Genomic DNA, 72,089 nt, shown 5'->3' on the forward strand with positions numbered 1-72,089 from the left:
CAGCACAAACATGTCTGTGCTCAGAATCAACCACAAATCTCTTAACAGTACAATGATCACGTTTAAGTTTTTGGGAAATATCTAATGTTTTCATCTCTTGACCAAGGCATTACACTATTTGATCCTTTCCAGCAGCAGAAAGATCCTTTTTATTTCCTAAATTCCTTGAAACCTGTGCCCTGCTTAATAATGTGGAACATCATTCTTAAGTAGTTTTCTTTTAATTGAGCTCACCTGGTAAACTAATTATCACAGGCATTTGAGATTGATTTCAGTGATCCAAAGAGCCCTGATACACAACACCATCTATGAGTTTATTTGAAAAACAAAAAATAACATCTTTATGACACTTAAATCCAATTTGCATAATAATTTGGAACACAGTGTAATATGCGCCGTAGTAGTAAGGCGCATGTCGTGTCCCTCCCTTTGACGTGGGCTCCGGCGCTAAGCTCACGTATTTCCCATTTTGAACAGCTGACCTGTGTCTCTAACAGCTGCGAGTGGAATCACGATCCACCCGCGGCTGTTAACTCGTGTTTACTGGAAGCGTGCCGGAAATGCCATCCATCGGTGACCCCTGTCATGTGATTGCGGGTCACCGATGGGTTGGCATGACAACCAGAGGTCTCCAACAGACCTCTATGTTTGTCATAGCTGGATTGCTATGAGCGCTCATAGCAAGTGAGCATTTCTGCTACACACAGGCGATCTGATCATCGCCTGCAAAAGTAAAAAAAAAAAAAATTATTAAAAAAATTAAAGTTCAAATCACCCCCTATTTTCCCCATTACAAATAAAATAAAAAAAAATCAGACATACACATATTTAGTATCGCCGCGTTCAGAATCACCTGATCTATGAAGCTACAGAAAGAAATAATCTGATCTGAAAACGGCGTAGCAATAAAAAGTCAAAATCCTAGAATTACTTTTTTGGTCGCCTCGACATTGTGTTAAAAAGTAATAACAGGTGATCAAAAGATCATATCTGCACCAAAATGGTATCATTAAAAACATCAACTCGGCAGGCAAAAAATAAGCCTCCACCCAACCCGAGATCACGAAAAATGGAGACGCTACTGGTCTCGGAAAATGGTGCAATTGTTTCTAACAAGCTTTGGATTTTTTTCCACCACATAAATAAAAAAGAACCTAGACATGTTTGGTGTCTATGAACTCATGATGACCTGGAGAATCATAATGGCAGGTCAGATTTAGCATTCAGTGAAGAAAGTAAAAAAGGCAAGCAAAAAGCAAGTGTGGGATTGCACTTTTTTGCAATTTCACCGCACTTGGAATTTTTTTCCCGTTTTCTAGTTCACGATATGGTAGAACCAATGGTGTCATTCAAAAGCACAAATTGTCCTGCAAAAAACAAGCCCTCACATGGCCATATGAAGAAAAAGGTCGCACTCGACAGGATGAAATATAGCTCCTTTATTGACACGTAGTTACATATCAGGTCAGAGTAGAGTGGCAAGAGTGTTCACAAGCTGACAACGGCCGTTTCGCGCTGTTCTAGCGCTTCCCGCGAAACGGCCGTTGTCAGCTTGTGAACACTCTTGCCACTCTACTCTGACCTGACATGTAACTACGTGTCAATAGAGGAGCTATATTTCATCCTGTCTAGTGCGACCTTTTTCTTCATATGGATTCAATTCTTTGATCACTGCGAGGTCAAGCACCCAGGAGCATTGGATGGCAGCTTGCTGCAAGACGCATACCATCAGCTGATATATGGTAATAGCGGTGCCGTCCGCAATTTCTATTTTCTTACTCACACGGCCATATTGACAGAAAAATAACAAATTTATGGCTCTGGGAAGAAGGGGAGCGAAAAACAAAAACGCAAAAATGAAAAAGGGCTCCGGCATGAATGGGTTAAAAATATAAAAATATATAAACGTTTACATCACCCCCCATTTGCCTCATTCAAAATAAAACAAAAAAGTTGCCCGAATATAAAAAAAATAGTCAGCTCTGTCAACGGCGTAATGAGAAAAAAATCAAAATGTCCGAATTACAGTTTTTTGTCGCCGCCAAATTTCAATGAAATGCAATAACGGGCGATCATATCTGCACCAAAACGGTGGGCTGGTCGCCGGTGCACGGCGTTTGATGTGGGACCCCCGTTTGTGCGCTGGTCATGTGACATCAGTGGAGCAAAGTCATTGACGTTGGTTGAGACCAACTTCAGCCCTGTCATGTGACCACTGCCTAGTGTACACATGTCACGTGAGCGTCCTAAGGCCGCCTCTCCTACACGTGACTGATCACGTGCTCGTGACATCATCAAAGGTCCTGTACGCACTGCGTCCTCCCTCGTAGGCCGGCAGCATGTCGGCTGTGCAGGACGCCGTGGATCAGGTGGTGTTACCGGGTGATGTGCTCCTTCTCCCGGTGCAGGCTGCAGACGCCCCTCTCTCCCTCTCAGATGCCGCCTCCGGTACTAAGCGCATGCGCGTGGTGTGTGGCCCGGGGCTGATGCGCCACGGAGAGGACCTGCAAGTGACCAAGTGTGGGCTCCTCCGCCACCGGGAGCCGGCAGTGTACTGGGTGGAGTCGCATCAGAAGAGGGTAATGTGTGGGATTCGGTTACTGCTCATAGGGCACAAAAGTCGCACAGCTGCCATTCGTGTAATGTCGCGTGGTCAGACCTTGCCGAGCAGTTAAGGGACAGTATAGGGGGATGGGCTCTTGACTAGTGGGGTCCCAACATAAGGTGCATGTCCCCCCGGAGGTCTATGTGAGGGCTCGTCCCCGCGTGGCTGCGCTGCCAGAAAGTCTTAAGGGGTTTTATTGGTTACATGTGTGAGGAAGTCCTGAGTCGCCATAGTGCTTATAGGGCAACACATCAGCATGATTGGCGGGGGTCCCGCGTGCGTGGGCGGCTCCGTGACGGGGGTCCCGCGTGCGTGAGCGGCTCCGTGACGGGGGGTCCCGCGTGCGTGAGCGGTTCCGTGACGGGGGTCCCGCGTGCGTGAGCGGCTCCGTGACGGGGGTCCCGCGTGCGTGGGCGGCTCCGTGACGGGGGTCCCGCGTGCGTGGGCGGCTCCGTGACGGGGGTCCCGCGTGCGTGGGCGGCTCCGTGACGGGGGTCCCGCGTGCGTGAGCCCAATGGTCATTTATTACTGAGAATAACGGTTCCATGCCCCTACGAGTATTGGGTTTACTACCCCCCCATTACTGAATTCAGGGGGTCGCTATGGTGCACAATGGCTTTGGGGTCCTGTCCCAAACAAAAGCCCCTTCTCCCTTGTTTCTTTGCAGCAGTTTCCGCTATGTGCGGAATATGTGAAGGGCTGGCTCATGTCTCTAAGCTATGCCAGCCTCCTTTGTTATGGCTGATTGCTAGACAGATAGGGGGTCTCTGACCATGATCCCCTTAGCCAACTCTTAACCTTTTAGGTGCCATACAATTTCACAGAGCCATTAGACATGTTTATTGTATGATGGGATTATTAGCCTACATGGCCGTGTGAGGCTCTTGTCCTCCCGCTGTATCCAAAGTGCAGGGACATATTGGATGGTGTATATACACACGTGTGTTCCATAGATCTGCGGATAGCACGAGGGAGCAGCTTCGGCGCGTCGTCCTAGTGACGGATGGGCGTCTCGGAGCCCCATCGGTGCCATGCCTGGTGTCTTTCCTCAGAATTGAGGGCGCTCTCTGTTTCTTACAGTATGTTCCAGTGAAAGGGGACCATGTTATTGGAATTGTCACCATGAAGTCTGGCGATATTTTCAGGCTGGATGTTGCCGGCAGTGATCAAGCTTCATTATCGTTTTTGGCATTTGAAGGTGCAACCAAAAAGAACAGACCGAATGTGAAGGTGAGAACGTGAAGAATGAATGTTAGGCCGGGGTCACACTAACCGACTCAAAATACGGTCAGTATTTTACATGCGCAATACGGATGAATGGCCCCTAAATAGTGATCCGTATGTCATCCGTAATCAAGGTGTGGTCGCGTATTTTGCGCACGTAAGCATCCGTATGTAATCCGTATGGTGATATTTTCTCGCAGGCTTGCAAAATGGACTTATAATGGAGCCCTATGACAGGTTTTATAACACAAATGAAAGAATAGATATAGACACATAGAATACATATATATACACACGTCATTGAGACACATATATATTTACAATTCATACGGTTCTTCATAGCAGAATAGCCGCTAATTCAATTGCCGGCTTTTGTCAAATCATTCCCCAACCCGACATGAAATGACACATGGTTTACATACAGTAAACCATTTCATTTCATGTTTTTTTTTGTATGTCTTTCATTAGTAATTAGATGAGGGTTGGTGTGTAAAATTTGGGAGGTGTAGGTGTTAATTTAAGGGGTTAATTCGTTGTAAAAATATGCGTGGGCTCCCACATTGACAAATTACTGCGGAAGCCCACACTTTTTTTTTTTTTTTTTACAACGAATTAACCCCTTAAATTAACACCTACACCTCCCAAATTTTACACATCAACCCTCATCTAATTACTAATGAAAGACATACGAAACATGAAATGAAATGGTTTACTGAATGTAAACCATGTGTCATTTCATGTCGGCTTGGGGAATGATTTGATAGAAGCCGGCAATTTAATTAGCGGCTATTCTGCTATGAAGAACTCTGTGAAATATAAATAAATATGTATGTGTGTGTATATATATATATATATATATATATATATATATATATATTGTGTATTCTATGTGTATATATCCTTTCGTTTCTTTATTAAAACTGTCAGTGTGATTTTATTTTTAGCGCACCCATAGACTTGCATTGGCGTACTACGGGCGTAGTACGCTGACAATCGTAGCATGCTGCGATTGGCACGGAGCGTAGAATACAGACGAGAAATATACGGCTGTTGGGAGCAAACCCATAGAGAATAATTTGTCTGTGTGTAATGCATGCTTTTAACGCCTCTCACTAGTCTGTATTCCTCAACAGTGTGAGCCCGGCCTTAGAATATAGTCTGCTCTTGGGCCCCCCCCCCATGGTGTCTCTACGTACATCCCTGACTGACGGGTCTCCATGGGTATATAGGATCGCTCACAGCTTTAACTAAACACTTCTCTAAGGCCGGGTTCAGACAGCCCACCATTGGTCCTTGTGGAAAATCAGCCATGTGCACTGGAGCTCTGGCTATTAAGGGTGTGTGTGCTGCGGTCTGTCTGAACAAGTCCTAAGTAGTGATCGGCGAACACCTATTGTTCAGGCACAGACACCCAACACGGACTTCACCAGGACGTCCATGTTACTGTTTGGGTTCTTCTGCCTGAGTATCGGCTGTTTGTCGCGCTGTCATGTGCATAGCAGCATGGCAAACACCGCTTCTGATTGGCGGGGAAATCATCTTTGGTTATCAAAAATACAGGGGTTACTACGTGTTTTTTTTAAGTATTTATTTACAGCGCAGGATGAATACTCCCATCCACCACTCCTGCTCTCACTGTTATTAGCAGCAGCAGTTGTCTCATCAGCCAACACCAGTGACCAGAGGTAAAGTTTATACCTCCGATCACAGCTGCGTGTTCATGCTATCTTTTGACAGCATGGGAACTGCGGTTCTCTGTCTGGCGGTAATAATTTTACCGTTGATCAGAAGCGATGTTTGCTGCGCTGTCGTGCACATGGTAGCGCATCAAACAGTGGATGTCCGGGGTCTGTGTTCAGGTCTGGGTACTGTTTCGATATCTGAATGCTAACTTTTTGTAACTGTTCAGCCAGACCCGAACATTCAGGTGTCTGCCCGTCTCTAGTCCTAAGAGTATGTTCACGCTTTTTTTTTTTTTTTTTTTTTTTTTTTTTGTTTAATTGGACTCTACGGGTCTAAAAATCCACACTTACAGACTGCCTCAGAAAACACACAATTTGTTGGCAGGCAGGGTGGATAAAAATCAATGTTTTTTTTTTTAAAAAAAAAATCGGATTTTTTTTATTTAAATCGGATTTTTTTGATTTAAATCGGATTTTTTTCAATAAACTGCTTTTTGAGGAAAATATTTTACCATCCAAAGGTTCTTCCATCATGAGATAAAGCTGAGTTGTTTAACTCAGTAGAATAAAGGCTGTATATGTGTAACATTCACAATGCCAAGCTCTTCCAGAGGTTTCTGTAGGATTAGTGGGCAGTTTCTCTCCTATATTATCACAGACGCTCGCTTTACTTACGCAGTTCTCAAAACTGAATTTGACTCCGCAGAGGTCCCAGCCTCTTCTTCACGGCAAAAATGTTACAACATAAACAGAGTTGAGAAAAAGACCTTAATCCTATTGTTCTACAAACCTATGAATACAGAATCAACCCCTTCAGTGCCAAGTCCAAGAAGTTAGACAATATGTTTCTGATTGTTTGGAGTGGAATAGATCTGCACAACACAAGAAGAATGTGAATCTAAAGGTACTGTCACACTTAGCGATGTACCAGCGATCCCGACCAGCGATATGACGCGGTCAGGATCGCTGGTGCATCGCTAAGTGGTCGCTAGTGAGCTGCCACACAGGCAGATCTCACCAGCGACATCGCTGGGGACGAGGATCGCTACTTACCTGTCACACCAGGCGATCCTGCGTCCTCCCGCCCGGCTCCATGCGTCGCTCGTCCTCACAGCAGGAAGCGCCGCAGGAAGCTGACGACTAGAAACAGTCCTGAACGTTCTCGCGCGATCAGCGATAACCAGCGGGGGAGCCGGTCGTAGGTAAGTATCACACACAGAGATATCGCTAGCAATATCGCTATAACGTCACTAGTTATAGCGATATTGCTAGCGATATCTTAGTGTGACATGCCCTTAAGTGTGAGGAGGAGGAAGGGCAAGCAGACAAGAAAATGAAAGTGAAACTTTGAGCACAATACTGCAGCATAGCCACAGACAGACAAGTCTGGATCTGTTTGTGTGTACGATCTGAGGTTTATTACATTCTTTCCTTATAATGGCAGCAGGCCGTAAAAGAGACCCAGTTTGGGAATATTTTAATGAAGCTCCTTCGCCTATCGGTAAGGCAGGCATGTGTGCAAAATGCAAACGATGCAACAAAGAGATGCAAGGGCCTGGTGGCGCGAATGAGGCAACATCATGAGAAGTGCGGTGATGAAGATGACCAAAGAAACTTCTGAACAGGCAGGATCTTCAGGTTGGTAAACATTTTTATTGAATCCTATTTCTAAAGACTGAACGGTCATGTGTGAGAAAAATTATATTTCTTATTATTACTGCATGTTACTGTCATTTGGTACAGTTATGAAGAAAAACAAATATTCCTTTTGGGGCAGGGGCAGTGATGTGTTGTGTACAATAAGCAGAAATTGTATAAACAATAAAATAACAGCATTGACTTTTTTTGTTTAGGGGAATTCATGGATTCTGGAAACTATCCACCTCCAAGATCACCATCATCCTGTTCTACAGTTTCAGAGTTATCCATCCAGGATAGTGCTTCATTAGCAGCAGCAGCAGCATCATCATCAGACACCCACAGCCACATATCACCATCACCCAAAAGGAAGAAAAAACCTTTACCTCCTGGAACCACCATAGATAGGTTTGTGATAAGAACTAGCAGATTAGAAAAAGAGTTGATTGATGAAAAAATTGCCCAGTTTATTTATGCAACGAACTCTTCTTTCCGTCTGACTGAGAACCCACATTTCATTAATATGGTTCAGTCACTGAGACCAGGATACAGTCCACCCAGCAGAGCTGATGTTGCAGGGAAACTGCTGGATCAAGTGTATGACAGAGAAATGGAGCAGTGTGCAACAGCTCTGGAGGGTAAAATTGTTAACCTAAGTATTGATGGGTGGAGTAATGTCCACAATGATCCTATTGTATGTGCTTGTATAACAACAGAAGAAGGTAAAGTCTTCCTTGCACAAACAACTGATACGTCAGGAAATGCACACACAGCAGAATACTTACAAGAAGTGGCAGTAAAAGCTATAACGACATGTGAACAAAAATTCAAATGTCTAGTATGCAGTTTGGTCACTGACAATGCTGCAAACGTATCCAAGATGAGAAGAGATTTAGAAGAGCAGGGAGGGAATACAAAGCTGCTAATAACATATGGTTGCAGTGCTCATTTGCTGCACCTCTTAGCCAAAGACTTAAGTGTTCCAGAAATAAAGGCTAATGTTGTTGAAATTGCTAAATACTTCCGTAATAATCATTTTGCTGCAGCAGCTCTGAAAAGGATGGGTGGAACCAAGCTAACGCTCCCACAAGATGTTAGATGGAACTCTATGGTGGACTGTTTTGAGCAGTATATCAAAAACTGGCCTATTCTGATGACACTTTGTGAAGAAAATCGAGATAAAATAGATGGCACTGTCATGGCCAAAATCCTCAACATTGGGCTTAAGAGAAATGTTGAACATATGCTGAGTTTCCTGAAACCCATCTCTCAAGCTTTAAACAAAATACAGAAAAATAGCTGTTTTATTGCGGATGTTGTTGAAATTTGGAAGGAACTGAGTGAACACTTAAAAACAGAACTACACATGGACAGAATTAAATTACAAGCAGTAAACAAACGAATTGGACAAGCACTGACTCCAGCTCATTTTTTGGCAAATATTGTCAATATCCAATATCAGGGTCAAAACCTAAGTGCTGAGGAAGAGGAGTTAGCTATGACATGGGTATCCAGCAATCATCCATCTTTAATGCCAACTATAATAAACTTCAGAGCTAAGGGGGAACCATTCAAGAAATATATGTTTGCTGAAGATATTTTAAGGAAGGTCACACCAGTAAACTGGTGGAAGTCACTTAAGCGCTTGGATTTAGAGACTGTTCAAGTAATGATTTCACTTTTAACAGCAGTAGCTTCTTCTGCAGGCGTTGAAAGAATATTCTCTTCCTTTGGACTCATTCATTCTAAATTGAGAAATCGGTTGGGACCCAATAAAGCAGGAAAGCTTGTTTTTCTTTTCCAGATTATGAATAGGAACAAAGAAGAAGATGATGATGAAGATGACGACAAGTGAGCTACAGAGGACAGCAGGGACAGTAGTATTTAAGTTTTTCATGTGTCGGCTGGGCTGACAGTCTAAGTTTCTTAAAATATATATATATATTTTGTTTAGCCAAATTAGTTAACAAACATGGATGTTTGTTTAAGCAAATAACTTATGCTGTAATGTTGTTATTGTTTCAGTTGAATAAATCTATTTAAATTGTTATTAAGGTCAGGATTATTTTTCTCCTTCCTAAGCACAACAGAACAGTGGTGTCCAAATATGAATGATTAACCCATTAAACTGGGGAGAAAAAAGTAATATAAAAAGTGATTCTAAAAATCTTCATCTACTTGCATGTTAAAGTAGCAAGAACTAGTTTAGGTAGAAACTTTGATTTAAATCACTGATTTAAATCAAGCCTTACTGACTAGTGATTTAAATCGTGATTTAAATCGTGATTTAAATCGTGATTTAAATCAGTTAGATTTAAATCAAATCCACCCTGTTGGCAGGATTTTTCTTTTGTTGTTAAATATGCAAGGAGGTGTAAGGCTATGTGCCCACGTTGCGTGTTAAAATGCACACCAAAAACCGGACTCCTTCCCAGAAATCGCGTGTTTTTTTCCGCGCGATTTCCCTGCGATTTCCCCGCGATTTTCGTGTGCGATATTCAAGCACTTTCCAAGCGATCTGGAGCATCGCTTGGAAAGTGATTGACAGGTTGGTCACACTCGTCAAACATAGTGTTTGGCAAGTGTGACCAGCTTTTTATTATTGAGGCCGCCTATGCGGCATCAATAGTAAAAGAAAGAATGTTAAAATGCTAAAAAAAAATCGGTGTATATTTACCTTCCGGCGTCCCGCGCTGCATTCCCGGGCCACAGCGTTCCCAGTAATGCCTTGTGAGACCTGTGATGACGTAGCTATAGCGATCTCGCGAGACCATGTCATCAGTGGACCGTGTCGCAAGGCATTACTGGGAACACTTTTTTATTTTTTATTCTTTTTTTTACAGGGGTATGGTACCCAGGGCCTGGAGGACAGTCTCCTCTCCTCCACACCGTGGGTACCAACCGCACATGAGACGCTTAACTTCGTGCATGGTGGGCATAGCCACATACGGGAAGTAAGCGATTCTCATGCATTCCTATGGGTGCGGAATCGCGGCAATTCTTTGCGATTCCGCACAAAAGAATGAGCATGCTGCGATTTTTTTCCGCGATGCGATTCCGCCGCGGAAAAAAGCGCATCATTAGCACAGCATGGGGGGCTTTCTGTGCACGATTTTTAAACGTTTTCGCGCCGAAAATCGCGGCAAAAACGCTTAAAAATCGCTATGTGGGCACACAGCCTAATACTTTTAGCATGTTTCTGTTGAGAGAAAAAAAATGCATTAAAGGGAATCTGTCACCCTTTGTTCGAATATGAGCTGCTGGCACCGCCATCAGGGGCTTATCTACAGCAAAAGTTCACATACCCCATTTCTTAATACCGTGTATTGCCCCCACTAACATCAATGACAGCTTGAAGTCTTTTGTGGTAGTTGTGAATGAAGTTTTTTATTTTCTCAGATGGTAAAGCTGCCCCCTCTTGGCAAAAAGGTCTCCAGTTCCTGTAAATTTCTAGGCTGTCTAGCATGAACTGCGTGCTTGAGATCTCCCCAGTGTGGTTCAATGATATTGAGGTCAAGAGACTGAGATGACCACTCCAGAACCTTCACTTTGTTCTGTAGCCAATGACAGGTCGACTTGGCCTTTTGTTTTGGATCGTTGTCATGTTGGAACGTCCAAGTACATCCCATGTGCAGCTTCCGGGCTGATGATTGCAAATTTGCATCCAGTATTTGCTGAATACGATAACGTGCTGCATTCATCTTTCCTTCAGCTTTGACCAAGTTTCCTGTGCCTTTGCACACACATCCCCAAAACATCAGCGAAGCACCTTCATGCTTTTCAGTAGGATTGGGGTTCCTTTCATCATAGACCTTGTCGACCTCTCTCCAAATGTAATGTTTATGGTTGTGGCCAAAAAGTTTACTTTTGGTCTCACTCCAAATGACCTTGTTCCAGAAGCTTTGGGGCTTGTCTCTGTGCTGTTTTGTGTATTGTAGGCGAGATGCTTTGTGGCATTTGCTCAGTAATGGCAACTCGACCATGCAGCCCATTTTACTTCAAGTGCCTCCTTATTGTGCATCTTGAAAAAAACACACCACTAGTTTTTAGAGTGTCCAGTATTTCAGCTGATGTTATTTGTGGGTTTTTCTTTGCATCCTGAACAATTTTCCAGAAGTTGTGGATACAATTTTTGTTGGGCTACCTGACCGTGGTTTTGTTTTTACAGAGCCCCTGATTTTCCATTTGTTTATCACAGTTTGAATGCAGCGTCCTGGCATTATCAGTTCCTTGGCTATCTTCTTGTATCCCTTTCCTGTTTTATACAGTTGAACTACCTTTTCCTGTAGATATGTTGACAATTCTTTTGCTTTCTCCATGACTCACAATCCAGAAATGTCAGTGGCTGGATGAAAGATGCATGAGTCTGTCTGGATCCCAGAAACTCACTCAGCTTTTATGCGCGCACACACTCTGATTACAAGCACACAGGTCACAGGTGAGGATGTTACATTTAGTAGCCATTCAAACCCACTTGTGTCAACCTCTGTGCATGTTATCATGCCAAAATCACCAGGGTATGTAAACTTTTGATCAGGGTCATTTGGATGTTTTGGATTGTCATTATGAAAGAGAAAACACAGTAGTTTGACAATAAATGGCTTCACTCAACAACTAACCATGAGTGGAGAAAAAGGTTTGGTGTCATTCATATTCTCTGAAAAAGGCCAAGAAAGCAAAAATTCTGCTGGGGCATGTACGTTGTTTAACCCCTTTCTGACATCAGACGTACTATCCCGTCCATGGGACCCTATGCCCATGGACGGGATAGTACGTCTACCGCGTTCAGCGGCGCCCACGTGGTGAGCGCCGCTGATCGCGGCCGGGTGTCAGCTGATTATCACAGCTGACACCCGGCACAATGTGTCAGGGGCGGTCACGGACCGTCCCGACACGTTAACCCCTTGCACACCGCGATCAAACACGATCGCAGTGTACCGGGGGTTAAAGGGAAGCATCGGCAGGGAGGGGGCTCCCTCCGTGCTTCCCTGAGCCCCCCACGGCAGCGCAATGTGCAGCGCTGCTGCGGGGGGCTCCTTTCCTGCAGGCCCCTGAATCCAAGATGGCGACAGGGGCCTTCGGGGGCCTGCAGGAAGCTGGCTTCCTCAGTGCCTGCAAAGCGCAGGCAAGAGGAAGTCTTCAATGCCTGTGACAGATTGCTGATCTGTCACAGTGATCTGTGATGTGACAGATCAGCGATCTGTCACAGGACAGTGATGTCCCACCTGGGACTATTTAATAAAGTTAAAAAAAAATAAAAAAAAGTGTTAAAATAATTTAAAAAAAAAAAAATCGCCAAATAAATTAGAAAAAAAAAAAAATATTCCCCCAAATAAATCCATTTTTTGGAAATAAAAAAAAAAACAATAAAAGTACACATATTAGGTATCGCCGCGTCCGTAACGACCCGCCCTATAAAACTGTCCCATTAGTAAACCCCTTTAGTGAACCCCTTAAAAAATAAAAATAAAAAACGAAGCAAAAAATAATGATTTATTATCATACCGCCAAACAAAAAGTGTAATAACGCGCGATCAAAAAGACGCATATAAATATCCATGGTACCGCTGAAAACGTCATCTTGTCCCGCAAAAAACGAGCCACCATACAGCATCATCAGTGAAAAAATAAAGTTATAGCTTGCAGAATAAAGCGATGCAAAAATAATTATTTTTTATATAAAATAGTTTTCATTGCATAAAACCGACAAAACATAAAAAAACGACCTAAATGAGGTATCGCTGTAACCGTACTGACCCGAAGAATAAAACTGCTTTATCAATTTTACCGCACGCGGAACGGTGTAAACGCACTCCCCCAAAAGAAATTAATGAAACGCTGGTTTTTGTTCATTCTGCGTCCCAAAAATCGGAATAAAAAATGTCACGTGCCCGAAAATGGTACCAATAAAAACATCAACTCATCCCGCAAAAAATAAGACCTCACATGACTCGGTGGGTCAAAATACAGAAAAATTATAGCTCTCAATATGTGGTGATGCAAAAACTATTTTTACAATAAAAAGCGTCTTTTAGCGTGTGACAGCTGCCAAACATAAAAACCGCCATAAATAGTAAATCAAACCTCCCGTTATCACCCCCTTAGTTAGGGAAAAATAATAAAATAAAAAAAAATGTATTTATTTCCATTTTTCCATTAGGGTTAGGGCTGAGATTAGGGTTAGGGGTGTGTTGGGGTTCGGGTTGGAGTTAGAATTGGGGGTTTCCACTGTTTGGGCACATCAGGGGCTCTCTAAATGCAACATTGCGTCTGATCTCAATTCCAGCCAATTCTGAGTTGAAAAAGTCAAATGGTGCTCCTTCCCTTCCAAGCTTTGCCATGCACCCAAACAGTGTTTTACCCCCACATGTAGGGTATCAGCCTACTCAGGACAAATTGCAAAACAATTTTTGGGGTCCAATTTCTCCTGTTGCCCTTAGGAAAATAAAAAATTGGGGGCAAAAATATCATTTTTGTGGAAAAAAAATGATTTTTTTATTTTCACATTCGAGCGTTATAAACTTCTGTGAAGCACTTGGGGGTTCAAAGTGCTCACCACACATCTAGATAAGTTCCGTGGGGGGTCTCGTTTCCAAAATGGGGTCATTTGTGGGGGTTTCCACTGTTTAGGTACATTAGGGGCTCTCCAAAGGCAACATGACACCCGCAGAACATTCCCTCAAAGTCTGCATTCCAAAACGTCACTGCTTCCCTTCCGAGCCCCGACGTGTGTCCATACAGTAGTTTTCTCCCACATGTGGGGCGTCAGCGTACTCAGGACAAATTGGACAACAACCTTTGGGGTCCAATTTCTCCTGTTACCCTTGGGAAAATGGTGACTAAAAGATCATGTTTGTGGAAAAAATACGAATTTTTTATTTTCACGCCCGGGCGTTATAAACTTCTGTGAAGCACTGGGGGGTTCAAAGTGCTCACCACACATCTAGATAAGTTCCTTGGGGGGTCTAGTTTACACAATGGTGTCATTTGTGGGGGGTTTCCACTGTTTAGGTACATCAGGGGTTTTCCAGTCGCGACATGGTGTCCGATCTCAATTCCAGCCAAAAATGTCAAATGGCGCCGCTTCCCTTCCGAGCTCTGCCATGCGCCCAAATAGTGGTTTACCCCCACATGTGGGGTATCAGCGTACTCAGGACAAATTGCACAATAACTTTTAGGGTGCTGTTACCCTTGGAAAAATAAGAATTGAGGGTGAAAAGATCATTTTTGTGGAAAAAATATGATTTTTTAATTGTACCGCTGTACGTTATAAACTTCTGTAAAGCCCTTGTGGGTTCAAAGTTCTCACCACATATCTAGATAAGTTCCTTGGGGGGTCTAGTTTCCAAAATGGGGTCACTTGTGGGGGGTTTCCACTGTTTAGGTACATCAGGAGCTCTCCAAACGTGACATGGCGTCTGATCTGAATTCCAGCCAATTTTGCATTGAAAAAGTCAATCGGCGCTCCTTCCCTTCTGAGCTCTGCCATGCGCCGAAACAGTCGTCCCCCCCCCCCCCCCCCCCCCCACAAATCAGGTATCCGCGTACTCAGGACAAATTGCACAATAACTTTTGCAGTCCAATTTCTCCTGTTACCCTTGGTAAAATAAAAAAATTGAACCTGAAGTATTTTTTTTGTGAAAAAAAGTTAGATGTTCATTTTTTTTTTTTAAATATTCAAAAAAATTCCTGTGACACACCTAAAGGGTTAATAAACTTCTTGAATGTGGCTTTGAGCACCTTAAGGGGTGCAGTTTTTAGAATGGTGTCACTTTTGGGTATTTTCTATCATATAGACACCTCAAAGTGGCTTCAAATGTGATGTGGTCCTAAAACTAAAATGGTGCTGTAAAATTGAGAAATCGCTGGTCAACTTTTAACCCTTAACTTCCTAACAAAAAAAAATTTTGGTTCCAAAATTGTGCTGATGTAAAGTAAACATGTGGGAAATGTTAGTTATCAAGTGTTTTGTGTGCCGTATCTCTGATTTAAGGGCATAAAAATTCAAAGTTGGAAAATTGCGAAATTTTCAAAATTTTTGCCAAATTTCCGTTTTTTTTCACAAATAAACGCAAGTTATTTGAATGAAATTTTACCACTAACATGAAGTACAATATGTCACGAGAAAACAATGTCAGAATCACCGGGATCCATGGAAGCGTTCCAGAGTTATGACCTCAGTGGTCAGAATTGTAAAAATTGGTCCGGTCATGAACGTGCAAACCACCCTTGGGGTGAAGGGGTTAAATTTCAAGTGCAACTGATATTTTGTACGTGTCTTTCCTCTTTTTTTGGATATGTTTCAGAAGCTTGTCACAGGCAGCTTATTTTGGTGTGAAATTCATTCCAAAAACTGTTTTAAATCCTAATGAATATGAATAATTCTGTACTGCTTATTCTCTTAATGCAGGTTGGAGATCTCGTCTATGGCCAGTTCATTGTTGCCAATAAAGACATGGAGCCGGAGTTGGCATGTATTGATGGTTCTGGTAAAGCAAACGGGATGGGAGTCATTGGATTGGATGGCCTCATGTTTAAAGTTTCCTTGGGACTTGTGAGAAAGTAAGAGAATCCACAATTTTATAACAAGGCTTTACAACATCAACATTAATCTAGCGGCAGCTGATGGGGCGTCTTCACTTAAAACTGGTTCCTTTATTTTCACAGCAGGAATAGTATTGCATTTGGTGCTTTTCTTGGCACCAAATGGGATAGAAACTTCCATGGAATGTCTCACAAGTAGTATTGAGCGATACTATCCGATACTGAGAAATATCGGATCGGATTGGATCGGCCCGATACCCAAAAAGTATCGGGTATCGCCGATTCCGATACCGGAAGTCCCATGCAAGTCTATGGGACAGAAATATCGGAATTAAAAAAAAAAAAAAAAACCCTTTCTTTCCTTGTACATCCATTTCGGGAGGGGGGGGAAGGAGTGTGGGCGGACACTGTGCGTGTCTGTACGGGCCTGCCGGGGGCCTGTACGGGCCTGCCGGGGGCCTGTACGGGCCTCCCGGGGGCCTGTGCCGGCTGTCGGGGGTCTGTACGGGCCTGCCGGGGATCTGTGCAGGCCTGCTGGGGGTCTTGCGTGTGTGCAGGCATCGTCCGATGGGACTACAAGTCCCATCGGGCTATGCCTGCTACAATGACAGTGATTGACACATTAGCCAATGATGGGACAGTAGTCGTCCCATCATCCGGCTAATGTGTTGAATGTAAAAAAAAAACAAAAAAACACATACTACATACATACTTCATATATATACTACATTCATACTTACTACATACATACTACATACATACTACATACATACTTCATATATACTACATTCATACAACATACATACATACTACATACAACATACATACTACAACATGCTACAGACATACAACATACATACAACATGCATGCTAGACATTCATCATGCATGCCACAACATGCTACAGACATACAACATGCATGCCACAACATGCTACAGACATACAACATGCATGCTACAACATGCTACAGACATACAACATGCATGCTACAACATGCTACAGACATACAACATGCATGCTACAACATGCTACAGACATACAACATGCATGCTACAACATGCTACAGACATACAACATGCATGCTACAACATGCTACAGACATACAACATGCATGCTACAGACATACAACATGCATACATACATACATACTATATATACTACATTCATACTACATACATACATGCATACTACATACTACATTCATACAACATACATACATAGTACATACTACATACATACGACATGCTACAGACATGCATACTTCATATATACTACATTCATACAACATACATACTACATACAATACATTCATACAATACATACATATAGACATACAGTACATATAACATAGAGTACATACTCACCATCACTTGTCACTTTGTTCCCCGAAGCCAATGTCATCTGTGGAAAAATACGAAAAAAACAAACAAGCAATATACTCCCTGATCCGCAGAAATCCACAGTGTCCCACGACGATCTCCCGTAGAGAACGGCATCATCAGCTGATGCGACCGCTCTCTAGGGGGCTCCTCCACTACTGTAAAAAAATAGTCCCTAGTCTCACTTTATGGCAAACAAATAGTCCCTAGTCTCACTTTTGGCATTGCTGTGTGAGAAACACAGCACAGACCGCGCATCATGATGACATCATTTCAGCAGCCAATCACAGCCACAACAGTGGCTCATTGCATTATGGGGACTTCCGATTCTGGTATCCGATATTGAAAAAATATCGGTACCCGGTATCAGAATTCCGATACAGCGAATATCGGCCGATACCCGATATTTGCAGTATCTGAATGCTCAACACTACTCACAAGTAGAGATGGGCGGACTCCTGGATGCTTGGGTGCATCGGATTTGGCAGAAGTTACAAGAAGTTTGGCTACCAGAACAGTACTTGGACCCGAACCTGGACCCCATTCACTTGAATGGGGGACCTGAACAGTCAGTGTTTGCTGCGTTGTAATGTGCATGACAGCGCGGCAAACAACGCTCGGTGGTGAAATCATCCCTGCCGGTCCAAGAGACACAGTTGCCACGCTGTCAAAAGATAGCAGGAGAGCTCAGCTGTGATCAGAGGTATAAAGTTTACCTCCAGTCACTGGTGTCAGCTGATGGGACTACTGATCCCATCATCAGACACCTGCAGCCGCTAATAACAGTGAGATTTAAAAAAAAAAAAAAAAACCAAATTGTGGGTCCCCCTGTATTTTTGTTAACCAGCCAGACAAAACTCACAGCTGGGGGCTGCAACCCTCAGCTGTCAGCTTCAACAAGGCTGGTTATCAAGTATAGAGGGATCCCCACACTTTTTTTTTTTTTTTTTTTTTTAAATCTTTTAAATCTAAATATATAATAAAACAGCATGGGGGTCCCCCCCCCCCATTTTTGACAACCAGCCTTGCCAAAGCAGACAGCTGGGGGCTAGTATTTCAGGCTGGTAAGGGGCCATGGATATTGCCCCCCTCCAGCCTAAAAATAGCAGCCCGCAGCTGCCCAGAAAAGGCACATCTATTAGATGCACCAATTGTGGCGCTTTGCCCGGCTCTTTCTACTTGCCTTGTAGCGGTGGCAACTGGGGTTCATATTTGTGGGGTTGATGGCACCTATTGTCATGTGACATCAAGCCCACGGATTAGTAATGGACAAGTATCTAGAAGACACCTATCCATTAGTAGTAGGGTGCTAATGCCAGCGTGTATTGACTCCAAGTCTTGTCTACAAATTGTGGGGTACTGACAAGTTGCCATGGTAGCGAACGTCCTATTGAAGACCCCTGCTGCTGGGCTTCATAAGAGATTGCCATACTAGAGTATCAGTAATATGGGACCAGTTTCAAGTCCCCTACTAAAGGGACTAATGAGAGGATATAAAAATGTATATATTGCCTCCTCCCAAAAATGTAATAAATAAGGGAAGAAAATCTTGTATAGATCCTGAAATGATGATCAACATGAAGTCTCCAGCTAGTACCACAAAAATTAAGTTCTCATACATAGAGGAAAAAAAAGTTATGACTGTCACAGTATGGTGACAGGCAGTCTTTAAAACTATGTAAATTTGGCAATGCTATAACTGCACTAATCTGATGATGGCACCAGCCCTAAATGCCCATGCAGTCATTGATTGGTTGAGCTGGCGATGGTGTGAAAAAGCAGTCGTCAGCAGGGACCAAGTGAGCACAGATCTAGGAAGAGAAGCAGCATTTCCATAAAAATGGTCTGGGGCATTTGCAAAACATTTTGTTGAATGCATCATTAGGGCTCATACTCACATGTGAGAAACTCGGAGGAGTCTCGCACGTCAATACCGGCACTCGGATTGGAGCGTTCAGCAGCATGTATTTCTATGCAGCTGAGCGCTCCGGTCCCGAGTGCCAGCGGCTGTGCCGGTATTGACGTGCGAGATTCATCCGAGTTTCTCGCATGCGAGTATGAGCCCTTAGGGGAATGATGTTCTATGGAGGAATGATCATGTCTTGTGAATCTGACTTTACTATTGCCATTTAATGGGGATGACTAATTGCATGTCTTCTTCTATTTAGGCTTCTTACCCCACAGAATGACATTATTCAGGAACTAATGAATGTTTTCCCAATGGAGTTGGTCATTGGCATGAATGGAAGAATATGGATTAAGGCCAAAACCATCCAACAGACTTTAATTGTAGCTAATATACTGGAGGCTTGTGAATATTTAACTGCTGCACAGAGGAAACAGGTCTTTGCCAAGTTCTCCGATAATGTATAACTCCATATAAATGCAGAGTTTCAACTAGGTTTTTTTTTTGTTTTTTTTTTAATAAAGTAATATTTTTGTTACTAGTATTGTGTACAGTTCCCTATTTTGGCCTCCTGGATCGTAAGAACCATTACAATGTTTTGTTTGCTACATTCTTATCAGTAACCGATCTGCAGATATTGGGTTAATGTGCAGCCAGCAGGAGCGAGAACGTATTTCCTCCTTGCAGTCATCGGCTTTCATCCATAGGGGCGGGCACAGAGCGGTTAGTCACTGCTCACTATACTATGACGGGGGGCGAGAGGTCCAAGTCCTGGGGCTTGCTTACAGTTGCCCCCACTGACAGTATAGCGAGCAGTGACTGTAATCACTCCCTGCACTGCCATGATGACTGAAAAAGGGGAACCTCCAGGAAATTTGCAAATTTGTCATTTTGTGTTTTCTTGTTGTATTTCAGCCATTGGGTGGCGTGAGCACTGTCTGACCGACTTGTTCACATTTTGTGCATGTCACATATGTTTTTACCCTCCAGGAAGGAGTTCATTTTCTTCTAAATGCTGCACACAGCCTTATACTTGCAGGTAAGGCCTGTTTCACACATCAGTTTTTTTGTGTCAGTGAAAATCCGCCAAAATGGCGGAAAGCGTCTCCATTGTTAACGAATGCCACTGGACTGTTTTTTTTTTTTTTTTTTGACGGGTCCGCCGTATGAAGAATTTTAAAGGAACCGCTGCCCGGGAAGGAGAGAGAGAATATTTTTCTGTCCACCAGAAATGATTTCAGGGTTAAATTTCTGCCTGACTTCATTCCTCCGGGCATGCGCACTATAAAAGTGCGGATCCTGCAGCACAAAAAACGTTACATGGTCCGTCCAGGCATGTCAGCGGACGGCCATCCGTCAAGATCCGCCGGTAATGCAAATCAATGGGGGAAAAAACGGATCCGCCAAAAAAAATGGCGGATCCGTTTTTTTTTGCAAAAACGGCGGATTTTGACTGATGGTCAAAAACGGAAGTGTGAAACAGGCCTAAACAGTGTTTTCTGAGGTGCAAAGTTCTTTTTTAGTGGTGGATAACAAGGCATACAGCTAAAAACTCATTGAAGTGTAAAAACAAATTTTTAAAGGGTTGTCTTATCTCAGACACAGTGTAAGCTTTCTGGAAGCTTCTTCATATTTTGCAGTTCAGTAGGAAAGAGGAAAAAGATTGGGGCAGATATGGTCCGGGTGCTGTGATGGAGGAAACCAGTCTATTCACAAGACATTTAATGGCACTACACATGTCAGGGACTGAGCGTCCCTTTCGTCAGGTCCACCTGATGATGAAGGGGACGGTCCATCCCTGACATGTGTAGTGCCATTAGATGTCTTGTGAATAGACTGTTTCCTCCATCACATGGGCGGATGTGTTCTGGGCGCTATCTCCAGCGCCTTACTCAGGAGTGTGGGGAGCCTGGCGATCGGTGCAGCAGCTGATTGGGGAAGCCATCCATCATGCACCTTCCAAAAGTGCTTAATCAGTACAGCAATAGATCAGAAGACTCTGTTTTGTGCCTATCCAGCACAAGTGAAGGCGAGCAATACTTTCTTGGACCTTGCCCTATGTGGTTGCTGCTTCACACAGGGAGCACTGTTTTTTTTTGCTGGCACTTTGTCTACAGATCATTGAGGATCTGGGTCCTGACACCCCCACTGATTGCTCATAGTACATTAACTTCATAGCACTTGGAATTTCATTCTTGTTTTGCAGTACGTTATATGGGAAATTGAATTGTGTACTGAAAAAATAAACCATAATGTCTATCAAAGGAAAATTAAAATTATTACTCTTGGTAGAAGGGGAGGAAAAATTGAACACACAAATGGAGAATACCCTGCTCTTCCAGTGGTAAGATGGGAAAAATGGAGATGTTCATGTAGGGCTACACACCATGATGTAGAAAAGGCAAGGGTTGTTTATATGGTTAATTTTATTTATTTAGCTCAGCAGTCACACTTGCTGATAACCATTGCCTTTTATACATCTGACAACATGCATTACATGAACATCTTTTTCTTTTTCCTACTCCTAAACCTCTGTCCTTGACTACCAATGATAGGTAGTGTGTAGCTGACCAAAGGAAATCCACGGCCCTGGAGACTGTCTTGTAAAACCAACCAGACCAGGTGCGTAGTGCAGCTTTTGTTTGCTGCTAATTTTTTGTACCAAAAAAAGTTAAAGGCCTTATCTATATGAACAGGATGCACCCAATAAATCTGGAATTCTTGTATATATCTCGAGACTAATGGTCCAAGGTCCATTGCCTCAGAGCAAGTCAGTGCAGAGGTGGCCATGAACATGCTGCTCTCTTCTGGCTTGTTTAGGAATTCTGAAAATGGCTGGGCCCCACCTATGTAAGACATCGGTGCTGTAAATGTTAACTCTGAAATGTTTATATGGAGTATACTATTATAAAGAAAAACCCAACAGCAGAGTGGTGTGTGCTATACAATTCATTGGGCGCTTGTGGTTTCTAGTTGTCGGTACGCATGTGTTCACCTACTGAGAGTGGGTCACAAGATAGCCTAAATATCGGTTTTACCTGAAGTGTTTCTCCATTAGCAGCCACTAATAAAAGCCTCACAAAACTATACTAATGCATTATCCTTACAGGTCCCCAACATGGACATTGGTCATACATAGGATAGCTACACTTGGGACCTTCCTTGGTGTGTAGGATACATAATGCCGGTGGCCATCCCTCGGGAGACTGTTAGCCCATATAGACATAGTGTAATTGAGGTGTGCCACTGCTACATACAATGTAATACTGAGAAACATTTGTCCATCTCCCTTTATGGAAAACTGCATTTTGGTCTCATTCATGCATCAGCTTGTTTTTTTTTTGTGTAAGGAAACACCGACCCGGCTAGCTAACGTTCGGTATAAAAAGCACTCTAACATAAATGTTTATTGGGAAGTTTCTCTTTATTGTGGGCCACTGATAATAAATCAACACTTTTTTAACATGAGTTTAGTGTAAATGTTATCTTCTGTTAACACAAAGTTAAATATTTCATTTTTCTAAGACCTATTTCCTGTTGTACATTTTTTTTCTAAAATAATTAGACTGAAAAGAAAGGTACTAAGGTAATTTAAAAGCGGATTCCTTTTCCAGTGTAACTTCATCCTGAAGAACAAAGCCTTTTCCAGGTGACACTCCAGCTCTCAGTGCTTGTGGCCAGCTCCTTGTTTCACAGTAAGCGCGTAAGATATCAAACACTGTGGAAGAAAACAATGTCTTTTAGTGTCTGGAGGAACATAAGAACGGCCTATAGAAACAGTCAAGATTCCCAAACTGGGAATAATTGGTAATGGCGGTTTTCCAACATATCTTCAGGAGCACAATGCTCCACTGCCTCCCGGATACCTGCTTGCCGAGAGCAGTATGTCCCTGGAGACTGACAGTGGCGTCATGCTGCTAGTCGGAACTGTACTTTTAGGGTAGGTTTGCATGTGATTTTTTTTTTTTTTATTTAATCCAGAAAAGTGGGATGATTTTTTTTTCCTTATTGAGGACATCTAATGAGGGGTAAATTGCAAACGTACTTCTTTTACACTGAAGTTTGCAATTTGACTCTTAGCAACTCAAGAAAAACCCTTTAAGGCAGCCTGAACACAAAGTGAACTACGGCTTGGGTTGCACTGTGATATTATGATCGTCATTGGGGCTGCATTGTGACAACTCACATATTCAATGTACATTGCTTGACACTTGGGTATGTGGTGTCTAAACTTGGCTTTTTATCAACCTTCAAGTGACAAAGGGCTTCTGTACCAGAGGCAGCTGGTGGCCACAATTCTTAGCCTTCATAGATCACCACAAGGTTTCTCTGGTACTTCAGTTTAGCAGAGCCATGAGAGGGAGCTATTTTATACTAAATTTACTACAATTGTCAGATCCTGGGGGTTTGTGTCTCACTACCAGAAACCTTAGACTACAACCCACTGGCTGGCTTTAATAATAGGGATCTATTTTTGTATCTGCATCTCTGAGTTCATGGTGCACATTTGTATTCCTTAAGGTGCCCATACACATGGGTGGCACGCACTAGGCATGCAAGTGTATCAGAAAGGTATGGCAAGCAATACAGTCTTCCAATCTGTAGAAGCAGGTTTTGTTTTTTTTTTTGTTCAACAGGACTAAAAAAACACCATAAAAAGTCTATGGCCCCATGATTCATCAAGACTGCTTTTAATAGTCTTGGTGACATCCACTAGAGTAAGATGCGCCAAGATTATTAAAGGGAATCTGTCAGCAAGTTTTTGCTACTTCATCTGAGAGCAGCATAATGTAGGCAAACACAAGCTGAATCTAACAATATATCATTTAATATACTGACTGTAGCTGTTCTAACACAGAGGCCTTCGATGTAGGCTGCGGCAGAGCTGAGAAAGATAACCCCGTCCACACCAGGCCTCTGTATTTACAGTGTCTATTATCAGTGAGCTGCTTATCACAGGAGGCACAGCAATGAGAATGTCCTAGTGATAAAACCTTCACTGTAGGTAAAAGGCGGCACACAGCTTGATAAGTAAGGCATCATTAAATTCAATGGCTTAACCCCTAATTCATTCTGTCCTCCGATTATATAGCAAAAACCTGCTGACAGATTTCCTTTAAGAGGTATGCGCCTTGGTAATAAATTCAGCGCTTCTTTTAGTTGCTGTGCACCAAATGTACAGAAATTAGGATGAATTTATAAGGTATGCCTGGCTACACCTCTTCCAGCCAAGCTCCACCCACTACTGAAAAGTAAGAGGCTGGTGTAAAACCCCCAAAAGTTGCAGAATATTTGCCCACAAATTTTACAACATTTCAAGCAATTTAACGCCTGGAAAAAGTGACCCTGTGACTAAAGTGTCAGTGCCCCACATCCAGGATGATCTGCCTGAACACAGCCTTTACCTCACCATCTTGTCAAGTATAGCCTTGTGCCTCACCTTGATTGATGGCCAGGATCTCGGAATGATAGTTTTTCACGTTGTCCTTCTTAACCATGTATTCCTGTATTGGAAGACGAGCAGTATGCAAACCATGGGCCTTAGCTTTTTGATACGTTACTTTCTTTTAAAAAAAAAAAAAAAAGGTATTGATGGAAGTTTGCACTAAAGATAATAATCAATGCAATAATTTAGCCACAGTCATACGTGCCCGTTAACTCTTTATTAATGTGGTTACTCTGGACAGAAGGACCAGCCACTGCATAGATGATTAACCCCTTTGCAGATAAGTTTACACAATAATATATTTCTAGGTGATAGATACATGTGAAGAGGACATTGGTGAAGTCTCATCTTGATTTGCATAATAAAATGACTGCAAAAAACACTCAAATTATTTCAACAAAAACCATTCAGAAAACCATAAACTGATTACCAAATACCACATGTCATAATACATTCCCTAGAAGACCATAGACATGTCAATTAAATCAGCTTTTTATAATAAACCTCTTTTTAAAAGAGAATCCGTCAGCAGGTCTTTGCTATTTAGCATGAGAGCAGCATAATATAGGGCAGCAGCTTTTTGTAGTTTCATTACAATCACTGTTTTATCCCAAGGATATTATCACTCGTGATGAGCGCAAGTGCTTGTTACTGGAGCTTGCCAACTGGAAAGGTGGAGCCCCCATGGTTGCATGTTTGATAGACATCCACAAAACATGCAGGGATTGCCAAACAGCCGTGAAACATGTGGCTGCGGGGGCTCCCAACTTGTCACATGAGCACCCTAGGGCAAACTCGAGTTACGAGCACTTGCGCTTATCTCTAATTATCACTGCTGGACTAGGTGTCTTGTGCCAGGCAGTCCAGCTAATCTGTGTAATCCCGCCTCCACCACTGACCATATCCAGCGTACACAGAAGGCTGCTAATCAGTAGTGTGTGCGGGGTTACATACAGCTCTGCATTCTGACTGCTGCGACATCTACAGCAGAGATAACAGGCATTCGAGCAAAACTACGCCAAGCAGTCTAGTAAGTGACACATGACTGGAATCAGGCTCTCTGCATCCATTTCATGCTGCTCTCAGATGTCCTCGTTGTTATGCACATAAAGAGGTGAAAATGTTCCAGTTGTCACACTACATACACCAAGTTCATGCATCTCATTTGTTAGCTGTACAGTATAGCCTGGGAGGTAATGATCGGAGCCATTACATGATCACTGGAAGGTAGGTGATTTAATGTCATATCTATTGTAGGCTCTATACACAGGATAAGTCCCCTCCCCTGCCATTTCCTGGTCTTTAGGGGAGGGGGCTGTATTCCATCACTGCCTGGAGATTAATAATATTAAAAGATAGTGTATGCTTCCAGTAAGGACACATCTAGGAAGCTTTTTCTCCACAAAAGAGTAAGTCGCCAGCTACATATTATAAAGAAATGAAAAAAAAAAAAAAACATCTAGAGGCGGTACAAGACTGATAAGTCAGTCACCACTGATCGGCGACAGCCATTACATTCATTCTAAGCAGGAAGACAGCAAGAAGATAGTTTCTCCTGGCTCACATAGAATGTGAAAGCTGCAGCCAATCAATGACCGATCTTTGGCTGAAGCTGACACACGGCGCCCCCTTCCACCCCACACACAAGAACGGAAGAGACACAGCGGTACCGAAGAGTGGTGACACAGTAGTGAGTGAGTCTCCTGTTTTCGGAGCTCTTGATATATAGTGGACAGCCACTTACATAAGACTTTTGTCTTCAACACAGAAAGCCACACAGTCCATTACGTTATCCATTAGTGGCCATCTGGAGTAGACTGCGGTGTACATATGGCAGAGTCAGCCATTGGATATCCAGGTTCCCCTATAGGTCCGCCATCACTGAATACTGGATTTGTCACCAGTCACACCACAAACTGCTAACTACAAACCTTCTGAACGCTTTCATCAACGAGTCCCCCAAGAACATACACTTTTGTGGGATCAATGTCTTTCAGAACTAGGAAGAAAAATAGGATTAGGATTATTTAGCATAATGAACTTTCTTCTTCCCGGCAGCTTTCAGTCATAGAGGTGCGGCTTTAGTCACCAGAGTACACAGTGAGCGGCGGCTGTAACCACGCCCAGGTACTGACTGACGGCCACCTCTGCACTGATGGCATTGCTGAGTCGGCCGTCACTCACTATATACTGAGCGGTAACTGTAGCTGCACCGGCAATGGAGGGAAGAATAAAGTTCATTTCCTCCCAGACTACGCCATTAGCGTACATTACTATATTTGCAGGTTAATAATGTTTTTGACATGATGGGTCCCTTTAAGCTAAAACTCTGGCATAATGCAATTAAAGACGTTGTAAACTTTTCCCAAGAAGTTGTGCAAAAATGTTGCATCTATTGGCATTTTTAAGCAAGTCCCAACCAGCTTTGCCAAAATGGGTAGAGCATGGGTAGGGCGGGGGCATGGCTAAGCATGAAGATGTATGAAACATTAGTGGCATAAGTTTGCTCCAGTCCATCTGTGGCGGAAGCACACGGCACTTGTAAGATGCACTTCTTAATGACTCCACAACGCCCATTCACAAGGCTGGAGTGTGCAATGCCAGTCCTAATGAATGAGGCCTTCAGGTCTCAGAAGCATGTAACAAATAAAAGTTTTCTGGCATAAATCCATTTATTAAAATTAGGGGTTTGGTCACACTTACCAATGTCAGAGTCTGGAGTGAGATAAACTATCGTCTCCAATGGAAAAAGATCAAGGAAGTTGTCTTCTGTGGATTCAACCTAAAAATACAGAAAATCCAGTGTTGGACAGCACTATAATAGGAGCTTCACAAAGTCTCTAAAAAGCAATTAAAATCAGTGATAGTGTATGTAATGGGTGGAAATCATAACGCTTATTAGTACATAATATACGAATGTTAGATATTAATAAAGTGGCAGGTTATGCGAATCTCAGAACGCCACAGTGATATACAGCGGCTTGCAAAAGTATTCACCCCCTTCACATACTTTGTTACATTACAACCCGTGCTTAAATACTTTTATAATCTGATTTGTGTGTGAGGCATCAGCACTAAATAGTCTAAGTTGGCAAAGTGAGAAAAATATATAGGCATAAATTTAATTTATAGTACCAAATAACTAAAAATAGGCATGTGCATATGTATTCACTTCTTTTGCTCTGTAGCCCCTAAAGATTTCTGGTGCAAGCAATTACCTTCATAAAGCACATATTTAGGCTCCTTTCACACATCAGTTTTTTGGCATCAGTCGCAATCCGTCGGTGCGACGGATCAACGGATCCATTGCAGATTGTGAAAAACTGATGCAACTGATCCGTTTTTTCAATGGATCCGACTGCCGGATCCGTCACATCCGTTTTGTCATCCGTTTTTTGATGGATCCGTCAAAAGAATAGATAGAAAGGATGCATAGATAGAAAGGATGCATAGATAGAAAGGATGCATAGATAGATAGAAAGGATGGATAGATAGATAGAAAGGATGGATAGATAGATAGAAAGGATGGATAGATAGATAGATAGGAAGGATAGATAGATAGAAAGGATGCATAGATAGAAAGGATGCATAGATAGAAAGGATGGATAGATAGAAAGGATGGATAGATAGATAGAAAGGATGGATAGATAGATAGAAAGGATGGATAGATAGATAGAAAGGATGCATAGATAGATAGATAGAAAGGATGGATAGATAGATAGAAAGGATGGATAGATAGAAAGGATGCATAGATAGAAAGGATGCATAGATAGAAAGGATGCATAGATAGAAAGGATGGATAGATAGAAAGGATGCATAGATAGAAAGGATGCATAGATAGAAAGGATGCATAGATAGATAGAAAGGATGGATAGATAGATAGAAAGGATGGATAGATAGATAGATAGAAAGGATGGATAGATAGATAGAAAGGATGGATAGATAGATAGATAGAAAGGATGGATAGATAGAAAGGATGGGTAGATAGATAGAAAGGATGGATAGATAGATAGAAAGGATGGATAGATAGATAGAAAGGATGGATAGATAGATAGAAAGGATGGGTAGATAGATAGAAAGGATGGATAGATAGATAGAAAGGATGGATAGATAGAAAGGATGGATAGATAGATAGAAAGGATGGATAGATAGATAGAAAGGATGGATAGATAGATAGAAAGGATGGATAGATAGAAAGGATGCATAGATAGAAAGGATGCATAGATAGAAAGGATGGATAGATAGAAAGGATGCATAGATAGAAAGGATGCATAGATAGAAAGGATGCATAGATAGATAGAAAGGATGGATAGATAGATAGAAAGGATGGATAGATAGATAGAAAGGATGGATAGATAGATAGAAAGGATGGATAGATAGACAGATAGAAAGGATGGATAGATAGATAGATAGAAAGGATGGGTAGATAGATAGAAAGGATGGATAGATAGATAGAAAGGATGCATAGATAGAAAGGATGCATAGATAGAAAGGATGCATAGATAGAAAGGATGGATAGATAGAAAGGATGCATAGATAGAAAGGATGCATAGATAGAAAGGATGCATAGATAGAAAGGATGGATAGATAGAAAGGATGCATAGATAGAAAGGATGCATAGATAGAAAGGATGCATAGATAGAAAGGATGCATAGATAGAAAGGATGCATAGATAGAAAGGATGCATAGATAGAAAGGATGCATAGATAGAAAGGATGCATAGATAGAAAGGATGCATAGATAGAAAGGATGCATAGATAGAAAGGATGCATAGATAGAAAGGATGCATAGATAGAAAGGATGGATAGATAGAAAGGATGGATAGATAGAAAGGATGCATGGATAGAAAGGATGCATAGATAGAAAGGATGCATAGATAGAAAGGATGCATAGATAGAAAGGATGCATAGATAGAAAGGATGGATAGATAGAAAGGATGGATGGATAGAAAGAATAGATAAATTACCTGCGGTAACCTCTTCCCTTGGATTTTCCCACGCTTCAGAGTTCACTCCAGGTCAGGCTGTGAGGGGGTGGAGCTTCAGTGACGTAAGTGCTAGTCACTGAACCTCCGCTCCCAGCACCTCATTCCTCAGTGCTTTACAGCCAGGGTGGTCGCATTAGCACCACTCCTGGCTGTAAAGCATTTACCCCCCCCCCCCCCCCCCCCAGATATGGATTACGCTGTGGGACTTGACTGTTCACCGGACAGGTATGGGTATGTTGTTGGTTTTTTATTTCTTTCACGAGAACGAGGGCTTCAATTGGATTAGGACAAAAATAAAGATGGAAAACCTGTGTGTTTATATCATTAAAACACTTCATTCTTATTGTGTGTTTATTTAACTTTTGAATAACTCTAGGATTAGTAATGGATAGGTATCTTATTGACACCTCTCCATTACTAACCCCAGGCTTAGTGTCACTTTACAATAGCAAGGTGACAGTAACCCCTTATTACCCCACTTGCCACCTCTACAGGGCAAGTGGGAAGAGCCAGGCAAAGCGCCAGAATTGGCGAATCTAATAGATGTGCCTTCTTTTCTGGGCAGCTGCAGGCTGCTATTTTTAGGCTGGGGGGGGGGCAAGATCAATGGCCCCTTACCAGCCAGAATACCAGCCCCCAGCTGTCTGTTCTAGCAAGGCTAGTTGTCAAAAAATGGGGGGACCCCATGCTGTTTTTTTAAAATTATTTAATTAAACAATTTAAAAAACAGCGTGGGAACCCCTCTATTCTTGATAACTAGCCTTGCTGAAGCTGACAGCTGGGAGTTGCGTCTGGCTGGTTATCAAAACTAGGGGAAGAACCACGCCTTTTTTTTTTAAATTTTACAGTTGTGGCCAAAAGTATTGACACCCCTGCAATTCTGTCAGATAATACTCAGTTTCTTCCTGAAAATGATTGCAAATACAAATTCTTTGGTATTATTATCTTCATTTAATTTGTCTTAAATGAAAAAACACAATAGAGAATGAAGCAAAACATTGATCATTTCACACAAAACTCCAAAAATGGGCCAGACAAAAGTATTGGCACCCTCAGCCCAATACTTGGTTGCACAACCTTTAGCCAAAATAACTGCGACCAACCGCTTCCGGTTAACCATCAATGAGTTTATTACAATGCTCTGCTGGAATTTTAGACCATTCTTCTTTGGCAAACTGCTCCAGGTCCCTGATATTTGAAGGGTGCCTTCTCCAAACTGCCATTTTTAGATCTCTCCACAGGTGTTCTATGGGATTCAGGTCTGGACTCATTGCTGGCCACCTTAGAAGTCTCCAGTGCTTTCTCTCAAACCATTTTCTAGTGCTTTTTGAAGTGTGTTTTAAGGTCATTGTCCTGCTGGAAGACCCATGACCTCTGAGGGAGACCCAGCTTTCTCACACTGGGCCCTACATTATGCTGCAAAATTTGTTGGTAGTCTTCAGACTTCATAACGCCATGCACACGGTCAAGCAGTTTAGTGCCAAAGGCAGCAATGCAACCCCAAAACATCAGGGAACCTCTGCCATGTTTGACTGTAGGGACCGTGTTTTTTTCTTTGAATGCCTCTTTTTTTTCTCCTGTAAACTCTATGTTGATGCCTTTGCCCAAAAAGCTCTACTTTTGTCTCATCTGACCAGAGAACATTCTTCCAAAACGTTTTAGGCTTTTTCAGGTAAGTTTTGGCAAACTCCAGCCTGGCTTTTTTATTTCTCGGGGTAAGAAGTGGGGTCTTCTTGGGTCTCCTACCATACAGTCCCTTTTCATTCAGACGCCGACGGATAGTACGGGTTGACACTGTTGTACCCTCGGATTGCAGGGCAGCTTGAACTTGTTTGGATGTTAGTCGAGGTTCTTTCTCCAACATCTGCACAATCTTGCGTTGAAATCTCTTGTAAATTTTTCTTTTCCGTCCAGGGAGGTTAGCCACAGTGCCATGAGCTTTAAACTTGATGACACTGCGCACGGTAGACACAGGAACATTCAGGTCTTTGGAGTTGGACTTGTAGCCTTGAGATTGTTCATGCTTCCTCACAATTTGGTTTCTCAAGTCCTCAGACAGTTCTTTGGTCTTCTTTCTTTTCTCCATGCTCAATGTGGTACACACAAGGACACAGGACAGAGGTTGTGTCAACTTTAATCCATGTCAACTGGCTGCAAGTGTGATTTAGTTATTGCCAACACCTGTTAGGTGCCACAGGTAAGTTACAGGTGCTGTTAATTACACAAATTAGAGAAGCATCACATGATTTTTCAAAAAGTGACAATACTTTTGTCCACCCTGTTTTTTTTGTTTGGTGTGGAATTATATCCAATTTGGCTTTAGGACAATTCTTTTTGTGTTTTTTCATTTAAGACAAATTAAATGAAGATAATAATACCAAAGAATTTGTGTTTGCAATCATTTTCAGGAAGAAACTGAGTATTATCTGACAAAATTGCAGGGGTGTCAATATTTTTGGCCACAACTGTATTATTTATTTATAATCAGTGCAGGAGCGGCAGATGAATGCTCCCATCTGCCGCTCCTGCTCTCACTGCAATTAGTGGCAGTAGGTGTCGGATGATGGGATCAGTTGTCATATCAGCTGACACCAGTGACCAGAGGTAAACTGAGCACGCTCAGTTAAAAAAAACGGAATCCATCGCCGGATTCCATCATTTGACAGACTATGACATCGCCCTTAGGCGTCCATTCTAGCAGACGACGGACGGCGACAGATCGCTGTCCGACTTTTCGATGGACACAAAAAACGTCGCTCTGTGCGTCGTGTCCGGCCGACGGACAAAGAATTTCTGACGGAGTCGTTGAACGACGGATGAAACATGCGGCAATCCGTCGCTAATGCAAGTCTATGAGAAAAAGACGGATCCAGCGGCATCAGTCGCCGGATCCGTTTTTTTTTTTAAAAAAAGACGGATTGTGACTGATGGCAAAAAAACTGATATGTGAAAGGGGCCTTAGTGAACGGAAGCCCACCTGTGTGCAGTCTAAGTGTCATATGTCTGTCATTATATACACTTTACCTTTTCTGAAAGGCCACAGAGGCTGCAACACCAGTAAGGAAGAGGCATCACTAACCAAACACCACCATGAAGACCAAGGAAATCTCCAGACAAATCAGGGACAAAGTTGTTGAGAAGCACAAGTCAGAATTGGGTTATAAAAAAAAAAACTCAATCTCTGATGATCCCATGGAGTACCATCAAATCCATTATCATCAAATGGAAAGAACATGATACCACAACAGACCAGCCAAAAGTGGGCTACCCACCAAAACTCTCAGCCCGGGCAAGGAGGGCATTAATCACAGAGGCAGCACAGGGACCAAAGATAACTCTGAAGGAGCTGCACAGTTCCCAAGCAGAGACAGCAGCATCTGTCCATATGACCACAATAAGCTGTACGCTCCATAGAGGTGATCTTTATGGAAGAGTGAGCAGAAAAAAGCCTTTACTTACACACAAAAATTGTAAGGCTCGTTTTGAGTTTGCCAAATTCTCCAAATGTATGGGAGAAAAATGCTGTAGTCAGACGAGACCAAAAACGAACTTTTTGGCCACCAAGGTAAATGCCATGTCTGGCGTCAAACCAACACAGCTCATCACCTTAAGAACACCATCCCCACAGTGAAACGTGGTGGCAGCATCATGATGTGGGGATGTTTTTTAGCAGTAGGGACTGGGAAAAATTGTCCGAGTCAAGGGGAAGATGAATGCTGCAAATTACAAGGATATTCTCGAGAAAAACCTGTTTTAGTCATGTGAGACTGGGACAGAGGTTCTCTTTCAAACACAACAATGACCCAAAGCATACTGCTAAAGCAACACTACGGTGGTTTAATGGGAAACGTAAATGGTTTGGAGTGGCATAGTCAAAGTAAGACCTTAATCCAATTGAGAATCTGTGGTCAGACTTGATTGATTGCTGTTGACCAGAGGAAACCATCTAACTTGAAGTACCTGGAGCAGTTTTGCCTTGAGGAATGGGCAAAAATCCCAGTGGTAAGATGTGGAACGCTCATAGAGACTTATCCAAAGTGACTTACAGATGATTGCCGCAAAAGTAGACTCCACAAACTACTTACTTTAGGGGGGGGTGAATAATTATGCACACTGAAGTTTTCATTTATTTTGTCCTATTTGTTGTTTGCTTCACAATAAAAAGCAAGCCAAATGTTCACAGTTCTTTATATGAACTGATGCAAACCCACACAAAAAAACAGGAGAAATTCCAGGTTGTGAGGTAGCAAAACACATAAAAAGCCTAGGGGAAAAAGGGGGAAGGGAATACTTTTGCAAATCACTGTACTTAGTACTTAGAAAAACTGATGCTTAAACATAGTACTGCTCACTCTTCAAATTATGGCCTTTACTAGGCGACAGCAGCCTTGTAGGCATATAGTAAAATAAGGATAGAGGAATTAAGAAGACACAAATAACTGCTATTGTCACGATAGTAATTATACATTTGAAATGTTTTTCCCTTTTTATTGCCTTACAGGTAGATCACTGGGGATCCGGGTCCTGAGACCCCAACCAATCACTGAAAACCGCACTGAGAGAAGCACGAAACACAGGAAACAAGGGTGCACTGCTTTCTATGGAGTCCGTACTCTGGGGTGTGTGCACGCTCCTGTTTGCTAAGCCGGACTATCAGGGAAGGTGTGCGTGGAGAGATTTGAGCAATCGGTGGGGGTTTCAGGACCTGGAAACCCACTCATCTGCCTGTAATTAGGGCGACGAAGTTTAGAAAAAAGATATTCAAAAGTTTTGTTACTTTTTAAAGAGACCCTGCCAGGTCAGATAACGCTTTTAACCTGCAGATATAGAGGTAATCTTTAGGTTAACAGCATTAAAGTAACTTCCCAGCCACAATACTGAAAGAGCGGCACCGGGGAGAAAATGAACTTTATCCCTCTGCCTGCTTTCAGTCATATAAGCGGCATGACTATAGATCAGTATACAGTATTGTATACCATGCCCCGTCACAGAATAACAGCCGGCTCTGCAGTGCACACTACAGAGCCGGCTGTCAAAGAGGCGTGCCAGCGCAGCTACAGACAATGCTCAGTATACAGTGTTGTAACCATGCCCCGTCACATACTAACTGCCGCCTCTGCAGTGCATCAGTACAGAGCCAGCTGTCAGTCATACGGGCGTGCCAGTGCAGCGACAGTCAATAGTATACAGTGTTTTAACCATGCCCCGTCACAGACCAACAGCCGGCTCTGCAGTGCATCAGTACAGAGCCAGCTGTCAGTCATACAGGCATGCCAGCGCAGCGACAGTCAATGCTCAGTATACAGTGCTGTAAACATGTCCTGGCACAGTGACTAACAGCTGGCTGTCAGTGATACAGGCGTGCCAGCGCAGCGACAGTCAATGCTCAGTATACAGTGCTGTAAACATGTCCTGGCACAGTGATTAACAGCTGGCTGTCAGTGATACAGGCGTGCCAGCGCAGCGACAGTCAATGCTCAGTATACAGTGCTGTAAACATGTCCTGGCACAGTGACTAACAGCTGGCTGTCAGTGATACAGGCGTGCCAGCGCAGCGACAGTCAATGCTCAGTATACAGTGCTGTAAACATGTCCTGGCACAGTGACTAACAGCTGGCTGTCAGTGATACAGGCGTGCCAGCGCAGCGACAGTCAATGCTCAGTATACAGTGCTGTAAACATGTCCTGGCACAGTGACTAACAGCTGGCTGTCAGTGATACAGGCGTGCCAGCGCAGCGACAGTCAATGCTCAGTATACAGTGCTGTAAACATGTCCTGGCACAGTGACTAACAGCTGGCTGTCAGTGATACAGGCGTGCCAGCGCAGCGACAGTCAATGCTCAGTATACAGTGCTGTAAACATGTCCTGGCACAGTGACTAACAGCTGGCTGTCAGTGATACAGGCGTGCCAGCGCAGCGACAGTCAATGCTCAGTATACAGTGCTGTAAACATGTCCTGGCACAGTGACTAACAGCCGGCTCTGCAGTCCATAAGCATTGACATTACAACAAGGAGGAAAAATTGTGGAATAATGAAAATCACAGGATGCATAGACATGTAAACGATAAGCAAATTATGAAAAAATGGAAACAAAATTTTCAAAACATATTCAGTGTTGAGTATGAGCGCCATATACATAAATCCCTGCATGCCTTGGCATAAAATGAATGATATTATTAATCTGAGGAACGTTCTTCCACACTGAATGCATTTAGGCAAATTGTCAAGATCCGCTGCTGGCAGCTCCCTTTGCAATTGCTGACCAATGACGTCCCAGATGGGCTTGACGGAAGACCAGTCTGGAGATAATGCAGGCCATGGTAGCACATTTAGGCTACACAGGCTGCTCACGCTAACACAAGCAACATGCAACCTGGCATTTTCATGTTGAAAAATGGCTCCTGAGACACACTGAAGCAATGGCAGTACACTGGTTCCAGGACTGATCCATTCTGTCTTGCAAGTGAAATCAGACATTACATACCAAGCGTAAGGAGTCAAATAAAATCTGGACAAACTATCAGAAGGCGTTTACATGACATTGGACTACGAACCAGCCACTTATAGGTGTTGCATTGACTTCTCACCACTAGAGAAGTGGTGCAAAGGCTATCATGGTGTAGTGGAAGATGACAACAGAGGCAGGAATGGAGGTCTATCATCTTCACTGATAAGTCCCAGTTTCGTCTTGGATGCAGTGAAATTCGAAGATTGGTCTGAAGACCATGTGGGTAACACCAAGAAGAGACCTCCCATGATAGAATATCACACTGTTCCTAATCTCACGATTATTATGCGGGGTGGCAACATGTGCAATAGTCAGAACTCTTTGGTCTTCATTACAGGTACATTAACAGCTTGCTGTTACATCGATCTAATCACGGAACCCCTTGTATGGCCATTTGTCCAATGTCTTAGGAGCAATTTTCCCAACACAAGTTTATTTCCCAGAGGAGCATTGCAAGGCTTCAACGTCTCCTCACCTGGGCATGCTAGACTTGACATGTCACTCTGAAAGGAGAAACGTTACCCCTCAGATCCCAGTCACATGCCTCACATTCAGCCAAACTAGATCTCACACCTTGCACTGACCAGGGGCAGTACCCCAAAACACAGTATCCGCAAATTGAGGTTTTAGCTTTTATCCCGAGTCATGTAGCAAGGCTCGTTAGAGAGACGATATTGACTTATAGGATTGCTACCTCCAGCAGGTAGCACTAGAGTTTCTAGTCCTCTTAAGCTTCGAAGAGACAATTAATGTACATGGCACTCATACTTGATGCTAAATAAAGCAACATGATTTGAAGATTTTGAAGTTTCTTTCATCATTTGCATATTATTAACATGTCTATCCATCTGGGATTTTCCATAATGTCATGACTTTCTTGTTGGTGTTGCAATTCCAATGTTGGAGAGTACATAAAAATTAGAAATCTTGCAATCATCACACGAGTGTGTGTGGTCAATTTCCTATTGTATCAGGAAATCCACCAATGGTCAGACCCCACCTGTTCTTCAGTATTACAACATCTAATGAGCATGTGTAAAGGTCATTGTGAAGGGAGGGGGAGCAGGGTCGGCTGACATCACCTTTTGTGATGTCACAAGTAAGTCCATATTTTGAAGTGCTACCAGTCATTGTGACCCTGCCTCTGCAGATAATAGGCCTGCTTAAAACTCTCCCTGAATGGAAGAGTGGCCAATGTGAAAATTGCAAGATTAGTACTTTTGATATTTAATAATGACTGTAATTATGAAAAAAAAAGTTTTTTGTTTTTTTTATCTATCACAAAACCCTGATTTAAACTTAAGGTCATTTTCTCATGATAGATTCCGCAAAAAGGGTTTTCCCCCATATTTATAAGTTATCATCTATTCATGGAGAAGGTGGTAACTTATTGATTCATGGAAGTTCAAACGCTGGGACCCTCACGGATCCAGAGAACAGTGCTTGGCTACATCCAGCAGCCCCATAAACAAGGAATCGAGTGGCGGGATCTGTTCGAGTGGAGACTTCGGTTCCATTCAGTCGGGGCTCTGTACAGTCTTGTTCTCTAGATCGGAGGGGGTCACAGATCCAATCCATATCTGATAACAAAAAAGTGCTGATGTAAAACACTGAGAAGTCAAAGAAAGAAACTTACAAGATAATGGACAAATCCGTCATTCATTCTCACACATTCATGATATAATAGACTGTTTTCTACAAAACCTGTCAGGTACAGCCAAAATGGTTTTGCAGCTTTCTTGTTGGACCCATACAGTCTTCTAATTTGAGCAGCAAGACGACTTATCTCCTAGAACACCGACAAACAAATATTAAAATGTTATATCTTATAAACAATCCCACTAAGTTGCAAAAGGTCATTGTCTAGAAACATAAAAGTGCTGGTGACAAGTCAACGATAAGGTGGACCAGCATTCTCTAATAGAGAGGGTCTGTAAAGCCGTGGACATCAAGCGTGGTCATACTGGAAGGGCCCGTAACCCAACAGTCTCCAGAACTCATCCCGACAAGGACTAAGCACAGAATTAAAAAAATTAAGAATTCCCTGAATTTTAGTCCCCAAAGATGTTAACATTTCATGACAGCACAACGGATTTACTGCAGCTTAGAATTATTTCTGATCTGCCAATATACCAAAGACAATAATATATTCCAAAAGAACAGTACAAAACTGTATTACCTTCTTGCTCATGTGATCGGTCATACTCAAGTCAATGCAAAGCTTAGGACCAGAATCCTTTGCTTCTAAGAGGCGTTCTTTGGTCAAAGCTTTTAAGAACTTTTTGCTGTGCTGTTGTGGGTCAGTCCCTGGAATAAAGGTGGATACATAATATTAGTATTGTGCTCACATTGCTGCATCCCCTTTATAGCAAGCTGAAAGGACTCACTGAAGGGTGGGCATTCATTGCCATATTAACATAGACGCTATTAGAAAAGTGACGGTGATAGACTCCCCTCAACTAGGAAAAAAAACAGATCTCAAAACTTTAATACTTTGCTCCTGTTCAATTTACTAGTAAGGACACTGACAATTATCCTCCGGGTGGTCTCACACTGCGTTCAGGCCCGTTCAGTGGCCCTGTCAGGGCTTATGTCCCAGCCCCTGCAAAATGGGATTCGGGCATATGCACAGACGGTGCCTTAGACTATAACGGTGCAGACAGAGAGATGGTGCGCTCTGTTGTGCATCATTTCCGGGTGTGTATTCTTACTGGAGGCGGACACCCAGACACACTATGTCTGGATATCCACTACTACTACTACTATGTCTGGATATCCATCTCCAGTAAGAATACACACCCGGAAATGATGCACAGCACAGGTTCGCTCTGTCAACACCCTTATAGTCTAACGCCCCATTTGCGCTTACGCCCGAATCTGGGGTTCGGAGACAAGCCCCAACAGGTCTACCGAATAGGTGCCTGAGCGCAGGGTGAAAGCACCCTTAAATGAGTCTTCCCGTTGTATAAAACTTGACTCCCTTTGAAATTATGCAGTAAAACTCCTCGATATTTCGAAATTAAGTGCCCAATTCATTCCACTTAATGAACTATGTACAGTGCCTTGAAAAAGTACTGTGAGGCAGTGACCGGTGTCATATGTGAGGGTTGCTATGTGTCCCCCAGGATGTGTAAAGAAGCATATGGAGGCCGTGGAAGTGCATTGCAGTAACAGGCATAGCTGTGATCGCAAGGCAAATAGAAGTAAGTGTTGATCTTGGCAAGCTATTTTTCCAAGGTGGATTTAAGAAAACCTGCCATGGGCTTGTATTTTTGAAATGTACAACAGGATGGTAGTGGGGCATTCCATTTCCTCCCCAGGCTCCAGGTTTTCCTTGTGGCCTACGGCCACAGGTTCTGTTGTAAAAACCCTGCAGTAAAGGGGTGGGGTGTGTCAGTTTTGGTCTTGCAAGCAGGCAGAGCAGAAGGCTTTCTTGTGCTCAACCTGGGTGAGGCAACACAGGGCAAGCGGAGCCAAAAGGCCTGGCACCCTCAGCGTACACGGCGGTGCAGTCGCTCACGACAACAGCTCATGGACTATCTTTGTTTTCCCGGCTGTGAGTCAGAGGATACCGCGTGCTGTGCACTATGTGAGTTTGGATATTAAACACTTTTTGCTGTGAACTTTCCTGTGGTCACTGCCTGTTTGTCATACTGCACAAAACCACGCGACACTACAGTATTCATACATTTTCAACTTTTCCATATTTTTTCACTTTACACTCAAACTTAAATGTGTTTTATTTGGATATTATGTGATATACTAATACAAAGTACCACATATTTGTGAAATGTAAATGATACATGATTTACTAAACATTTTAAGAATATAAATCTGAAAATTGTTGTGTAATTGTATTCAGCCCCCCTGAGTCAATACTTTGTAGGACCACCTGTTGCTGCAATTACTGCTACTAGTCTTTTGGAATATGTCTCTACTAGCTTTGCACATCTAGAGGTGACATTTTGCCCATTCTTATTTGCAAACTAGGTCAAGCTCAATGAGATTGGATCTGAGCAGCAACTCTAGCCACAGATTCTCAATAGGATTTAGGTCTGGATTGAGACTGGGCCATTCACACTCACGAATATACTTTGATTTAAACTACTCCATTGAAGACAGTATGTTTATGGTCATTGTCCTGCAGGAAGGTGAACCTAGACCCCTCAAGTCTTTTGCTGCCTCTAACAAGTTTTCTTCCAGGATTCACGGTATTTAGCTCCACCCATCAACTCTGACCATCTTCCCTGTCCCTGCTAAAGAAAAGCATCGCGACAGCATGATGCTGCCACCATGTTTCATGGTGGGGATGATGTTTTCAGGTTGCTAGCTGTGTCCCCTACATGGCATGAGGAAGAAGGTGCTCTGCTCATATGAGACCAAAGTAGAACTTTTTGGGCTTAATGCAACATGCCATTTGTGCCAGAAAACTATCACTGCACATCACCCTGAAAACACCACTCATCTGGAGGCCATGCTTTGGCTGTCTTTTCTTTTCACTGCACTAGAAAGTGTGGTAGACTACACTTTTCAATAAAATACATCCTACACAATTAGTTTTATTTCATACAATTACATATGCTGGTAAACTCCAATCGAGCATTGTAAAACGCAGTGTGAATATTTACATTTCTTTAATACCAGAAAATGTAAAATCAAGTCCAAGTACTGATACGAAAATTGCTAAAATTCTAAATGAAAAAAATTCTAACACTCTGATGCTGTGACCTACAGATTTCCAAAAGGACAGCAGTAAAATATCTTATTCACATTACCTCCACTGACATCCCCAGACTGCTTAGCTTTTCTTCTCTCTTTTTCTAGTCTTCTTTTACTTTTTTTAGCAGCAACGATTTTTTCCCAGTGTCTCTGTTTTCTCATTACATTTCTCTGAAGAGATTGAGGAAAAAAAAAAAAAGATATTACCAAGTATGTGTAAGTAATCTTCCTAGTTAATAATACAGCACCACTACAGATTTGTGCATCTCCATAGTAAAAGACTATACACAAAACCCTGCAGTCATACTGTATTTCATCTGCCTCCTACTTCTGAAAATCCTTCTAAAGGTACTGTCACACTTAGCGACGTACCAGCGATCCCGACCAGCGATATGACGCGGTCAGGATCGCTGGTGCATCGCTAAGTGGTTGCTAGTGAGCTGCCACACAGGCAGATCTCACCAGCGACATCGCTGGGGACGGGGGTCGCTACTTACCTGTCACACCAGGCGATCCTGCGTCCTCCCGCCCGGCTCCACGCGTCGCTCGTCTTCACAGCAGGAAGCGCCGCAGGAAGCTGACGACGAGAAACGGTCCTGAACGTTCTCGCGCGATCAGCGATAACCAGCGGGGGAGCCGGTCGCTGATAAGTATCAGACACAGCGATATTGCTAGCAATATCGCTATAACGTCACTAGTTATAGCGATATTGCTAGCGATATCTCTTAGTGTGACATGCCCTTTACTCTCAGAAATAAGTAAAGATCAGTTTTTATCTTTCTACCCCCTTGTTCCCTCACTGCAATCCTGTACATAGGCTTTGGGCAACATGACTAAAGAGTCCCGAGTCTTTCCATACAAAACACGCAGAGCACAGCTCGTTTGCGGCCTTACAGAGGAGGAATGCAAGTGAGTAGAGGTTACAGTTTCTCTTTAATAACTTACATTCAGTATGTTTGTAAGACAAAGGGATTAGATAAAAGGGAGCGATAAGGAATCACTGCCGAAGTCACGTTGATTGACAGCTGACTTAGCATAACGCAACAGAGACCTGGCTGCCAATCAATATATCGGCAGCGTGGAAGAGAAAAAGCTACGGTGGAAATCCTGAAGCAGTGCTCAGCGGAGAGCACATACCGTATAAGATGCACTTTTCCCCCCAAAAGGGGTAGCTTAATGGGGAGAGGGTATGGATTTGGTGAAGTGGGGTCACAAGCAGCAGGTCCGCTGCTTCAGGAGGCCGGCAGCGGCAGAAGTAGGGCGATGATGTAGGCCCAGGGCAGAGATCTCAATCTGGGAATACGCCGCTTCCTGCGGCCATTTTCCCAAAGCCACAGGGAAATCAATGGGATGGAGGACTCCACTCAGCGCCGACATCTTCGGAGAGCCGGGACTTCCCCCTAAATCCCAGCCTGGGCCCCGCAACATTGCGCCACCACTGCGGGCCTCCTGAAGCAGAGACCATGCATCCTGTGAGCCTGCTCCACTACCGCTGTCCTCCCGGTAAGTTACCATAAAATGGGACTATAAGATGCACCACCATTTTATTTTATTTTTTTTTATTCTAATTTGGGGTGTGTCTTATGGTCTGCAAAATACAGCATATGTGTGAACCTTACCAAAGACTGTCTCCTAAGTTTGCACTGCCTAAGACTTAAACAGCAATGATATATCTTCCCCCAACGTTCTGCCACTGCCAGAGCTCACTTACCGAACAACAAGCTTCGTGCTCCTGAGCGTATAATCCAGATTCATTAACATCCAAATCAAAATGAATTAAAGTGAGATGATCTAGTAAAGAGTTCATATCTTCAAGGGTCTCTTTTCCTCTGTCTTCTCCATCATGGATCTCTTCAGCTTCTCCTATACAATTGACTGTCTTGCTGCAAATATTGTTGTCGGCAAACTTCATCATGTCCACCTCTATTGGCCCTTTCTCACTGGAGACTGAAGCTCCTTGACTTGTCTGTTAAAATAAGACAATAATGGGTCAAGCTATGTTCACTTTTCCATGTTCCTGTTCCCTTCTAAAGAACGGAGATACTGAATTAACATCCAAAATGGATTTGTTGCATAACTGACACAAATGAAGGCAGGAGGACCACATTCATTATTTTGAGGTCCAACTGGTTTCTGATTGGTGGTAAATTTTTAGAAAAAGTTCTCCAAGTTTAGAATTTTCTTCCATTCTAAAAACAAACAACCAGAAAGTAGATGTCCCCCAAAATAATGAGTGTGGTCCTCCCTGCTTCCATTTATATTAGTAATGAAAATCATCTATTTTGGACATTAATTCCGTTCCTCAAAACTGTTCTCTAAATATCCCAACAAGACATGGGCTGTCCGAAAGCAACAAGTCAAATTCAATGATCACTGTCTGGCTGCAGCAGCCACATATCTTGCAATCACTGATCACAGCCATGACCTCTGCAGTCGACACATCAGTGCAATGATGTAACAGCAAATGTTGGATGTGCCATAAGTGTCATGTAGCTCTGGCCTATCACTTTTAAGGCTGTTTGCAAGAATTTCATGGAGTTGGACGTCTCCTTTGAAGGGGTTGTCGGGCCTTATGCTTCAAGTCTGCAGTCCCTCTATGTGTCACTATGTGACTGCAGACTTATGAATCCTCACGTCACGCGCTCTATGAGGATTCTCCAGTGGCGGGAGGGGGTGGTTGCATGACCACAGACGTGCAATTTGCATGCTTCTGGCCACATTCTGATTAGATGGGCGCAGCCAAGTGGAGGATCCTCACAGAGCGCGTGACATCAGGATTCATAAGTCTGCAGTCACATAGTGACACATAGAGGGCCGGACAACCGCTTTACGTTTGTGAGCGTTATTACTCCATTACTAATGAACAGAAAGTTAAGGTCATACACATTAGACTAATGTCGGACGAACCTATTTATAGGTTTGGACGACAGTCAAACTTGTATATTGGTCCCAGACAACTGATCATCGGGGAGGTGATTGGGCATGTCTGATTTCAGAGTGCTGATCGTTTTGTTCTCCTAGAATTAAGCCGGGGCAGATGGCTCGCTCATTTAACAGAGGAGCACTCAGCTGAGCGAGCCCCCCAGTGTGCGGGAAAGACGGGCGAGGTGGCTATCGGCCGAAGCTTTGCTCCACCAACACGCCATATGGTCGGCATGAGACCTCAACCCAGTGAGGGCCCTCTCCAGTATCCTTATACTGCCTTTTATTTAACTCCTCAACTGCCGATACGCCTTTTAATGGTGCTGAGAAATAAGGGTATAGCGCCTACCAGCGTTGGAAAATCCCCAGGGTCTCAGCTATCGGGGGTAGCTCAGGACCCTGGAAAACATGGCCAGGGATGGTTTTGATGGTCCCTTGTCGCGTGATCGCCATTGTTCACTGAATAACAGTGGTCACAAATAAAGAAAAAAGTTTGATTTAGAATTTCTCCCTTCACTGATATGATCTAACATAGAGAAAGGAAATAAATGGGGTCCCCCAAAACCTCCATTCCCCATGATATATCTGCCATACCCTGGTGGTCCCTCCTGGTCCATCCCCCGACCCTCCACATCATCTTCCTTGAAAAAATGGTGGATGGACGCGCAGTGCATCCGCCAAGATCTGCCGGCAGGTACCCGGCAACAATAATCTTTCATATTAGTTCATTCTGATCAATGTGAGAGACCCCATCAGTGATCAAAATAAAAAATAGTAAATCAAAACCCCCCTTTGTCACCGCCTTAGTTAAATAAAAATCGTAAAATATATATATATATATTTATTTTTTTTTTTTTTTCCATTCTTTGCAGTTAGGGTTGGGGTTAGGGGTTGCAGACTGAATTGGGTTATTTTCAAAAGTTAAAAAAAAAAGCTGACGATATGACGGGTAGTGTTGAGCACAAGTGCTCGCTACTCGAGTTTGCATCAGGTGCTCCAGTATGCACGGAGTATCGCAGCTCCGTGCATGCGTTTTTTGAGTGTCTATGCCACGAAACATGCGCGGCAGGGACTTGAGCATGTCACTTGAGCACCCGCGATATGCGGTGCATAGTCGAGCGCCTAATGCAATCTGGAGTGGCGAGCACTTGCGCTCAACACTGATGATGGCACATTCAATATGACGACCTAATGTTCTCAAATTCTGTGTCGTACCTGTGGGTTCCAAATGCTCAATATACCCCTGGATAGTTGGTTATTGGTTAATCTTTATTTGAAGTTTTGTGTTAATGATATGCTCGTGCTCTGGGGCGGCCTGTGGGCAGGGGCTTCATGTGGTGCTCTGCTTAGGTATTCATCTGTGTGGCTTACGACTGATCCCTCACTGACCTGCCCCCCAGTTTACATAATGCATATCTGTATACTGAAAAAAAAAAAAAACCCTTCTGCCGGCAGGTTCCAGCTGTGGCTCCCACACTACAGCAGAATCGCATGTTTAGTGGCCTAGTATTCACTGTTCGATGTTATTGAGAAAGTACAAAAAAAGGAAAAACAATTCTAAAATGGTGCCTGCGCAGTAGCAGCTATCAGTGTGTATAGCTGTGATCCGATAGCTGCTATTGCGCTGGCAGCACCACCTTGCTGGAGAAGAAAAAAAAAGTCCTCCTCCAAGATGGCACCGCAGTAACAGCTATCGGCGATCTCCGAGAGGGATCAGGGACCTGTCAGCAGTCTGCATTATGAATATCTAATCAGAGCATCACATACCCCAGTCCTGACTTAGGACCCAAGCATATCATTAACACAAAACTGAAAATAAAGATTAAGAAACAACAAGATGGATTTCATCACCCAAGGTGTCATTTTATTCAGTATAACGGCGCCGACCTGACACTCTCTGTAGATTACTGTGCACAATCCTGCTGTCAGGTTCCCTTTAAGGGCATAAAAAATTCAAAATGGCTAAATTTTTGCCAAATTTCCTTTTTTTCACAAATAAATGTGTCATATCAAATATATTTTACCACTAATGTGAAGTACAATACGTCCCAAGAGAACATTCTCAGAATCACCGGGATCCGTTGAAGCATTCCAGAGTTATGACTACACAAAGGCTATGTGCACACATTGAGGACTTAAGGCCCCGTCACACACAGCGAGATCGCTGATTTTGTGATGCAGCAGCGACCGGCCCCCCTGCCGGGTATCGCTGATTGTGCACGAATGTCCTGGGCTGTTTTTGGATTGTTGGTCTCCTGCTGGCCAGTGCGCATCGCTGTGGCAGCAGGAGAGTAATGATCAGCGAGCTGCCAGCGCTGTAAGCAGACGCTGGGAGCTGGTATCCAGGGTAAATATCGGGTAACTAAGTGCGCGCGTCGCTTAGTTACCCGCTGTGTACCTTGGATACCTGCATGCTGGCGCTGGTATCCAAGGTAAATATGGGAAAACTAAGTGACGCGCGTGGTTCTCGCTGGTGAAGCTGCCTGTTTGGCAGCTCACCAGCGATCATGTAGCGAGGCCCCAGCGATCCTGACAAGGTCATGTCATTGTCGGGATTGCTGGTGAGTCGCTGTGTGTGACGGCACCTTTAGATGCGGATCCGCAGTGATTTTATCTGTCCGGAATTGCATCAAATCCGCAGTGTAGAGCACAGGCAACGTTAGCCTAGGAGAAACGTGAGGCTGTAGGGTGGTCTGTCACCAGTGATCTACTGCGGACTGTATACATGTAACGTGCACATTGCTGTCATGGCAGAAGTCAGACAGAACCTCCCCCCCGTAAGTCTTTCCTCCCTGAGGTCTGTGTGACACAAGCCGCTGTGGATCAGGCCCTGTGCAGACTACTGCTGCCCCGGAGTCGCACAGTGTATAAACCGCAACAGCCAGTACTCACAGATCACAGCCGGGACACACGAGCGTCGCTCCTCATGACGTCATCAAGGACCCGGAAGTACAGGGAGGCGGTGTTTTCAGGAGTCACGTGCAGTCTGCCGTCACGTGACTCGAGCCATGGCGCGGGCTGCTGCAGGGAAGGCGCTGCACGTAGTATTGCCTGTAGGCGGCAGCAGTGCGGCGCTGGTTACCAGACACGTGCGGGTGTTCCGCCCTGTAGAGTTTCTTCTCCGCCATGTTTCCCCCATTACCATTAGAAGCCGTGTAATAAAGCATTGCACACTGGGGATGTAACATGAATACACTCCCTCCTACTGTCCCCTTTCCTACAGTGCCAGTGTGTACGCGTTGGTCTGTATTAGGCTGCTTTTACCGCATTTTTTGCGGCCTGTTATTATGGCCCGTTTTTGCGGGCTGTGTCGCCGCAATATTTACGGGCCGCCGCAATAACGGACCGCAACAAAGCTTGCGGATCGCTGCTTTTTATTTTTCTAATACTATGGAAATACTATTGGAAAAAAAACGCCTTCCGCAAAACCGGAAGTCGCAGTGCGCCGCAAAGACAAACTTCATTTTTGTTCTTGCGGCCCCATTGAATTACAATGGGGGCCGTGTCCATACGCCATGAAAAAGACGGAGCAAGCTCGATCTTTTATCACGGCCGCAAATACAGGCACACGGCGCACCGTGGGATTTTTGCGACCCTATAGAAATCTATTGGGCCGAAAAATCAGCCCGTAAAAGCAGCCGGGCTCATACTCACTGGCGAGAAATACAGACGAGTGCAATCCGAAAAAAAATCAGCTTGCACTCAGACCAATGTTATTCGATAGGTGACCTCTCATCTGTGTTTTTTTCTCAGCCGAAATCGGACCGAGAAAAAAATCGCAGCGTGCTGAGTATTGCTGTGTATCTCGGACGAGACTCGCCAATGCCAGTCAATGGGTGCGAGAAAAAATATTGCACAACACAGAGAGTGCTGTCCGATTGCTAAGCATCGGCGTCCTTTGAAAAGCCGGCAATTCATGTCCAGCTACTGTATAATCACACTGACAGCTCAGAACGCTAGATATGACTGTGAGCCCTCGCGGGCAGGGTCCTCTCTCCTTCTTTACTTGTATGTCCCTTGTCTTCCACATGTTTATTGTACTTGTCTATATTTCCCCTTTTCACATGTAAAGCGCCATGGAATAAATGGCGCTATATAAATGCATAATAATAATAATATCTATACATAGAATACATATATATATATACACACACACACACATGTCAGTGACACACACGCATATATATATACACATAAAGAATATGTATAATTCATATGTAATTTATATAACATATATATATACACTCACTGGCCACTTTATTAGGTACACCTGTCCAACTGTGTGTTAAGACTTAATTTCTAATCAGCCAATCACATGGCGGCAACTCAGTGCATTTAGGCATGTAGACATGGTCAAGACAATCTCCTGCAGTTCAAACCGAGCATCAGTATGGGAAAGAAAGGTGATTTGAGTGCCTTTGAACGTGGCATGATTGTTGGTGCCAGAAGGGCTGGTCTGAGTATTTCAGAAACTGCTGATCTACTGGGATTTTCACGCACAACCATCTCTAGGGTTTACAGAGAATGGTCCGAAAAAGAAAAAAAATCCAGTGAGCGGCAGTTCTGTGGCCGGAAATGCCATGTTGATGCCAGAGGTCAGAGGAGAATGGGCAGACTGGTTCGAGCTGATAGAAAGGCAACAGTGACTCAAATTGCCACCCGTTACAACCAAGGTAGGCAGAAGAGCATCTCTGAACGCACAGTGCGTCGAACTTTGAGGCAGATGGGCTACAGCAGCAGAAGACCACACTGGGTAGCACTCCTCTCAGCTAAGAACAGGAAACTGAGGCTACAATTTGCACAAGCTCATCGAAATTGGACAGTAGAAGATTGGAAAAACGTTGCCTGGTCTGATGAGTCTCGATTTCTGCTGCGACATTCGGATGGTAGGGTCAGAATTTGGCGTAAACAACATGAAAGCATGGATCCATCCTGCCTTGTATCAACGGTTCAGGCTGGTGGTGGTGGTGTCATGGTGTGGGGAATTTTTTCTGGGCACTCTTTGGGCCCCTTGGTACCAATTGAGCATCGTTGCAACGCCACAGCCTACCTGAGTATTGTTGCTGACCATGTCCATCCCTTTATGACCACAATGTACCCAACATCTGATGGCTACTTTCAGCAGGATAATGCGCCATGTCATAAAGCTCGAATCATCTCAGATTGGTTTCTTGAACATGACAATGAGTTCACTGTACTCAAATGGCCTCCTCAGTCACCAGATCTCAATCCAATAGAGCATCTTTGGGATGTGGTGGAACGGGAGATTCGCATCAGGGATGTGCAGCCGACAAATCTGCGCCAACTGTGTGATGCCATCATGTCAATATGGTCCAAAATCTCTGAGGAATGCTTCCAGCACCTTGTTGAATCTCTGCCACGAAGAATTGAGGCAGTTCTGAAGGCAAAAGGGGGTCCAACCCCTTACTAGCATGGTGTACCTAATAAAGTGGCCAGTGAGTGTATATATTATATAAAGCTCAATGTGTGTGTGTGTATGTATGTATGTGTGTATGTCCGGGATTGGCATCTGCACCGTCGTAGCTACAGCCACAAAATTTGGCACAGTCACACGTCTGGACCCCGAGAGTGTCCTAGGCTATGTTGTGAGGCAAAATTTTAACCCCGCGCATTCCAATTCACCAAACAATTTTGCCCCTATCTACATAATGGGGAAAAAGTGAAAGGAAAAGTGTTGGAGGCAAATTGACAGCTGCCAGATGTGAACAAGGGGGACTTAAAGAATAAGAGCGATGGCGCCAAAGAGTATATACCGTACAGTTGCTAAGGTGGGGCCCTGACATGGGATACTCACCACACACGGGGATATGAACACACACACAAAATGCGCCACACACTACCACGTGCTTCAACACATATACCACCCTCAGCACACATTTCACCACACATACACCAACCTCACCACATAAAAGTCGAAACACAAAAGTCGCCACTCAAAACTCGCCACGCTGTCCCAGAGCTGTTTAAAAGATGAAAAATGAGCTGTGATTGGTTGCTATCAGCAACAGTTTTCTTTGTAGACAGTTGTGGTAACTGAGGCCTATTATTCTTATCATTTCTATGGAATCATAGAATCATAGAATCATAGAATCGTAGAGTTGGAAGGGACCTCCTGGGCCATCTGGTCCAACCCCCTGCTCAAAGCAGGATTCGCTAAATCATCCCAGTCAGATGTCTGTCCAGCCTCTGTTTGAAGACTTCCATTGAAGGAGAACTCACCACTTCTCGTGGCAGCCTGTTCCACTCATTGATCACTCTAACTGTCAAAAAGTTTTTTCTAATATCTAATCTGTCTCTTCCCATTCAGTTTCATCCCATTGCTTCTAGTCTTTCCTTGTTGTTATCGTCCTTCTGTAAAGCTGGAAATAACACAATTTATTAGGCCTCTTTCACACATCAGGTTTTCGGCGTCAGGCGCGATCCGGCGCTTTTGACAGGAACCGGATCCGGTGAAATGCAATGCCGGATCCGGTTTCCCCCCCATTGACTTGCATTTGCGCTTTTTCACACAATGAAAGCCTATGAGCGCCGCAATGCGCCGGATCCGGCGAAAGCAAAAAACCGGATCCGGCGGCCGGATCCGGTTTTTTGGTCTGAGCATGCTCAGTAGCTCTGCCCACAAGACATATATAAAAGCAAGACAGTGGGACCCACAGCCACACCCAACATGCCAACCAAGAAAGCAACCAAGCGCAGCAGGAGAAGGCAGGAGACCACTGCAGCAGCACCATCAGCACCACCACCACCCCAAATGGAGCAGCAAATAGAACATGCTGAGGAGGGGAGGCCAGCAGCAGATGAGAGACGGTAATTATCAAATCACCCATTCCTCCAAACTAGGGCTATTGAATATCAAGATATTCATTGGCCCTTTGTTTCTCTTTATTCAACAGCCGCCCAATAGATGCAGCAGCAGCAGCAGCAGCAGCAATGGCAGCAGCTGGAACACCACCCACAGGCATGGAGTGTGGCCACCAGGAAGACAGCACATCATCTTCTGGGAGCCCTCCCTCGCATCGTCAGCGTTTGACGGTAAGTTTTTATTTCCAAAATCCATCTTCTCTGTAATATATGTCTATTCATTGCCTTTTATTTCAAAACAGGAATCACAAGATGAAGAGGAGCTCCCAGAAGAAGAAGGAAGGGGTGGACAGACACCTGGAGTGGGCTCACAATTGGTAAGTTTTTTGCATCAAACGCAGAAACACAACATCACACTACACACAACACATAGAAAACAATGTTCTGCAGACCACACACAGCAAACAAATGCCTACATCCAAAGACATAACATTTTTTGTTTTCTTCTCTAGTCTTCCCAATCTGGTGCTCGGCCAAGAGGTCCTCGCAGTGCCTCCCAGGGTCGTCGGCGACAGCAACGCGGCGGTCACCAGCGTGTAAGTATAAATATTTTTGCTTTGTTTTTTTGCACTTTTTATTTCATTTCTTATGTGGAGGCTAATTATGTTATTTTTGTCTTTTTCTTTAACAGCCTTCACAGCGTGCTCCCGACTCTGACGGTGAGGATAGAGGACTCGATGTGGACCACCTCATCGATCTCGTCAGAGAAAGGGAGCCGCTCTGGAATATGGCTGACCGCCGCCACGCTGACCTTATCGTTACCCGACGACTCTGGGAGGAAATCTTTTCGCTCCTTGTGGGCCGCTGGGAGGACCTCGATGTTCGGGCCCAGATTACAGAGCGTAAGTATATACAGTACCGGTTGCTTGATGTAAACCAGTGTTTCCCGAACTCCAGTCCTCGTGGTCCCCACGGATCATGTGTTCAGGATTTCTATTTACTATGGAAATCCTGAAAACATGACCCCTGGGGACCATGAGGACTGGAGTTTGGAAAACACTGATGTTGTATACTAACCACTCCTTTCTCGTTTCAGGGAACAGAATTGTGGCGGTCTGTGAGGGATCGTTTCAAGAAGGAGTTCAATAAAGAGATGCGGGCCCCGAGTGGATCTGGAGGACGCAGGAGCAAGAACAAGTACGCAGAAGCCCTGTCGTTCCTCCGGGAAACAATGGTCACCAGAAGGTAAATATTACACACCACATGTGAAAAAAAATGTTAGATGTAAATTTTTTTTTTCAACCAGGGCCATACCATGTCAGTATTTTAATTGTTTTTTTTTCTCTTTATTCCACAGCACGGTGAGCAGCACTCGGGAGCCTGCACGATTGGACCCTTCTGAGGCGATCCCTGAGGAGACCGGCACCGAGGGACACTTCGACCGCCCCGGTACATCTGCACCTTCCCAGCCTTCCCACACATTCGACCCATCTGTCCCATCCACCAGCACAGGAGCATCGTGGCCGCCTACATTACATGAAGCTGCTGGTGAGGAGATCGCTTTCCCTTTACCCCACCCTTCTGCCCCTGCCACCTCTAGTACACCTGCGGGTACTGGGCGGCAGCGGCAGAGGGGTCAGGAAAAGACTTATGCGCCAGAGTTCTTGCATCTGAATGCATCTTTCCAGAACTGTCTAAAAGTCTTGTCAGAGCAAATCTCCGCAGGCTATCAGCAGATCAACTCCAGCATTCTGGAGGTGAAGACACTTCTGCAAACCATGCATTCAGAAGCAAGATCTTCGCCAAACCACACCTTTTTCAGGTCTGTTGTGGAGCGCATGGAAACGCTCTCTCCTGCCCAGCAGATGCATGTAATGCATTCATGCCACGCTGCTCTCCAGCAAGTTACCTCCCAACCTCCTCCTCCCACCACAGTAGTTCCTCCACCTGCACCCCCTCCAGCCACTTTCCATCCTCCCCCTCCTATTACATCTACACCCCCTCCAGCCACTTTCCATCCTCCCCCCTCCTATTACATCTACACCCCCTCCAGCCACTTTCCATCCTCCCCCTCCTATTACATACCATCCACCTCCAGCCACTTTCCATCCTCCCCCTCCTATTACATACCATCCACCTCCCCAGCACCATCCACCTCCCCAGCACCATCCACCTCCCCAGCACCATCCACCTCCCCAGCACCATCCACCTCCCCAGCACCAGCAACCTCCCCAGCACCAGCAACCTCCCCAGTACCAGCAACCTCCACAGTACCTGCAAACTCCCCAGTACCAGCAACCTCCCCAGTACCAGACATCTCCCCACTTCCAGCAACCTGCCCCGTACCAGACATCTCCCCACTTCCAGCAACCTGCCCCGTACCAGACATCTCCCCACTTCCAGCAACCTGCCCCGTACCAGACATCTCCCCACTTCCAGCAACCTGCCCCGTACCAAAGTCCTTCCCCATACAACTTGCCATCAACATCATCTGCTCCTACAGTCCCTGCCCAACCCTCCACTCCACCACCCACCACCTCTTCTGCTTCCCACATGTCCACCCATTCTGTAGTTTTTTCCACACCTTCACCTCTAACTGTTCCTTCCCCACCACGATCCCAGTCCTCTCTCCACACTCCCAGTGTCGAAGTGTCCCGCAGCCCCTACAGCAGTATTTCCACCACACACTACACAGATTTATAATGTGTGTATTTAAATAAAAATGACCAGTTTTATGGTTTCAGTTTTATAGTTTCAAAGTTTTATTAAACAAGTTTATTAAAATTTTAAAAAAGTTTACTAAAAAAAACATTTTTCAATAAAAGTTAAATTATTTTACACTGGTTGTCTGTCATTTCTTTCTGCGGCGAAAAAGGTTAAATACAGGGTATTTAAAAGGTGAAATGGTATTCAAAACTAGGTATATAACTGTGGGTAAATTTTAGCTTTTTGCCACAGTTGTGTTCCTGGTTGTGTTTGAAGCAAAGTATTTCAAATAAAAAGTTGTGTTTATTGTTGGTGATTTCCTAACAATGTACACAACTTTTGTTAAAAGGTGAAATACTTTGCATAAAACACAACCAGGTACACACCTGTGGCCTAAAGCTAAAAATAGAGACCATGACAAGATAGCCAACTTTGGTTGGCAAAGGTATATACTGTTGGTATAGAAGGTACACAAGTTTGGTTGGGCACAAATCTTTCACACTCTGTCATCCTGCCAGTGTACTCTGCCTTGAGGTGACATAAAGTATAGTGCAAAATTGTCCCTCATTACTGAAACCGTCACAGAACTTCTAGTGGTAATGTCATGGTAATCTTGCAAGGTGGTTTCTTCAGAGGTGTCCTCAATGGAAATGGGTTCCTTGCAGATAACAAAATTGTGGAGTACCACGCACGCTTTGATCACCTCGTCCACAGTTTCTGTCTTGAGGTTGATCGCAGTCAATAGGACCCGCCATTTGGCTGTCAGAATACCAAAGGTACATTCAACCATTCTTCTTGCTCTTGTGAGGCGGTAATTAAAAATGCATTTTGGTCTTGTCAATCCTCTGCTAGAGTACGGTTTCAAAAGGTGTTCTGACACCTGGAAGGCTTCATCCCCTACACAGACAAATGGCATAGGTGGACCAGATGTTTGCGGCAGCGGTCTAGGTGGTGGGAACTGGAAGGTGTTTCCATACAGTTTACGCCCCATGGCAGACAGTTTGAAAACTTGAGAGTCATTGGAGCGGCCATAGGCCCCAATATCAACCGCAATAAATTTGTATTCCGCGTCAGCGATGGCCATGAGGACAATTGAAAAATATTTCTTGTAATTGAAATATTCCGATCCCGATCCAGCTGGCTTTACAATGCGGATATGTTTCCCGTCCACAGCGCCCAAGCAGTTTGGAAACTGACATATCTGTTGAAACTTGTCAGCAATTTCAATCCACCTCTCTGTTGTGGGCTCTGGTAAAAACTCTTCAGCTAAGGAGTCCCACAGTGCACGGCATGTGTACTTCACAATTCCAGATATGGTGGAAATCCCGAGTCTGTACTGGAAATGCAGTGACGAAAGGGATTCTCCAGTTGCAAGAAATCTGTGGGGAATTAAAAAACAATAAATTAGTTTTAAATCACAGCATTACATACCAAAACTGAGCTATAACACTTGGAGATACAAACTACCACCAACAAGATTGCAGTGAAAGTGTGCTCTGATGCGAGCATATCCAATAAATGTGGCTTACCTTAAAGTCACCATCAGACGCTCTGCGGGTGAAACAGAGAAGCGGCAATAGGTGTCCGCTTTTCTTATGAGGTGTGCAATGCGCTCCACCAAGTAATCAAAATTCTCCATTTTCATCCTAACATATCCAAAAAATTTATCCGGGTTTCGTCGAAGGTCCATGCATAGTGTAGAATAGACCCCACGCGTCATTCTCTTGGCTGTGATGGGGTGGATCCACAAACGTCGTCTACGATGCCTGATGCGCTGCTGTCTCGCTCTCTCCTTCTCCAGAACAATCACCCTCAAACGATTTGCCTCCGCTGTAAAATCCGCCAAATTCTTCAAAATATTTCCAATGACAACATCCATCTTCGCCAGTAACTTGCTCTTCTCTCCAACCTGCACTTTCTCCTCTACAACCTGTCAAAGAAGGGCTGTAGGAACATGCTATATATAGTTTTCCAGTAGCCAATCCCGTTCGGAAGGCCACAAGGGTCAATTTTAAAAACCGGATCCGGCGTAATCCGTCGAAAAACGGATAGAAAAACGGATGAACCGGATGAGACGGATCCGGTTTTGTCTGTCAAGAAAAAGACGGATCCGGCAGAAAACCGGATCCGTCACATCCGGTTTTACGAAACATTTGCCGGATCCGGCGTTCCGGCACGACGCCGGATCGCGCCTGACGCCGAAAACCTGATGTGTGAAAGTAGCCTTACCGTGCCAACACAGACCACCCTCTGACACAGACTGCAGGGGGAGCCCAGTATCACACAGGATAGGATTAGATACACGGCTCAGCAGTCAGTATCACACAGAATAGGATTAGATACACAGCTCAGCAGTCAGTATCACACAGGATAGGATTAGATACACGGCTCAGCAGTCAGTATCACACAGGATAGGATTAGATACTCGGCTCAGCAGTCAGTATCACACAGAATAGGATTAGATACACGGCTCAGCAGTCAGTATCACACAGGAGAGGATTAGACACATGGCACAGCAGGCAGTATCACACAGGATAGGATTAGACACATGGCTCAGCAGGCAGTATCACACAGGAAAGGATTGGATACACAGCTCAGCCGTCAGAAGCACACAGGATAGGATTAGATACATGGCTCAGCAGACAGTGACACACAGGAGAGGATTAAATACACAGCTCAGCAGGCAATAACACACAGGATAGGATTAGATACACAGGTCAGCAGACAATAACACACAGGAGAGGATTAGATACACAGCTCAGCAGACAGTATCACACAGGATAGGAATAGATAGACTGCTCAGTAGTCAGTATTACACATGATAGGATTAGATACATGGCTCAGCAGACAGTATCACACAGGATAGCATTAGACACACAGCTCAGCAGACAGTATCACACAGGATAGGGTTAGATACATGGCTCAGCAGACAGTATCACACAGGATAGGATTAGATACACGGCTCAGCAGACAGTAACACACAGGAAAGGATTAGATACACGGCTCAGCAGACAGTATCACACAGGAAAGGATTAGATACATGGCTCAGCACACAGTATCACACAGGACAGGATTAGATACACAGCTCAGCAGACAGTATCACACTGTAGAGGATTAGATACACGGTTCAGCACACAGTATCACACAGGATAGCGTTAGATACACAGCTCAGCAGACTGTATCACATTGGATAGGATTAGAGACACAGCTCAACAGACAGTATCACACAGGATAGGATTAGATACATGGCTCAGCAGACAGTATCACACAGGACAGGATTAGATACATGGCTCAGTAGACAGTATCACACAGGATAAGATTAGATACACAGCTCAGCAGACTATCACACAGGATAGGATTAGATAGACAGCTCAAAAGACAGTAACACACAGGATAGGATTAGATACACAGCTCACCAGACAGTATCACACAGGAAGGATTAGATACACAGCTCAGCAGACAGTATCACACAGGACAGGATTAGATACATGGCTCAGTAGACAGTATCACACAGGAAGGCTCAGATACACAGCTCAGCAGTCAGTATCACACAGGACAGGAATAGATACACAGCTCAGTAGACAGTATCACACAGGACAGGATTAGATACACAGCTCAGTAGACAGTATCACACAGGAAGGATTAGATACACAGCTCAGCAGACAGTAACACACAGGATAGGATTAGAAACACAACTCAGGAGACAGTATCCCAACGAATAGGGTTAGATACACAGCTCAGCAACAGGATGAGCTAAAGGAGAGGACATTTTCATTGCTACAACCCCTGGCAAAAATTTTGGAATCACAGGCCTCAGACCATGGATCAGTGCCATGGGATTCTTAACTAATGCTCGCTGCACTATGAAATGTTGCCCATCAGTTTCCCTCTGACCGTGCTAAAGTTGGATTCTTGATGTCCCGCCGAGCAGGAGAGGCCCTAGTGTGGCTCATCCCCCTGTGGGAGAGAGGCAATCGAGTGACCTCGGAATTACATACCTGCTTGGGAGCATAGCATAAGGTCTTCAATGAGCCAGGTTGTGTGTCTTCTGCTGCATTTTCTGCATCAGTAAGGTCTGACTGTAGGCCAGCATACCATCTGGTTCCGCACTCTGCCTTCCGAACTTGGCTGGAATGACGAGGCTCTGGTACCTGTCTTTGAGGAGAGATTGTCCGGAAGGATTAAAGATGAACTCACTGGTCAAGACATCCCTGCTACCCTAGATAACCTTATTTCCTTGGCAATATGGATCAAACTCAGGTTCCAGGAATGGTCCAGAGAGCTGACATGTGATAGGAAACCGTTGAGTCTGGATCCGTCCTTCCAGAGACTGCTCGTTCTCCAGCCTTCTGAGACAGCTGTCTTCTCTGAACCTATGCAAGTCGACTGTGTTAAGCTGGCTCAGCAGTAGAGATGAGAGAACTTGTTTGAAAAACGTTCGCCAATCTCAAATTTGGCACGAACTTTGCACATTCGGATTCGTGTTCGGATTCCCCAACATTTGTACTAAAAATCTCCAAAATTTCACCAAAGTTCGGTAAATCATCACGTTTCCACTAAGGACTCTTTCAGACGTTAGTGTTTCCGGTAGCAGCACGGGCCACAAAGCGTCCCACACACGTGCACGCTGATGAAACACGGATGACATCCGTGTGTCATCAGTGTGACATGTACCGGCGCCTATGGGCCAGCGGTACTGTTTGTTTTATTCCCCAGCGCCAGGTGCTGAAGACAGCTCACATCATTGTCCCCTGCTCGCACTGCGATCAGCGTTAACAGGGACAATGTTGAGAGTTTTATTCAACTATTAACAACAGGAGCAGGTGGCAGCTGATGGGACTATTCATCAGCCGCTGCCTGTGCTATGAATAAATAGATATATAAAAATGTCTTGGGATTCCCCCAAACTGACAGCTGTGGGAAGCAACCCTCATCTGTCAGCTTTAGCAAGGTTGGTTAACAAGAATAGAGGGGTCCACACACTGTATTTTTAGGTTATTTAAATAAATTTAAAAACGGCATGGGTTCCTCCCCATTTTTGACAAACAGCCAAGCTAAAGAAGGCAGCTGGGGACTGGTATTCTCAGGCTGGTAAGGGGCCATGGATTTTGCCCCCCCAGCCTAAGAATAGCAGCCCCCAGCTGCCCCAGAAAAGATGCATCTTTTAGATGTGCCAGTTTTGGCACATTGTCTGGCTTTTCCCACTTGCCCTGGTGCAGTTGAAAGTGGGGTGTTAGTTGGGGGGGTTGGTGTCACTTTTGTATTGTCAGGTGAGATCAAGCCCAGAGGTTAAAAAATAGGCATCTATAATACGTCCCCATTACTAACCACATAGTGATATTGTTTGAAACAAAACACACATACCCTTTAATTGAAAGACTGACACAGACTCCTTTAATGAGCCTAAATTAAACCAAACACATCATCGCCCCATCCACTAAAGTCAATGTCTCCTATAAGAGAATTAAAACAATAAACAATATTCTTCACCTCTTCGCAGAGTAGATAATAATCCATTTGTCCCTCGACACGTCTAGCTCTGCTACATCTAGATGGCAGGCTGTATTGTTGCATGATGCGATTATACAGCCTACCATCCATCAGAGACACTGAGCTGTGCATGCTTGCTCAGCGTCTCGCAGTGAACTCCTGTTACCTCACTGATGTCACCACGAGCGTGAGAAAGTTCTCATGCTCGTGGTCCCAACAGAAAGGTCCTGGGAGTTCACAGCCAATTAACTCAGTTCAACTCACTGACATCAGCGCGAGCGCCATTACAGCTTTTCCATGGCGCTCACACTGACAACAGTGAGTTGAACTGAGTTCATTGGCTGTAAACTCCCAGGACGTCAGTCAGGTCATAGGAGTTCATCAAGAGATACTGAGCAGCGCTAGCACATGCTGCTCAGTGTCTCTGATGAAATGTCAGGCTGTATCGTTGCATCATGCAACGATGCAGCCTGTCATTGAGCTGTAGCAGATAGACTTTTCGTGGGACAAATTGATTATCTTCTCTGCATACTGTAGAGGAATATTGTTTATTATTTTAATTCTGTTACAGGAGACATTGGCTTCAGTGGACTGGGCGATGATATAAGTGTGGTTTAATTTAGATTCATTAAAGGAGTCTGTCATTCTTTCAATTAATGGACTTTATTCTGGGTGTGTTTTTTTATACAATATCACTATGGGGTTAGTAATGTAGGTGCCTTTTAGATGCCCCTCCATTACTAACCTCTAGGCTTGATGTCACCTGACAATATAAAGGTGACATCAACCCTCCCAACTATCACCCCACTTGCCACCGCACCAGGACAAGTGGGAAGAGCCAGGCAAAGTGCCAGAATTGGCAAATCTAATAGATGTGCATTTTCTGGGGCAGATGCCTGCTGCTATTTATAGGCTGGGGGGGCAATATTCATGGCCTCTTACAAGCCTGAGAATACTAGCCCCAGCTGTCTGCTTTAGCTTGGCTGGTTGACAAAAATGGGAGGACCCCAAGCCATTAATTTAATTATTTAAATTATTTAAAAAAACAGCGTGAGAACCCCTCTATTCTTGATAACCTGCCTTGCTAATGCTGTCAGCTTTGGGTGGCAGCCTACAGCTGTCAGTTTTGCCTGACTGGTTATCAATCATGCAGGGGGAGTAACGTCAATTTTTTTTAAATTATTTATTTTATATATATTATTTTCCTAGTGTCTGCCCCTAATTTGAGCTGTTTTGGCAGCTTTTAACCCCCCCAAAGGTGTTGTCAATGGTTTTGCCTCCCGTTGAATTTAATGGTGTTCGGCGAACATAAGCAAACTGTGACGACCGTCTGCGAATCTGGGTTGCAGTAGGAACAGCACCCCGAGTAACCCCGAGACCCTTAACCCCTATACAGGGATCTGGAATTGTAGCAAGGCCCAGGGGGTAACTGTCTAGAGGAGCAGTGGACCAGAGCAGGACGGCCACCAAGGGGTTAAAACTAAAACCCGCAATCGTGGTCCGGAGGCAGGAGTCGGAGGTCGGCAGGCAGCAGAGGTACAAAATCAGCAGGCAGAAGAAGGGTCAAAAGTCCAGGCCAAGGTCAGTAAAAAACCAGGAGGGCAGCAAAGGTACAAAATCAGCAGGCAGAAGAAGGGTTCGGAATCCAAGCTAAGGTCAGCGTCAAAAATCGGGAGAGAAGCAGAGGTACAAAAACGGCAGGCAATAGAATGGTCAGAAATCCAGGCTGAGGTCAGAGTTAACTATAGCAAATCACACAGTAGCACGCAGGGGAACCAAGAATATATCCGGCGGCTTGCAAGACCAGTCCCAAGGTATTTGAGGGATCAAGTCATCCCTCACAGGTTCCCGGACTGATGATATCATTAGGACCGCCCCCAGGACTAGGCTAGATGGTATTGCAGTAACCCCCTGATGACTGACAGAGGGGCGGAGCCTGCACCCACCAGATGCCAGCGCAGGAGCCCCTTCTCTGTCACCACCATCACCCACGGGCGAACCACAGCACCTCCCAGTGGCCGAGGCAGGAACAGCCGTCCCCGAGTCTGATGGCGAAGTGACGGTCCGGCGCCTCTTAGTGGCCGAGACCGGAACAGCAGGCCCCGAGTCTGACGGCGACGTGACAGACCAGCGCCTCCTAGTGGCCGAGGCAGGAACAGCCGTCCCCGAGTCTGACGGTGAAGTGACGGTCCCGTGCCTCCTAGTGGCCAAGACCGGAACAGCAGGCCCCGAGTCTGACGGCGACGTGACAGACCGGCGCCTCCTAGTGGCCGAGGCAGGAACAGCCGTCCCCGAGTCTGATGGCGAAGTGACGGTCCGGCGCGTCCTAGTGGCCGAGACCGGAACAGCAGGCCCCGAGTCTGACGGCGACGTGACAGTACCCCCCCCCAAGAGGGGCCTCCGGACCCTCAAAACCCGGTTTGTCAGGGTGAAGGAGGTGAAACCTTCTAATTAACCCCTTGGCATGGATGTCACTAGCAGGGACCCAGGACCTCTCCTCTGGACCGTAGCCCTTCCAATGCACCAAATATTGCACGGACCCTCTCACCAAACGGGAATCAAGGATACCCTGGACTTCGTACTCCAAGGCACCCTTGACCAAAACTGGAGGAGGAGGGGACTGGACGGGATGAATTGGGGAGTGGTACATCTTGAGGAGGGATTTGTGGAAAACATTAGGTATTTTAAAAGACTGAGGGAGCTTTAAACGAAAGGCTACCGGGTTAATTACCTCTAATATCTCATAGCAACCAAAAAACCTGGGACCCAGTTTGGCAGATGGCACCTTAAGCTTAATGTTCTTGGTAGACAGCAAACCTTTGTCCCCAGCTCCTAGGTGTGGCCCCTTGGACCGCCATCTATTTGCGGCCAAAGCCTGCCTGACCTGGGACCCTTTCAAATTTGTGTTCACCTCCGACCAGATTGTCCTTAAGTGAAGTATGGATTTCTCTACCCCCGGGAGCTCCGACATCTTGGCCGAAAATTATCCAAAACGTGGGTGCAAACCATGATTGCAGAAGAACAGGGTGGTTTTGATGGATTCCTGGTATTGGTTATTTAGGGCGAATTCGGCTAACGGGAGATGTTCCACCCAATCGGACGGATGTTCCGAGACATAGCAGTGGAGATACTGCTCTAGGGCCTGGTTGGTGCGCTCAGTTTGACCATTGGTCCCAGGGTGGTAAGCGGAGGGGAAGGATAATTCAACGCCAATGCGTTTGCAGAATGCCCTTCAGAATTTAGAAACGGACTGGGTTCCTCGGTCGGACACGATATTCACCGGAGCGCCTTGCAGTCGTATTACGTGAATAATGAACAACTTACTCAAAGTTTCTGAATTAGGTAGTCCAGACAGGGGAACAAAATGGCACTGCTTACTGAACCTGTCCACCACCACCCAGATACACGTCTTGCCTTCTGAAGGCGGTAGGTCAGTAATGAAGTCCATGGAGATGTGGATCCATGGACTCTCTGGGGTGGGCAAGGACTGGAGCCAGCCGGCAGGCCGATTATGGGGGGGGCTTGGCGCGAGCACAGATTTTGCAAGCTAGTACATAATCTTTACAGTCCTTAACTACCGTCGGCCACCAAAAATTCCTAATCACTAGTCTGGCGGTATTATTGACACCAGGATGGCCTGCCATGAGAGAGTCATGCGACTCCTTCAGAACTTGTATACGAAACGGGGCAGGAACGAACAATTTCTGGGGGGCGCCGGGTCAGGGGCTGGTTCTGAGGACCTACGGATCTCCTCCAGAAGGTCCAGAGTCACTGCCGACACAACGATCCCATTGGCCAGTATTGGAACTGGTCCGAGTCCTCGGCCTGTGAGGGGCAGAAACTTCGAGAGAGGGCATCAGCCCTTACATTTTTAGTCCCTGGACGAAACGTGATCACAAAGTTAAACCTTGAGAAGAACAAAGCCCACCTAGCCTGCCTAGGATTCAGTCATTTAGCTGACTCCAAGTAGGTCAGGTTCTTGTGATCTGTGATCACTGTAATCTTGTGTTTAGCACCTTCGAGGAAGTGGCGCCATTCCTCGAAGGCCCATTTTATGGCCAACAATTCCCTATATCATAATTTTTCTCAGTAGAAGAGAATTTTCGGGAAAAGAAGGCACATGGATGGAGTTGAGTGAGGGAGGCAGTGCCTTGGGAAAGCACTGCCCCTACTTCAACCTCAGAGGCATCGACCTCTACCACAAAGGGGCGGTCTAGATCAGGCTGGATTAATATCGGGTTGGCAGAAAAACAATCCTTTAAAACAGAAAATGCCTGAAGTGCCTCAGGCTTCCAATTAACCACGTCTGCCCCCTTCCGGGTCAAATCCGTGAGCGGTATGATCTCAGAGAAGCCTTTGATAAATTTACGGTAGTAATTTGTAAACCCCAAGAATCGCTGCAGCACTTTTAGAGTTTTGGGTTGCACCCATTCTCTAATGGGTCGGATCTTGGCAGGATCCATGCAGAACCCCTTAGCAGAAATCATGTACCCTAAAAATTGTACCTCCTCAGCCATAAAAGCACACTTTTCCAGCTTGGCAAATAGAGAATGTTCTCAAAGTCTCTGGAGCACAGAACAGACATGTTGCGCGTGTGTAAGAACATCAGCAGAGTAGATCAGGATGTCATCTAAATAAACCACTACATATACCCGACAGATATCCCTGAAGATATCATTCACAAGCTTTTGGAACACGGCAGGTGCGTTACTTAACCCGAACGGCATAACAAGATACTCAAAATGACCAAGGGGTTGTGTTAAACGCGGTTTTCCACTCATCTCCCTCTCTCCCTCTCTTATGCGGACCAGATTGTAAGCTCCCTGGAGATCAAGCTTAGTAAACCAACGGGCTCTCAGTAGCTGATTATAAAGATCAGGGATGAGTGGAAGCAGATACTGATTTTTTACAGTAATAGCGTTCAGCTCACGATAATCAATGCAAGGTCTGAGTCCACCATCTTTTTTCTCTACAAAGAAAAACCCAGCCCCTACAGGTGAAGTGGATGGTCTAATAAAGCCTTTTCGTAGGCTGTCTGTTATGTAGTCATTCATGGCTACACGCTCTGGACCAGAGAGATTAAATATTCTCCCCTTAGGGAGACGGGAACCTGGGACCAGGTCTATAGGACAGTCATACTCACTATGAAGAGGTAATTTCTCAGACTCCACTATGGAAAAGACATCCTTATAGTCCCTGAATGCTTATGGTATAAAGGGTGTTTTAATTTTAATTTGGTTCACCGACAGCAACATACAGTTATGCTGACACTGTGGACTCCAGCGCACGATATCACCTAGGTGCCAGTCAATAACAGGATTATGCTGGCACAACCATGGCATACCTAAAACAACTGTATGTGATAAATTGTGAATAACAAAAAACGACATCTGTTCGGTGTGTAATGTTCCCACAGTGACAAATTCCACTCCACCCTGGATAATAGATGTACCATTAATCGCAGTGGTTTGAATAGGGGCATTAAGCCTTAGCAGAGGTACACCAAGATTCCTTGCAAGCAAAAAATCCATAAAGTTGCCTGCAGAACCACAATCCACATAAGCCTTCACACACAGAGATTTCTTAGAAAACGAGAGAGAGACGGGTAACAAAACTTTAGCCGCATTTGCGGGCAATACCTGAGCCTCTGGGCCAGCATGACCAGAGCTGCCCAGAGGCCGATGTCCCAGGAATGTGGATTTCTACGTCCAGCTTTTCCCTTGAAGTCTCCAGGCTGCAGCATGCTGGTATAGGAAGGTGGGAGTGTTCCTTCAGGCTGTGCACTGAAGCAGGTGTTAGGCCAAGAAATCAACTCAGGCAGGAGAAGAAGGGAAAAAAAAAAGTTCAGGAGACTGATGTTATATATGATGGACATACATACAAAAAGCAGTCTTTTGGGCCGGATATAATTTGACGACCGTCTGAGAATCTGGGCTGCAGTAGGAACAGCGACCCTAGTAACCCCGAGACCCTTAACCCCTATACAGGGATCTGGAATTGTAGCAAGGCCCAGGGGGTAACTGTCTAGAGGAGCAGTGGACCAGAGCAGGACGGCCACCAAGGGGTTAAAACTAAAACCCGCAATCGTGGTCCGGACGCAGGAGTCGGAGGTCGGCGGGCAGCAGAGGTACAAAATCAGCAAGCAGAAGAAGGGTCTAAAGTCCAGGCCAAGGTCAGTAAAAATCCAGGAGGGCAGCAAAGGTATAAAATCAGCAGGCAGAAGAAGGGTCCGGAATCCAAGCTAAGGTCAGCGTAAAAAATCAGGAGAGAGGCAAAGGTACAAAAACGGCAGGCAATAGAATGGTCAGAAATCCAAGCTGAGGTCAGAGTTAACTATAGCAAATCACACAGTAGCATGCAGGGGAACCAAGAATATATCCGGCGGCTTGCAAGACCAGTCCCATGGTATTTGAGGGATCAGGTCATCCCTCACAGGTTCCCGGACTGATGATGTCATTAGGACCGCCCCCAGGACTAGGCTAGATGGTGATGCAGTAACCTCCTGATGACTGACAGAGGGGCGGAGCCTGCACCCACCAGATGCCTGCGCAGGAGCCCCTTCTCTGTCACCACCATCACCCATGGGCGAACCACGGCGCCTGCCAGTGGCCGAGGCAGGAACAGCTGTCCCCGAGTCTGACGGTGAAGTGACGGTCCGGCGTCTCCTAGTGGCCGAGACCGGAACAGCAGGCCCCGAGTCTGACGGCGACGTGACAGACCGACACCTCCTAGTGGCCGAGGCAGGAACAGCCGTCCCCGAGTCTGACGGCGAAGTGACGGTCCGGCGCCTTCTAGTGGCCAAGACCGGAACAGCAGGCCCCGAGTCTGACGGCGATGTGACAGACCGGCACCTCCTAGTGGCCAAGGCAGGAACAGCCGTCCCCGAGTCTGACGGCGAAGTGACGGTCCGGCGCCTCCTAGTGGCCAAGACCGGAACAGCAGGCCCCGAGTCTGACGGCGACGTGACACAAACCTTTAAGGTTCGGTTTGGATATCTCTACTGAGCAGCAGGAGGGCCACCATCGTGCCAAGGGATTGTGCTATTACTGTGGTAGCACAAAATATCTCATCCATTTTTACTAAAAAGATTACTAAAAAGTTCTTTGTAATAATCGGAGCAGGGGTCTGTAGATAATCCCATGAAAGGATATCCGCTGACAAAAGGAGATTACCTAATCTCCAAAATGCGTATGGGAAGGACGGCCCCTTGAAGTTACTGTACCTAGGAGTGTGACATCACACGCTACTTGTTTCTTCACATGGTCCAGCAAAAGTGCCAGGTGAGCCTTTGGCCGGGTCTCCCTGGCATTCCACGAATGTTTGTTTATCTATCTGCTCCTCTCCTTTCATGGGATCATCGCAGCCACAGTGAGCATCTACGGACCCCTGCACTGCTACCAGTCTTGATCTATATGTACACCAAACAGGTTGTTTTTCTTGTTTCCCTTTTTATAATTCACCTTAGTGCAGTTTGCTGTATAATTTTCAACCTGTTTGATTTGTAGTTCTCCTCTTTTATTGATTGCATAGGTTATTTTGGGCTTTTGTTTCCCTGGTTTATTGAAATGTAGTTGGCACTATTTGCTGAAGGTACACTGAAGTTTAGCTAACAACTGTATTATTTTTCACTTTTACTTTCAGTATTTTTGTTTTCAGTTGTATGCTGCCTTTGATGTCCATACATATATATTTTTTCCTTCATGCGCTGTAAATGATTAAACTTGTTCTTAGGTGCCATTGAGACTGATGAATAGGGACTGGAATCACCCATGTACAAATTAGTGAAACAGGGAGCAAATTGAGTCTGCGTTGCCCAGCTTTTAATCTGTTAAAAAATAGCGCTCTCACATGAGAAAACTTATGGTGTAGTATGAAATGCATCCTTTTTTTTCTTTTCTTAAACAACACATGCAAACCACATGAAAATCGTGCTTGTTTTTTACAAGAAAGAAACCCGCCATGAATAAATGCATAAAACGCAGCATTTTGTAGAGAACTATATGGTTAAACAGCTGAATAAAAACCATGTCACGCCTAAGGCACTTTGCGTTTTGGCGAATACAAGGGATCTAAAAATGCTGTAAAAAATTGATTTGTTTGTATGTATTTTTGACTTTTGCAATGTTTGAAGGCACAATACAGGCCTCAAACAGAATTTATCGAGCATGCAGTGCCCTGAATCTGTCACTAGATGGCATTAATTACAAGAAAGAAATTTTAATAAACTGCAAAATAAGCAGAAACCACATGAAATGATCCATAATAAATGCAAATCACTCCCACCACCTCTCCATTTGTAAGAAAAACCCTACTTGCTATTTTTGAGAATATTTAATTAATATGCCCCATTATAATTTTTGCTATGATTTAAAAAAATGCAGCAAAAAAATATTTTTTTGTAATTGAGGAAAATAATAGCAAAAACCGTAAACACGGAAAAAGACTATAAGATTTTATGAACACATACAATTTTATCTACACATTTGTGTCACAGGTAAAGTTAAAATACGTGAACCACATGGAAATCTGGCCCAGTTAGGATACTCATCAAAGTCATGACACTTTGTTTGCCAAGCTCCTCTGCAGAACTCATCACATTTTGGCAAAAAAGATGGCAGTGAGCAGAACACTCAGTGGAGCTTTGGGAGGAGTGAGCACTCTAGATTTGTGCAGAGGCTTATGCATAAAGGCTGAGGTCCCATGAAGCCATTTACTCTCAGCGGAAGGTGCAGCTCTGATGTGGCCAGTAAGTTGTAACAGCTTTCCTGTCATTATCCAGACCTGGTTTTGAGTCCTGTCTTTCCATGTTCCCAGTCTGATCATTTCAAAGGTTAATCTTTCTCTGCCTCTGTCTGGGTTCAGGTTGCTATTTATTGCCGCTGCTTCCTGCAGGCGATGTCAGTTATAGTTCTGCCTACGGCATGAGTAGCTGACTCTGTTATACCCTGATTTGTCCTGCTGTTATTCCTGACTCGATCCCTATCTGTGTTATTCCCTGATCCCTGTCCCAACTCTGTGTGTCCCCTTTGTGTCTGGACTTCTTGGTACTCCTGACCTGCTTTTGTCTCTGGCATGTCCGCTCCTGAACATTACTCCTGGCTTGTCTCTGACCATGAGTTTTGTTAGGCGTCAGATTCCTGACACTGCACAGCAGGAATCCAGAGCCAAACATCCAGCGGTCTCCCATTCTCCTCCAACCGCTCCGGGTGTTGCTCAGCAATCACGGCGAGCCAGGCGTGTTGCTCAGACTCGCTCTGACAGTCTGGATGTTGCTGCCACCTCTGGTGCAGCAACGGTAGCGCAACCTGCTTTGCAGGTAACCGCTCCAGAGGCTAAGTCCTCGTGCCGTGCTACTGGGCATGCCCGCAAGGTGACCTCTCACTGGAGAGCAGGGGTCACATGTTCAGGTCCTGCGTCAGATCTGATTGGCCCTTTCCAGGCTACTGGAAGGTCCCGGAAGCGCATGGCTATAAAAAGCCCGCATGCCGGCTCGGCCATGCGCTAGTGTAGCATATTATGCTGTGTGTGCATGGTGATGGATGTATGGACTGGTGACTGACTTATTAAGAAACCCCTTCCCTCTGATAATACGAATGGTGACAGAGTGTTGGTTAGTCAGCGTCAGATTGTGGCAAGCTACACGCCACGGTGCCTCCTGCACTGCACACTAGCGTCCGACAGTGTCCGGCCTTCCGGCGCCGCCATCCAGCGGCTATAGTTATTGCCGCGCTGCACTAGCAGCATCCATTGGCGGTTGCGGCTGCAACGCCTTCCGCTGGTCATCCTGTGAAGCTAACAGGGCCAGCGTTCTGTTTTGTAAGGTGACTCTGTGTCTTAACAGAGCCGCTCTTAGCGTTCGGGTGATGTTAACCCGAGCGCAGTACTTCACCTTTTGGTGCATCTGCCATTGTCCAGCAGCGGTCCTACCATCTACCGCATGGTGGACCCAGGGCGGTGAACGCACCTTCTATTATTTATATCTGGTGCGTTCCGCCGACCCTAACATTACACAAGCGCCAGGGTCTGGCTTGCAATGGCAGATGTGCTGCAGTTGCAGCGCTATATTCGGCAGCTGGAGAGCAGGTTGGCGGTTATTGAAAGTGCCAACTCAGCTGCGAATGTCGCGTTAGCTGCTGTCCAGACAGTCGCTGAGGCTGTCTCACATGTGCCTGCTCTTTTGCCCACGCTGACACTTTCTTGCCTCCCGCTTCCCGATAAGTTTTCGGGTGACAGCGCCACCTGTAGGGGATTCATGAGCCAGTGCTCTATTCAGCTTGAGTTACTGGCTGCACGGTTCCCTACAGAGCGGGCTAAGGTGGGATTCATAGTGTCACTCTTATCTGGCCGGGCATTACAGTGGGCTACACCTCTGTGGGAACGTGATGATCCTGTGGTTCAGGGTGCTGCTCAGTTCCTCGCGGCCCTGAAGTAGGTCTTTTTGGGACCAAGGATCACGCACGACTCCTCTCTCCAGTTATTATCCCTAACACAGAGGTCACTCTCGGTCAGCCATTATGCCGTCCGGTTCCGAACACTGGCTTCTGAGTTAGAGTGGCCGGACAAAGCTTTAGTTCCGGTGTTTTGGAAAGAGTTGGCTGAGCACGTAAAAGACGCTCTAGCTACTAGAGAGGTTCCAGCAAGCCTGGAGGAATTGATTGCCGTCTCCACCCGCATTGATCTCCAGTTTACGGAGCGCGGGTTGGAACGAGCACAATCCAAACGTAGGGTTAACTTGGCTCCCACGTTCACCGAGCCACTAACATACCCCGTACAGGAGCTTCCTCCCTCCGAACCTATGGAGGTGTCTCGCACTGGCTCAAAGTCACGGCCAATGCGGAGCTCGGTACGTTGCTACCAGTGCCAACAGTTTGGGCACCCGGCTAGCATGTGTCCTCTGCGAGCAAAAAAACATCCACGCCCAGTGGCCTTAGATGGTGGGCAGTCCAATATGATACCCTTCTCACCCAAACCGGTATTCCGGGGCATCTTAGACAGTGGGTCCTCCACCTGGGAGGCAGAGGTTACCGTGGATTCCGGGGCCAAGGGGAACTTTATGTCTTCTACCTTTGCCCAGAAACACGCCATTCCCCTGGTACTATTACCTCAGCCTCTGACCATTAGGGTGGTTAACGGAGCACCGCTACCCTCTCAGGTGACTCATCAGACAGCTCCACTTGGGCTCACCTTCTCACCCTCCCATCATGAGACTCTGTCCCTGCTAATTCTGCCAGATGGCATTGATCAGGTGCTGCTCGGGGTTCCCTGGCTTCGTTGTCACTCTCCTCATATCGAGTGGGCAACAGGGAAGATACTGGCCTGGAACAAGGACTGTGAGGGGAGATGTCTGAGGGGCAGTCTTCAGGTGGCTTCCACTAAAGTGCCTGCGGATCTCTCCGCGCTACCTAAACCCTACCACCAATACGCGGACGTCTTCTCCAAAAAATCTGCGGAGACGCTCCCGCCGCACCGTCCATACGACTGCCCGATAGACCTCATGCTAGGCACAGAACCTCCTAGAGGCTGTGTGTATCCACTATCTCTCCCTGAGACAGAAGCTATGTCACAATACATCTGGGAGAACCTGGCTTGGGGCTTTATCAGAAAGTTGGTGTCGCCGGCTGGTGCAGGCTTCTTCTTCGTTCAGAAGAAGAGCGGAGAGTTACGTCCCTGCATTGACTACAGAGGTCTCAATGCCATCACGGTTAAAAACAAATACCCTCTACCGTTGATTTCTGAGTTGTTCGACAGGTTGCGAGGGGCCTGGATCTTTACTAAGTTGGATCTGCGAGGGGCATACAATCTGATCCGCATTCGCGAAGGAGACGAATGGAAGACAGCTTTTAATACCCAGGATGGCCATTACGAATACCTGGTCATGCCCTTCAGCCTGTGTAATGCGCTAGCTGTCTTCCAAGATTTCGTCAACGACATCTTCCGCAACATGCTCTCTGCTTCGATGGTGGTTTATCTGGATGACATACTCCATCTTCTCGCCAGATTTGACCACTCACCGGAGAGACGTATGCAGGGTCTTCGACCGTCTACGGGCGAACTCTCTATACGCCAAGCTGGAGAAATGTCAGTTTGAGCAAGAGTCCTTGCTGTTCCTGGGCTACATCATCTCGGCCCAGGGACTGGCTATGGATCCGGCCAAACTACAAGCAGTGATGGATTGGCAGGAACCCCATTCAATTAAAGCGGTGCAGCGCTTCTTAGGGTTCGTAAATTATTATCGCCAGTTTATACCGCACGTCTCCACATTGGTGGCTCCATTGGTTGCTCTCACCAAGAAAGGAGCTAATCCTAATGCTTGGTCTTAACAAGTCTCCAAGGCCTTCTTGTCTATTAAATCCCACTTTGCTGGCGCTCCCATCCTACATCATCCCGAAGTGAACAAGCCATTTATATTGGAGGTAGATGCCTCTTCCGTCGGTGCAGGAGCAGTCTTCTTTCAGAAGGATGCTCAAGGTCGGAAGACCTTCTCACCGGCGAAGAAGAATTACTCCATCGGTGACAGGGAGCTGCTGGCCATGAAGTTGGCCTTTTCAGAGTGGAGACATCTCCTGGAGGGGGCTCGCTTTCCCTTCCAGGTATACACGGACCATAAAAATCTGGTCTATTTGCAGACGGCCCAGCGCCTGAACTCCCGTCAGGCTAGGTGGTTGCTCTTCTTTTCTCGCTTCCGCTTCACCCTGCATTACCTCTCCGGAGAGAAGAACATCCGTGCGGATGCTCTTTCACGCTTGGTGGTTTCTGCGGAAGAAGGAGAGGCTGAGCCTCAGCTAATTCTCCCGCCGGAGAGTTTTACGACCGTGGCTCCAGTTGCACTCGAGTCAGTGCCACCAGGCAAGACCATGGTGCCTCCTCAGCTATGGCCGGAGGTCCTCGCCTGGGCACACACCTCCAGGGTCGGTGGTCATTTTAGTAATAAACGGACCACCGAACTCCTGGCAAGGTCATATTGGTGGCCGAGATGTCAAGGAATATGTGCAAGCATGCATCTCGTGTGCCCGGAACAGACCCTCTAGACAGAGGCCGGCGGGGCTGTTATATCCCTTGCCAGTGGCCGATAGACGGTGGGAGATGGTTGGCATGGATTTTATAGTTGGCCTGCCCAAGTCTGGTGGCAGTACGGTCTTCTGGGTGGTCACCGACCATTTTTCCAAAATGGTGCATCTGGTGCCACTCGCACGCTTGCCTTCCGCTCATGGTCTTGCCACTTTGTTCATTAAGCAAGTATTCCGTTTGCATGGCTTGCTGGACAAAATCGTGAGTGACTGAGGTCCCCAATTCGCGTCTCGGTTTTGGAGGGAGTTCTGCGGCTTACTCAGCATCGAGCTAAATCTGTCCCCTGCTTACCATCCCAAGACGAATGGCTTGGTCGAGAGAGCCAATCAGACCTTGGTCACCTACTTACGGCATTTTGTCTCTGCCAGGCAGGATGACTGGGCATCCTTGCTACCTTGGGCGGAGTTTGCCCTAAACAATGCGGTGGCTGATTCCACGGG

The 72,089-nt window shown here is 45.1% G+C and overlaps 3 protein-coding genes across 5 annotated transcripts; 2 read left to right on the top strand and 1 right to left on the bottom strand.

Moving 5' to 3' along the window:
- The first annotated feature begins 2,236 nt into the window (after positions 1 to 2,236).
- Positions 2,237 to 19,519, top strand: EXOSC3 (exosome component 3). The gene is made up of 4 exons (XM_073549754.1): positions 2,237 to 2,579; positions 3,686 to 3,835; positions 15,560 to 15,711; positions 19,241 to 19,519. The coding sequence occupies exons 1-4, from the start codon at positions 2,340 to 2,342 to the stop codon at positions 19,443 to 19,445; spliced, it is 747 nt and encodes a 248-aa protein (XP_073405855.1). The 5' UTR covers positions 2,237 to 2,339; the 3' UTR covers positions 19,446 to 19,519.
- LOC141052491 (uncharacterized) lies at positions 5,869 to 9,359 on the top strand. Its single transcript, XM_073549750.1, has 2 exons — positions 5,869 to 7,149; positions 7,365 to 9,359. Exons 1-2 carry the CDS (start codon positions 7,092 to 7,094, stop codon positions 9,002 to 9,004), a joined length of 1,698 nt encoding a protein of 565 aa, XP_073405851.1. The 5' UTR covers positions 5,869 to 7,091; the 3' UTR covers positions 9,005 to 9,359.
- Positions 19,520 to 22,383: 2,864 nt separating the features above from the next.
- Positions 22,384 to 46,574, bottom strand: TRMT10B (tRNA methyltransferase 10B). 3 transcript variants are annotated; one of them, XM_073549751.1, is made up of 10 exons: positions 46,456 to 46,574; positions 42,353 to 42,607; positions 40,698 to 40,812; positions 38,102 to 38,229; positions 37,627 to 37,711; positions 37,348 to 37,502; positions 27,128 to 27,206; positions 26,356 to 26,423; positions 24,419 to 24,542; positions 22,384 to 22,696 (listed from the first exon to the last, which is right to left on the bottom strand). In XM_073549751.1, exons 2-10 carry the CDS (start codon positions 42,554 to 42,556, stop codon positions 22,560 to 22,562), a joined length of 1,095 nt encoding a protein of 364 aa, XP_073405852.1. In that variant the 5' UTR covers positions 42,557 to 42,607; positions 46,456 to 46,574; the 3' UTR covers positions 22,384 to 22,559. The 3 variants fall into 3 exon arrangements, with proteins under 3 accessions (XP_073405852.1, XP_073405854.1, XP_073405853.1); XM_073549753.1 differs by lacking the exon at positions 24,419 to 24,542; XM_073549752.1 differs by lacking the exon at positions 37,348 to 37,502 and having other exon boundaries at positions 37,559 to 37,711.
- Positions 46,575 to 72,089: the final 25,515 nt, after the last annotated feature.

The sequence above is a fragment of the Dendrobates tinctorius genome, unplaced genomic scaffold, assembly GCF_039654945.1.
Source record: "Dendrobates tinctorius isolate UK_male_01 unplaced genomic scaffold, ASM3965494v1 ptg000160l, whole genome shotgun sequence".
In the NCBI taxonomy this organism is placed as follows: domain Eukaryota; kingdom Metazoa; phylum Chordata; class Amphibia; order Anura; family Dendrobatidae; genus Dendrobates; species Dendrobates tinctorius.

What these genes read in the sequence shown, in the direction of transcription:
- EXOSC3 (XM_073549754.1), top strand. Translation starts at nt 2,340, where the DNA reads ATGTCGGCTGTGCAGGACGCCGTGGATCAGGTGGTGTTACCGGGTGAT. An exon ending in AGAACAGACCGAATGTGAAG is followed by an intron (nt 3,836 to 15,559) that starts GTGAGAACGTGA and finishes CTCTTAATGCAG; the next exon opens with GTTGGAGATCTCGTCTATGG. An exon ending in TCCTTGGGACTTGTGAGAAA is followed by an intron (nt 15,712 to 19,240) that starts GTAAGAGAATCC and finishes TCTTCTATTTAG; the next exon opens with GCTTCTTACCCCACAGAATG.
- LOC141052491 (XM_073549750.1), top strand. Translation starts at nt 7,092, where the DNA reads ATGAGAAGTGCGGTGATGAAGATGACCAAAGAAACTTCTGAACAGGCA. An exon ending in TGAACAGGCAGGATCTTCAG is followed by an intron (nt 7,150 to 7,364) that starts GTTGGTAAACAT and finishes TTTTTTGTTTAG; the next exon opens with GGGAATTCATGGATTCTGGA.
- TRMT10B (XM_073549751.1), bottom strand. Translation starts at nt 42,556, where the DNA reads ATGATGAAGTTTGCCGACAACAATATTTGCAGCAAGACAGTCAATTGT. An exon ending in ATTTTGGCTGTACCTGACAG is followed by an intron (nt 37,503 to 37,626) that starts GTTTTGTAGAAA and finishes TTTTGTTATCAG; the next exon opens with ATATGGATTGGATCTGTGAC. An exon ending in GATCCTGGCCATCAATCAAG is followed by an intron (nt 22,697 to 24,418) that starts GTGAGGCACAAG and finishes TTTCTTCCACAG; the next exon opens with TGTTTGATATCTTACGCGCT.